Source organism: Hibiscus syriacus, unplaced genomic scaffold (assembly GCF_006381635.1).
Source record: "Hibiscus syriacus cultivar Baekdansim isolate YM2019G1 unplaced genomic scaffold, ASM638163v2 tig00110160_pilon, whole genome shotgun sequence".
Lineage (NCBI taxonomy): Eukaryota > Viridiplantae > Streptophyta > Magnoliopsida > Malvales > Malvaceae > Hibiscus > Hibiscus syriacus.
Window position 1 is genome coordinate 4,401,717 of NW_024062608.1, and position 72,089 is coordinate 4,473,805.

The 72,089-nt window shown below is 35.3% G+C and overlaps 1 protein-coding gene and 1 non-coding gene across 2 annotated transcripts; both read right to left on the minus strand.

The window, feature by feature from the left end:
• Positions 1-10,989: 10,989 nt before the first annotated feature.
• On the minus strand, positions 10,990-12,866 carry LOC120216470 (N-alpha-acetyltransferase 50-like). The gene is made up of 3 exons (XM_039213889.1): positions 12,713-12,866; positions 11,294-11,416; positions 10,990-11,051 (listed from the first exon to the last, which is right to left on the minus strand). Exons 1-3 carry the CDS (start codon positions 12,864-12,866, stop codon positions 10,990-10,992), a joined length of 339 nt encoding a protein of 112 aa, XP_039069820.1.
• A 26,162-nt stretch (positions 12,867-39,028) lies between these two features.
• TRNAN-AUU lies at positions 39,029-39,103 on the minus strand. The gene has a single exon. It is a non-coding gene; the product is annotated as a tRNA-Asn (tRNA).
• Positions 39,104-72,089: the final 32,986 nt, after the last annotated feature.

The following is a 72,089-nucleotide window of genomic DNA, read 5'->3' on the forward strand; positions in this document are numbered from 1 at the left end:
AGCAATTCTTCCAATCTAAAGCGTAAACCTTCATCAAACCATTCATATACATTATTTCTCCTACACCATGCAATTTCCTTTGTTCAAACTCAATATTCCAACTTCCTTTGTCTTATAAACTAATCACCAATATACCCATTCTTATGATAACATCATTGTATCTTCTATTATTCTCATGATAACATCTGTTCACTATATTTTAACTCAGCTTCATAGTAACTAAACCACTTCATCTAACTTCTCCACTTAGGAACAGTGGAGATCCTCTAACACTATTTGAATACATTTTCAATCTTCTGAAAACAATCCTTAACTTTTACAAAGGCACTCCCTGAGGTGTCCGCTCTTCATCCTGTCTGGCCAGGATAGGTGAATTACTACCACCATCAGGTCTATCACATTCTCACTTCGTTTCGAAACTCTAATTATCATACTTCTATTATAACGTAACAATCTAATTCTATTAGCAAGACAACACGCTCCTTACACTATCAGATCATAAATTTTCACTTTATGTTGACATCTACACATTTTAAAACTCGTTTGATTTCGGTTTAAGCCTAGAATCAGCTAAACCTTAGCTCTGATACCATTAAATGTAACACCCCAACCCGTACCTGACCTGAATACGAGTCTGAGGTGTCACATTAACTTTTCAAAACATTTACTTTTACAAAAGAATGAAGGATTTCAATTTAATTAAAAACAATTGGTTTACAAAACATATGAGAGCGTATAAAATTTCAATCTCCTAATTACATGCCAAATATATTCATTAAAACAAAATACATATTAATCATTTCTTTTCTGATATGACCTTCGGTAAGGAGAAACTAACATGTCTTGTTCTACTCTACTCCATAATCTTCTTGGAACCTACGTGTGAAACACTCACACGCTAAGTCGATGACTTAGTGAGGCATAAATAAACTGAAATATAACATCTCAATACTAATTTCTACTATGCACAATTCATATAATCATATTAAACTACAAAACACATTATGAATCAAAACATAAATACATACATATATATATAATCTCATTATCCTTATTATTATTTTTATCATTATTAGCATCATTTCCATTTTTATCTCTTAGCCATATGCTCTTATACCTAACATTCTTAACCAAACCATATACACATCATCATATAATTTCTGTAACACATTCATATCACAAAACATACATATCACATATAGTATACTTGTTATTATCTCTTTATTAGCCCATGTACACATGTGAGAACTAAAGATATGTGAGTACATAGAGGTTATGCACATATGCTGTCACCACAGCTCGTATAATTCCTACTAGGGGCACATATAATTTGTCCCAAATGACCACGTAGAAATGTCCCGAATGACCACATTTAACACATATGTCCCAAAAGACCACTCCTTAAGAACCATGCGCATATTCCAATTAACCAAATAAGTGTACCGAAGTACCACATATATGTTTCAAATGATTACATATATGTCCCGAAGGACCACATAGAACCCTCGACTCTTGGCATGCCAACTATACCTATAGCTCTCATGACACATAACATGGGCATTATCTTTTATATTTATCACACATTCACATAATCACGTAGTTCACTTACAGGTAGATCATTTCCATATAATTCACATGTCCCGCATATCACATGGCTTATATCTTTTGATCATTTATTCACATAACTTCTTATCACATAGCTCATAGTCATATGATTTATATCCTTTCTCATATATTCATGTAGGTCATATCATATTCTCATAGCTTCATTACATTAATATATATTCACATATGTCATATAACATATATAATAACATATAACACATACAATCATAATAAAGTACTCAGTTACACACCATAATCATATTAACATATGCATATATTCATAAATTCATGCATCATAATATAAGAAATAGACTCATTGCAAGTATTATTTCCCCTAAACATCATATATCAATTAGTATGCACTCACATGGCCTCACTAGTCAATACCGATCTCTTATCTTTTCTCGATGACTATTACTTGTCAACTTGTCCGGACGTTGCTCTGGATCGATATCTACACAATAATACATATAATATTCATATCAGTAATCCAAATATCATGATTCGGTCCATAATTTCTTAGACCAAAAGAAAGGCTTAATTCCATTTTATACATGAAGTAGTATCAGTTCCCCCTATAGGGTATCGATACTTCCTTATCTGTGGTATCGATACTAAGCCTAGGTATCGATACCCATTTTGTATTCGAAATCCTTGTTTCAAAAATTGGTACCGATACTGACCTTACGGTATTGGTACTCTTGGTATTGATACTACCCTCCAGGTATCGATACCCCATGAATACATTTGTCAAATTCTAGCTTATAGTATCGATATTGTTCAACTAGTATCGATACCCTATATCAAATATCACTCTTTTACTCTTGAAGTATCTGTACTTGATAAAGCAATATCGATACTCATAGCCCATAATTCACTTCTTTAACCTGAAAATCTTACCAAACTTATTTAATTCTTCTACCATAACCCCCTTTCATACTAATAAATTCAAATATACTTCCTAAAACCATCTTAAATCCATATTAAACATCATTATCTTCAATATCTCATTCAAATTCTTAAAACCAAGAATCTCACTACATTTTAACATGTTCTAATTTCATTTCTATTACTTTTAACTTCTTAATTAGACCCATGACAAGTCAAATTTCACTTCAAAACTTATTTTCCAACTCTTTCTCAAGATTTCACTTCAAAATCACTTATCTTTAATCTATTCTAACTTTCATTCTTTTAATTTCTACATCCCTTTAAATTTCCATGGTCTTTCCTTATGCTCTATCAATCAAAACCAATCCTTAATTAAAAGAAAACCAACTGAAAATTCAAACTCACCTTAGTTGAAGAGCTCACGTTGAGAGGAGGAAGAAGAGCAAAGTTTCCAGACTTCTCTTATCTTTTCTCTCATTTCCACGTGGTTTTTCCTTTATAAAAGGGAAATAAAAATCTTTCTTATCAAATTATCATTATACCCTTTCTACTATCAAACATTTCTATTAATTCCAACACCAAAATTTTCAATTAAGTCCATGAACTTTTAATTTTTTCTGAAATTGATCACTAAGTTTCAAAAACTTTCATTTTGGTCACCAACCTGACTTTTTGTATGTTACAAAGGATCTTGATTGAGGCCATAAAGTGACTTTTAGAGTCTAGATACTTTGACTTCCATACTAGGCACCTCAAATTCAAGGAGTTACGCCATATATATTTCCTCATCTGGATCTCCATTCAAAAATATAGTATTTACATCAATTTGATGTACTTGCAACTTGTGAATGGAGGCTAGTGCAAATAATACAAAGATCGTTTAGATTTTCGTAACTGGAGAGTAAGTTTCGAAGAAGTCTAAACCAAATTTTTGTGTGAACCCCAACTAGTCTTGCCTTATACTATTGGATCGAACCATCTAGCCTGAGTTTCTTCTAGCAGATCTATTTGTTGTTGATTGGCTTGAATCCTCTAGGTAAGTCAACCAAATCCCAAGTATGATTAGACATTACCGATTCCATTTCATTATTGATAGCACTTTTCAAAAACTAGCATCGATAGATTGTATAGCTTCCTAATAAGTTTTAAGATCCTCATATAACAGAAATATTTGAGCTATATGATCAAAAAGAGAGTATAAACCATTTATTTTAGAAATAAATGAAGTTATGAAATCTGGTCCAAAAGAGGTTTCAACTTTTTGTTTCTTACTTCTTCTAGGCTTGAAAACAATTTCCTCAAAAGGCCTAGCAGGCACACTAGAAGCATGAATCTGTATGTGGCGCTGTTTGTAACATACCCTATGAACACCGCATCAACAATTTTAGATCTGATGGTAGACTTCTTAAAATCTGGCAACCTAACATTAGCCAGACACCCCCACACTTTCAGGTATTATAGATTTGGAGCACATCCTTTCCACAACTCATATGGAGTATAATCTAATTTCTTATGAGGTACTCGGTTCAAGATATGATTTACTAATAGAATAACATCCCCTCACATGTTATTAGATAACCCAGAACTTATCAACAATGAGTTCGTCATCTTTCTTAAAGTTATATTTTTTCTTTCAGCTATACCGTTTTGTTGAGAAAAATAATGGGCTTAAGTTTCATGAATTATGTATTTACTCTCACACACCTCTTTTATGAAATTTGATATGTATTCGCCACCTCTATCAGATCTAAGTAGTTTGATTCTCATATCTAATTGATTCTCAACTTCTTCCTTATAAATAAGAACGAAGTTTTCAGTTTCATCTTTAGTTCTAAGGAGATGAACTTTTGTGTATCTCGAGTAATCATCTACAAAAGTTATATAGTAGTGTTTTTCTTATTTACTTTCAATGTTTCTAAAGTCTACTAGATCAGTATGAATGAGTTGTAACAATTTAGTCTTTCTTTTAGAAACTTTCTTAAAGTGAGGTTTAACATGCTTGGCTTCTACACAAATTTCATATTTGTTAAAGCTAGTTATCTCTAGTTTAGGTAGAACATTTATTTTCATCAATTTTTTAAAGCATAAATGTTAATGTGTCCTAATCTAGCATGCCACATATCAACAGATTCAACGTTGTAAGTAAAAGTGGTAGTTTTATTTTCATTAAGTTGAGTTTCTATGACAAATAAACCCCCATTTAAAAAACATTTCCCTACATAATCACCGTTTCAAGAAAGTACAAGTTTATATGCCTTAAAAACTAACTAAATGCTTTCCCTATTTAGAAGTATGCCACTTATTAAATTTTTACGAAAGGCATGTACATACAAAACATTATTTTAGGCTAAAGTTTTACCGAAAGTTAGCTTGAGTAAAACCTTGTCTTTTCCCAACACTTCAAAACTACTAGAGTTCCCCATGGACACACGTTCACCTTCATTCCCATCCTCGAACTCGGTAAAAAAAATCCTTCCTTGCGCAAAAGTGCTTAGAAGTGCCAATATCTACCACCCACTCAGAACTGTTCTCCACCAGGTTGATTTTGGAAACCACCACAACAATTATGTCATCATTGTTATCTATAACATGTATTTGTGGCTTGTTGTTATTCAGGCGCTCTGAGCGATGTTGGTATTGATAGGATTTGTGACCGGCTAGACCATAAACATAGCACTTGAACGTCTTTCCATCAACTTTGGTCTTTCTCAATTTCTTGAAATTGGTGCCCTTATGAGATTTTATCATTTTTTTGGATTCCCTCATTTCATGGTCTTTTTGAGCTTAGACCCTGAGACACCACCAGTTTCAACCAAGTTAGACTTAAAAGACATATTACTAAAGGAACTTGCAACCTTGTCCTTTAGACGATTGGTCTCCTCGATTTTCATGTGTCCCACCAGTTCCTCAAGTGAAATACCTATCTTCTTATGCTTGAGAGAGTTACGGTAGTTGGACCAGGACTTGGGCACCTTTTCGATGAGGACATTGGCTTGGAGTACTTCACAGATTTTCATTACTTCGACAATGATGCCGGTGACCAGATTCTTGTAGTCATGTACTTGATCTATTATGGGTTTATCATTCGTCATCTAGAATTTGAGTCATTCTCTGACAACGTATTTCTTTATGCCTGCATCGTCAGCATTATACTTCTTCTCCAGAGTATCCCAGATCACCTTGACACTTCTTTTCTTAAGAAACATGTAAAATAATTTGTTAGACATATGGTTGAGAATGTGTCTTCATATCGTCTTATTTTTCTTCTCGTATTTCTTGGTGGTAGCGGCAGCCACAGCAGTAACGACTAAGGCAACATCTATCAGAACCACATCATTATTGTCTCTGCCAATTGGGGTGGTAGGCGAGGTGGTAGACGGCATGATAGGTGGTGGCTTGAGCAACATGTAATCCATGTCAAGCTGCTCGAAAAATATCAGTATCCACTGGGGCCACCTCTATTATGCTTTCCATAGAGTGTGTCGATCTTGGAAAGGTTAGGAATCAGCTTGCTCAAAGGTGATGTCATTTTTGCAGTATATGAATTCATTTCTAAATTGTTGGAAATATTGACTGCAAAATCACACTATTAGCACTGGAAAATAAATAATTCAATCATTTGAAATCGTGTTGTGGTAAAACCACTACCTTATAAACGAATTCACCCCGATATGTGTAATAGCTCTAATAGGCAGATCGTCTCCCAATGTTAACATGGTCGCTCTAAATATCGTATACCCAGGAACAGAATGGATTGTTGGTGGTACTGCTCCTCGCTGGAAAGAGTCTGAAGCTTAGAAAGCTTTGAGAGAGTTGAGAGATGTGAAAGTTGAAAGTGAATTGGTGAGTTGAGAAGCTAATAATACTTCTTTATTTATAGGCTTTATGTAGGGGTAAATTCGTCCAACAAAAATCAGATTAAAGTCTGATTTTATTTTCTGAAATTAATATTTTGTAACTGTTATCTTTTATTACATGAAACTACTAAATTAAACAGATGAATCTAGCCCTCAAAACGTCGAGATACATTGTATAATTCTCAGACATTTGTAACTACTACAATTACTTTATCTTGAATAGAGACGTAAAATAGGCCAGGTACGTTCTACCGTTTACGGATTAATTTCATAAAACTGTTTTAAATTTTAGAAATCAATATAACTAATTAATCAGTTGTTACTCTTTAAAAATATGAAATTCGAATAGACCATATTAGCCTCGACCACGAGCACGAGCCGAGATGAGACAGACGAACGGCGACAGCGATAATACGTGAGAAGCCCCTTGTTCTCTATCACTCAACAAGGGAGTGGAGAATGAAAGCCTTAAATACTCAATCCCAATGTATTTCCCACTCTATGTGAGATTGAGCATTACTAACGTAATGTAAGTGAGATATAAATGAGTTGGGCGCCACATTTTGGATTCATTCTATGAGCCATTTAACTTATGCTTTTTCCAGTAATAAATTAAGCGTCTTTGTAACCATAATGAAGAGCAACGGGGAAAGTGGATCATCATCCTTTAACCCTTTCCACATCTTGAACTCCTTAGTTGGGGACCCATTTAGAAAAACTGAGACTTTTACTATCTATATGCATTCCTATATCTAGTGTTGCCACTTCCAAATCCTATTTTTACTACAACATATCTAGAAACTCTCAACAAACACAATCATACGCCTTTGAAAAATCTAGCTTTAAACTCTGCCTTTCCCTTGTCTTTCTTTATTCAAAGGAGTAAATTACTTCATTTGCCACGAGAATCTCATCAAAAATATGTCTTCCTAATAACAAGACACATTGTGTTTCACTGATTAATTTTTCCATAACTCCTCTAACTTTTCTAGATAAAACCTTCATTATTATCTTATACAGGTAGCTCACCAAACTAATTGGTCTGTAATCTGAAACTTCTCGGGCGTTTCACTTTCGGAATGAGAGTTAAAAAAGAAGAATTCATATTTTGTTCCAAGTCTCCCAATCTGTAGAATTCACATTTTTTCCAACTCACCAACATCTTCCATAGACGGTGTTTAATTTTTAACAATTAGATAATATCATCAAGTCAATATCAATATAAACTATCAAAATTAGAGCTATAAAACCTGATATATGAATTTATTAAGAGTAAAGCTCAATCTTAAATATGTACATTGTTCTCCATATATGTAAAGATGTATGTTATAAATATTTTAATAATTTTATTTGATCATAAGAAATTTAGAAAATTAAGTTGGGTATTCTAATAAATTTCTCAACCAATAGACTTAAAGTCCATTCCCTCAATCAATCCTAAATTATTTTCCTTCATTTATCTTTTAAGTTTAAAATTAACAAAATTCTTCTTTATCCTTTAATACTCAAAAGACAGAAATTTATCAATATTTTACATACTTATACTTTTATTCATATATATCTTCTTATAGGTATTTCTTTTACAGTTGATTCCGAGAAGTGGGTCTAAAATTTTAGTGTATGGTATTACTGTTAAAAAGTATTTGAGAAGAAAAAATGTCCATTTCAAACATGATATTATTATAAATTTAAAATAAATCAACTTAATTAATGTTAAAACTCACTACCAGTTTTTAATATTTCAATTAAAAGCACTAATGTTAGTTTTATTTTTTAAATAAAGCCAATAAATAAATTTTTAAATAATTAAATTAAAATAAAGGTAAAAAGGAGGAATAAAAAGGCACAAGCATACTAAAGAAAAATTAACATTACAGTAACAAGTGTGAAGGTAAATTTGTCTTTTTCTTTTATAAACGAGCTTTCTCACTAACTGCTGAATTATTCAGTTTTTCCGGTTGGATTAAAAACTCAGTTCTAAATGCATTTTGAATTTGATAATAAAATATGCATTGTTTAGTGTTACTTCTAGTACCATTTTGGAGCCAAAAGATCTTTTAAAAGTTCGACCTAAGGGGCACACAGATTATAGCTTATGAGTTGCATGAACTTCATAAACAAACTCTAAAGTCATTCGATTTCTTGTTTGATTAATTGAAGAGCTATCGGATCAAACTCTACAATGAAATTAATAAAACATTGTTAATGCCTGATTTATTAGTGAAAGATGAAATGGAGGATCCGGTTTTCAATTTTGACCGGCGCGTGTGGAGCTTAAAGGTTCCTCCGAAGCTTAAGAGCTTCTTCTGGGTGCTAAAGCTGAATAGAATTCCTACAAAGTTTTTTTAAAATCTCGAGGGATCGATGTTGAGTTAGGATAGTATATTTGCATATGGTGTGAGGATGACTTAGAAAGTGCTTACCACTTGTTTGCTGCCTGTAGTTTTATCTCTACTTTGGATCAGGTTTTTCAAGAAAAATTAGGAGTACATGATTTATTATTGTTTCACTGTGGTGTATTTGAATTGCTCGGAATGAGTTGGTTTTCAAAGAAAAGTCGTGCAAGGTGGAGGACTTAATTTTCAACACAAAGTTGCGATCACTAACGTGGATAAAAGCATCGAATGATACTTGATAGTCAACATGGGAGGCTAGTGGAGCTGTCCGAAAGTTGGTTTTGTAATGGGGTATCCTCGATGGGTCAATGAAATAGAGAAGGGATCTCCTAAGGTAGGGCTGGCAAAATTTAAAGTGACTGGTGTAGTGAAAGAAAGCTTAACTGGATGCGGAGGTGTTCTTTGTACGGTAAATGGGATGCTTCGTGCAATGTTTTCAGGTTCAACGGATAATTTAAGGGCGGTGTTTATTGTCATCACAGCCATTAAATTTCTTTGGAAGTACTTTCTGAAGAAAAAGGGTTGGGATCAGGGGAGTTCATGGTGTAAGTCGAATAAAAAATAGTGTTGGATTGGATGGACGCTCCTCTTCACCGACGGTGGGAATTTTGACCATTGTTTCTCGAAATAGACAAGGTGAGGAGCACGTTTGGGATCATCCATTTTAGCTACATTGATCGAAGAGGAAATGGTTTATCCACACACTTGAAGATCGAAGGAATGCTTAGAAGGTTGTTTTTTAAAGTTTGTGTTGGTAATGCTCAATCCCACATAGTATTGGAAATACTATTGGGAATGGGTATTTAAGGTTTGGATTCTCCACTTCCTTGTTGAGTGAAATAGAACAAGGGGAACTCTTGCGCATCGCCGCCGCCGCCGTTCGTCTCAAGTTGTGGTTGTGGTCGTGGTTGTGGTATTACGTGCACTACTAGAAAAAACCCCTTTAATGACGTGCAATGCACGTCATCTATGGGTGCAGATGACACGCATTGCACGTCATTGAAGCCCCCGTCATAAATGAAGATGACATACATTTGTGTGTCATAAATTTATGACACGCATTTATGACTTACATTTACGACTTACATTGCGTGTCATTGAAGCACAAGTCATTAAAAAAGATGAAACACATTCGTGTGTCGTGATTGTATGTCGTAAATTTTATATATATATATATTGTAGATTGACAAATAATCAAACTAAATCACATTTAATGCCTCATAATACTAAATATATATATCATATTATATATAAGCAATCCATTTGCATACAATATATTAACATTAAGTTATCAAAAATATTGTAATCATATGTCGATACAAAATATCACGGCATAATAAAGTTTGCCATATAAGATACCCATTCTTTGCGAATATCATCAATGTCATCATCCATGTATTCTTCCTTCCCATCGCCAACCTAAGTAAAAAATATGAAATAAGTATATAATTTATCTTATTTAAAGTGAAGTATATAACTATCAAAGAGTACTAAAATGACCAGTTTTACATATGCATTCTTTGAAGCATATGTAAAAATAAATTTTACACATTTAATTAGTAAAACTTCCCATATAAATTGTATACATTATCACGGCACGAATTCACAATTTTTAGTCTTGCTAACAAGTACTTGCATTAATTTGTTCAGAATGACATCCTACTTCAAGTCCATATGATATTTGTATGACTAATGTGTATGTATGATATGATAGATGTGTATCAGAAAAGTTTGCTTACATTCTTATTGACCAACACTTCAAGTCCGTTCTCGACTATCTCTTTCATGAACTTACAAACATAATATCTACACTCGGTACCTCTCAACTGACGGGGACACTACAAACAGTTTACAATAAATGATTAGTCAAAATGAAAGCTGCAATTTAAATGATCGATCGAAGTCCTCACCAAAACATTGATCCAATTGAGGCTAACCCTTTTGTTAGATCCACTTTGAGCAGTGTACAATATCATTGCCCTATAAAAATTGATAAAATATATCAAAGAATATACTATAATGTTTCGATAATTTATGTTACTTACGCATCAATAATTTGCTTCAACTGTTGATGGATATTGGTGGGCCCTAAGGAATCAAGATAATAACAATTTGTTGTTTTCATATCTATCACCGCCAACACCCAATGTCTTCTATAAAAACCAAAAAACCAAATTAAGTTACTAAAATATATTGATAATCAAATGAAAAAACAAACCCGGGATTATATAGGCTGACAATTAGATCTCCAATATGTGTTGCTTCAAACAAAGCTCAAGAACATGGTTCAATAGCTTAGTACCTGCATAAATTCAAGATTTAAGCAAAAATTTCAGACAAACGAAAAAACCAATGATACATGGTTTTTAACAAACTATGGCTCTTACTAAGAATCAATGGCAACGTAATTTCAACAAAAGCATGTTTGAGGCAATTAGCTAAGCATCAAATTGATTATGATTTCATGATACTTAAGCATCCCGAGTAGAAATAAGAATGCTCATATGTTTAGAACAATTTAAAGGTCCATATGTATCAACTCACCAATTCCTAACCCACGATATGGTGCTAAAACACCCAATGTCATTATGTACACACATATGGCCCCCCATTCCTTCTTTTTCACCCGATAAGCAATTGATCCAACACAGATGTCACTGTAATATGTTGAGTTAGGAAGCAAACATGTGATTGTTAGAATAACATGCTAACTTTTGAATTATACAGGTCACTTTCCAACTTAATCTCTTATCAGGCTCCAACTCGTCTAATATGATATATGAATGTGTGCATGTGTAACCATCCACAATTTGTTTCAATCCATCAAATTAAAAACAATAACATTTATTATTTCTAACCATAAATGCACCATACTAGTAATTGATGTCAAATACTGAAGGCATTGTGAAAAAAGACATCTCAAACATGCTTTGCACATTGCTAAGATCGTAGAATTAGATGAGGCTAGTCACTCAAAACTTCAATCGAGTCTATTTCTTTGAGCATGACCTAAGGATTAAGGAGAAAAAACAAATATGCAATTACCAAGGAAGAATAAAGTTATAGGATAAATCTCTCCAAAAACTAATAGGTTTTGAAATTCCTACAGTTTCAGTGTTATAGACCATCAATGCTCAATAAGCACCCTCCAATGTAGGGTAGCAAATTTCAGAATTGGGAAATCTTTAGCTAGGGATTTTATGACTTGAAAATTCTCCAGAAAAAAAAACTATTTATAGCTACTACCTATAGCTTAAAAGTTCAAAAGAAATGCAGGATAAGGATGGATCAATTAACGTTTCATAATATGCAGAAGATCATGGCAGAATCAACAAGTGCACCAAATACAATTAGTAGCATATGAGTGCAAGGCAACACAAGCACAACAACAGAACTGAAGAATGTTTTTGAGGCATAAACTGAACAATATCTAGCCATTTCTTGGTTTCAATAAACCCCCAAAAAATTAACAATTGAAAAATAATTAAATATGTTAGTTATTAAATGCCTCCGAACACAATAGAACAATGTAATCTAAAGTGGAACTATTTAATCCAACAAATAAATTACTTTTGTCAAAGATCAAATGAGAGCACAATGAACTGACAACTTACAATACCTTATTTGTATCAAAGGCCACTTGTAGTATATCATCAAAAGTCGATGTAAATCAAACCACAAAATACCAACAATTAACCAATGCAAAGAACAAAAAACAAGAGAAATGAAGGCATAAATCAAGACCAGCAGCTTAAATTCCTTAATTTACTAAAAAACGCTGACAAAATTTCCATTAAGATGAAATATTCAGAAGAACGACAAAGAAAACCCCAAGATTCAAAAAGAAACAATTGCGAAGAAAAAAACCCAAACAAGAATCGAACACAACAACAGGAGAATAACATGCTTTCAAAAGAAAATAACGAAAACCCGAAAAAGATTGGGGGAGGAAAGGAGGCACACCAAGCTTTGTGAATTCTTTGAAAGCCAGAGCATCGGCGTAGTACTTTTCGTTGTAACGAACGGAGAATATAGCAGTGTTGATCTTCTTTAACAGCATCACGTTCTTGTCCCTAACACCATCGAGTGATATTGCTACTTCTAGACCAACCGCCATTATTATTAACTCTCCAAGAAAAAAAAAGATTTGGGGAGGGGATATAACAATGGCGTGGTGAGGGGATTGTACGGACATAGATAGATTTGTTGTGTGTGAAGACAGAGGAAAGGTAGGCTTTGAAATTTTACAGCAACAGTTGAGAGATTTGGACCTTTTTAAAGAGGGTAAAAAATTGGGGGAGTTTTCTTTTCCCACTGATTTCCGTTGATTTTGATGGCTACCATTATACCATGAAATTTCTCTGCTTTGACTTGAAATTGAGAGGGAAAGCATGCGTACGTGATGAAAATTATGGGGAAATTAAAAGATGACTTTTAGAGATGACACACAATGAAAAGTGTACTCCGTGTGTTTGCTAATTTATTTTATTATGACTATTAAATATGACACACATTATTGTAAGTCATAAATTGTTCAGATTTTAAGAAACTTGACATTTCTTATGACACACATTTTTTACAAGTCATAAATTAGCATGTGTCATCGTTCGTGTGTCATTAAAGGTATATTTTCTTGTAGTGGTGTCATCGACACGTCCGGGCGGATACTATCTTTTTAGAAAAAAATCTTATAGAAATGTGAAAGATTTCACTTAATATTTATAGGCTGTTGAGGACTGTTTAAATTCAAATGATAACAGTTGATTTATGAGTTGTCTGGAATTAAAAAAAAATCCTAAATTAAATCAAAAGGTTAAGATGTATTTGGACTGATTTCCATCTTTTTATAAAGGGGACAAGCTGTTAATATCAGGAGTTACATGATTTAATTTCAGGAGTTATAACAGCTGATTAATGATGAAATGAACCTGGACTATTTTTTAGTCAGGTTCATATGGACGTTTTAGTTGTTAAAATGAAGGGTTTTAATCATATTTTTATGGACGATTTTAATCCTATATCTAGCCTATAAATAGAGAGCTGGATTCAGCTTCTCAACTTACTCTCAATATTCAGAATTCACTCTCAATATTCAGAATTCACTCTCGATATTCAGAATTCACTCTCCAAGTGTTTTCTAAAGTTGTTCTCTGTGTGTTTCTCGATCAGAAGTGCAATACCACCAGCAGTCCACTCTGGTTTCAGGTGTACGAAATTTGGAGTGATCGTACTAACCTCGGGGGACGGACCGCCTACTACAGCCATTACACACTTCGAGGCAAATTCGTTTTTAAGGCAGTGGTTTTACCACGACACGGTTTATGAATATGTTTCTTTTAAATTACTGTTTATCTTTCCTGTCAATGCTAACGATGTGATTTTGCAGTCCATATTTCCAACAATTTGTTGGTAATTTTTTGGGGTCTGGTTTATCTCTTCACTTTAGTTGTTGTATGTTTTAAGTGTTTCGTCGTATTTTGGTTCTGATTGTAATTTTTGTTGAAGAAGTATGTTGTCATGCGTATGAAGTTAACTTATATGAGCTACAGGTATGGTTCAATCGGAGCTAAACCGAAGTCTGGTTTGTTTATTGGTTATGGGTGATGCTTGTATCTCTCCTAGTCATAAGTAGTCTTTTTAGGGAGGTTTTTAACGAGCCTCACTTCTAGGCCTAAGGTAATTTTAATCATCAATAAAATCATTTTGCCGAAGAGAAACAAGCTCCTTATTTTCTCTTTATTCCTTCTTCTACCGAGTCGAAGGATAAAGGAAACAAGCTCCTTCATTTTCTCCAACTTGTTTTTCTACCATTGACGAGTGATTGTTAAACCAAGAGAGACAAAGCTTAATTTTTTCTAAAATTAGTGAATAAAAATCAAAATTAAGTTAAATTATTGATATAGATTCTTGATTAAAAAATATTTTTGACGATGTTTATCCAATTATTTAGATTGTTTAGGTGATACTGAATACAATAGAACTAGTAATAATTGTAAATAACTGGCATTGAATTTCAACCACTAGAGAATAATGAAAGAATTTATATGGTTGTAATATTTTTTTCTAAGAACATGACAGTTACACTAAAGCTTGCCTACTTTTTTTTATCAGCAAAGATGGTTTATTAAGGATTTGTGTAAGTAAACCCAAGACCTAAGTTGTGTGCCTCGACAAAAACCACCCTACACCTAAATGGAGGAAAAGTGTACAATACAACTAGGAAACAAAAACAAATGGACAACTGATTTAATGGACTATCACACAAAAAAAACAAAAGTGACTAGTCGATATATATGACATCTCAACATATCACACTTACAACCATGATTTTTTCTAATGAAGGTTCCTTAATACTATGCAATAAAAGATCTCCTTCCCAACCCATCATTGGCTTGATGATCCATCATTCAGTGAAGCTTCTAGGCTAATAAACGAATAATTCACTCATTCATTTAACTAACTCTGGACCATCTCAGACCATTGTTAAAATGACGAGAACTCAAAACAAGGACCTTCATCACGATCATCTGAATACTAGGTAACTCCTCCTACACAAATATGTGAATTTTAACAATCTCAAATAGCTTTGGCTTATACAACAAACAGCTCTATCAAGCCACCCCTTGATCACTAAAACATACATGGCTAGCAGTGGAAAAAATCTATCAACAGTTACCACCAAGTTTAGAGCACCATGCCACCTTAAGAATGACCTAAATAATACACGCCTCACTACAGAGTAATCGTTACAAACCGGATAGAGAGAAACTACTATGGAAGATACACCGAGGTGAAACTCAGATCAACTCAACAGAGCACATATTCTATATAAGAAAATACCCTCATTTAGCCTAATATTTTCACAACCCACTAAATCTTTATATAAATTCTAAAACCGCGAAACAAAAACAGTTGATAATAAGCACCCATAATGCAACCTTGAAATGAATCCACCTCTGCAACATATTCAAATGGCATAAAATAAAATCAAATCAAAAGCAAAACTCACCATAGAACCCGTAGATAACCTAATCCTACCTAAATCTTAAAATCAAACTCATCAATAACCTACACTATTCTTCTAACCACCAATATAATCGACGCTTGATAGCTTGTAAATGTATTTGCTAAGGCAAGCAATTTTGTGCAAGTATACACAATCGAATCAGGTAATATAGGGCAAGTGAGTATCGTCTCCTCAGGGATTGGTTGAACATTTTTAAACTTCACCATAACCAGAACTAGTTGTCACAAGCTACTTCTTACTATCTTGTCAAACTAAAAAGCTATTATTAATAAAACAAGAAAATACTTTAAAGTATAATTGTAGAAAAGTTTGGTCGAGACAAAATAAATCTGTAAACTATTAAAATAAAATAAAACAAGGACAATCATTGATTCAAATATAATTCAAACAACCTCGCATATTCGGACTTATCGTAGAGCACTTATGATAATCTTTTGCATTGACAACAATTATTCTAAGTCCAGAATGAATTATTATGACATGTTTAAGCTGGCCGACAGGATTACTAAGTATTCTTAGATGGTTTCTATGGTAATACCACTCAGCGTTAACTATAACCCTTGGTTTGTCAGACTGTTGTTGTAGCAATACCTCTCGGCGTGAAATATAGTCGTTGTTTATCCTACTCTAGCGTCTATCCCTTTTAGTTGAATAAAACTCGCTCCTTATCTCTAAGGTAGACAATTTAGAACATCACCATCTCGGATTCATTCCATTGTTCACGTAGATCTATCTTAATTCTCTAGAATTAAAAGAATTATTATCTAGACAAAAGACGATCTTTTGATGCTCTTACATTGCCAAGACATGTTTCACCAAGACCCCAGACAATCTCTCGAAGCTCTTACGGTGTCAAGGTAAAATATTCAAACAATGAACAAAATAGTCATGAGCAAAAACATAATTCATCATTCATTAAACAGAAAATAATTGTCTAGGCAAAACAAAGATTAACACCAAGTAAGACAGACATGGTGTTATCAAAAAGTCATGCAAATATCATCGTTTAATACAACACCAAATACGTAAAGAAATTAAGAACAAAGGAAGAACGACTCCCAAAATCGAGCGCTTTATTGTGACACTTCTGATCAGCGCCGCGCCTGCCTTGGTGATCAGCCTCTCTCGAGACCTGATCACCATTCTACTACAGTCTAGCTATGGAGGATACTAAGGAAGATCAGTTGGTAAACGGTGGAGAAGCTCTGCAGTTGCTCGTTCACACTCTCGGTAAAGCTCTCTAACTTCCTTGCCTTATTCTTTGGCAACTACGATTAGATATTTATAGAGGGGAACCTCCTAGAGTTTCACATGATTGGAGATTCCTTAAAAAACTATTATTACTTTGTCCAGACTAAAAAAGGAAAGGCTGCTGACGGCTATCAGAATTCTGAGGGCTTGCTTACACATGAAGGATGTCATCCATATGGCTTCTGACATAGGTGATTTTGTCATATCAACTTCATACTTTCTAGATAAACCTTTCCCTGGCAAGATAAATCTGCTCCTTACGTTTTTAGTCTCTCTATTCTTTTGGCCCTTACAAATTACGTTGTCGCGACTGAAATTTTCTTCCTTCGTAAATTTCCTGCACATACACAAACCCTTTCTCCTCAACAGCATCAGTTAAACCAAATAAATCTTGTCGAAGCAAAACTTATCCACCACAAGCAAATATAACCTAAATGAAACTAAAACGTTGTGCATACTTTATTTAGACGAGCAATAACTTAAGTGAAAACACAAGAAATTGAGTCTTTTTACGGAGTTATCACACACCCAAACTTAAACTATTGTTTGTCCTCAAGCAATGCACAATAGCTAGAAGAAAATTAAAATTGTCATGGCAAAGCAGTGTTAAGAAAATTATATGGTGGTGTGGCATGCTTGTGTCATGAAAACCAAAATTTTCAACCAAATATTATTAATTTCTTTTTAACAAAATAAGTTACAATACCTACCTCAAACTTGAGGGATACATTGTCCTCAATACTTGAGAAATTAAACTACATGAATATATATATGCAAATGCTAAAAAAAATTAAATGTGAGCTTACTGTGGTGGTGTGGCTAGACTAGACGCCCTCGTTCGATGTCATTTAGGTAGAGGGGGACTCTCGGATCTCGAGTCTACTACTGATATCTTCAAGGGTGATGGTTGAAGGACACGGCCTGTCGTTCTCTTGATGCATCTCTTGTTGTTCGGATCTCGTGCTAGTGTTAGTTGGTCTGTGGTAGGAGAGGATTATGCAGGAATTAGAGCTTGGCTTTGTGCTATTTCTGAGACTAGCGTTACATAACGGAATGGTGACTGGACTGGAGCTTGCTCGGGTTGCGTTGGGGCTGGATCGAAATCTTCATCGGTGAAGAAGTTGGGTGGAATCTCTTGAGTTCTTTCAAAGGTTGAGAATGAGGAGGAGCAGAGGAACTTGTCTGTGTCACCATGGTCTTCCTCTGGTACAGGCGAGACTTGGGTGGCCAGGGGTGGAACGTCTGTGGATACTTCTGGGGGAACATTTGATGTCGAGGCATGGAATGTGTTTCCCCCAACAGTGTGTTTCAGAATGATGGTGGGAAAAGGCCGCAGATTAGCGATTGTGATCGGAAGCAACTCCTTGAAAAAGACGTTGAGTTGTGCGTCTCGTGCCTTGACGTACTCAAAGAAGATCTCCATGTGATTCTCAAGGTGCTCAATCTTCTCACGCATTTCTCACGTGTATGTGACCACTACTGCCATTATGACCGCGACAATAGATTTTGCTCCTCACTCTAAACCTTCATGCGGGGTGTTGTCATCGAAACTCATCAGTTATGGTACTTTCTTTTTGGTGATACCCTCCTTGGATTTGATGAAATCCTCAAAGGGCCTCCTCTGGGACCTTTTTTTTCTTTCACAGAGTAGTTATCAAGTTAGGAAATAAGAGACTGCCCTGTTTCTTTTGGTGCACTCATGGATTTGCTCGAAGATGAGTTCTCCAACTTCAATCTTTCTTCGTATATTATCAAGTGTAAAAGCATCAATGTTTTCACAAGCACGGTTGTGTTATGAGATGTTGGCATGAGTTTTCCCTTGATAAAATGGTTCCACAACTTTACGATCAGTTTAAGGGCTCGTCGATCGACTCTCTTCGTTGTTGGCGCATTCCCTTCAAACTTAGCCCACCCAAAGTAAAGATTTTTTAGTACTCCATGGTAGGTTTGTTGGTCTGCCTCAGCCACAAATTTCTTATGTTTCTCTTCCATATTCCTTAACTTGAAGCATCTGTTGAGTAATGAAGGGGAAAATCGAAGGAGCTTCCCTCAGATATACACCGTGTGGTTAGATGGGTCTTCGAGATGGGCGTAGAACTCTCTGACCATTACTGGTGCTACGGCTTTGGGGTGGCGAGCAAAATTCTCCCAATTTTGCTTCCGAATCACGTCCATGACCTCCGGTCCAAATGGCTCTTCGTCCTCTGATGGAAAGACGAACCCGTCTTCTAAATACACTTGTCGTTTTTGAAGATTTTTAAAGCATGCCTCGGTTCCGGTTGTTTGGAAATGCTCAAAGCTTGGTGTTGGGGCTAGGTTTTTCTTCGATCTAGCCATGATATTTGTTTGGTGCAGTGGGTTTAACGACGGCAATGGGGAAATTTTATTGAAAGAAAATTTCTTACTGTAGAGAGAGTGTGTGTGAAACATGATAAGGAAGATGGAGTTGAGGGTGGTTTTTCTGGAAAGTATTGGGTGGTTTCTTTGGGGTAATTCAATCAAAACACAAGGGGAAAATATTTGGCATTTATTGTGTGATATTTGATTGGACGTAAAGTTGGGGGAAAAGATACTTTCCCTCTTCTAATTTTGCCGCCCAAATTTCTTGCCCTAGGGTTTCCTCTCCTTTCATACGTGAACTATCTCCCCATGTTGCCACGTGTACTCTGTACGCCAACACGAAATAAAGAAAGAAAATAAAACAAAACAGATAATGTATGTATAAAATAACTTAATTTATTTATGTACAGAATTCAAATTTTCATTGCCTAGGCAACAAATTTTGTTCAAGTAAGTAAGGCAAGCTCTTGGACATCATGTGTCGTTGATATTGGTTTGTCTCGCATGACTAGGGCTCCTTTTTATTCCTTTAGCCTCTGCTCGTTCACCTTGAAAATGGAACTATCATCTCGGTTCTTGATTTCTATTGTTCCATTATTATGAACTTGATGTACAATGAACGGTCCTGACCATCATGACTTTAGCTTGCCTGGGAATAACTTGAGATGCGAATTGTAGAGCAGTACTTGTTGTCTATAATAAAATTGCCTAGGCAATATCTTTCTCTCATGCCATCGCTTTGTTTTCTCTTTGTATAGGCGGGCATTTTCATATGCGCGTGCTCTGAATTCATCCATCTCGCTCAGTTCCAAGAGTCTTCTTTCTCCAACAAGCTGAGCGTCCATGTTTAAATTTTTGATGGCCCAGTAGGTTTTATGTTCAAGTTCCACAGGTAGATGGCATTCTTTACCGTAGACAAGTTTGAACGGAGACATTCCCAATAGTGTCTTGAATGCTGTGCGATAAGCCCATAGTGCTTCATCTAGCTTTGGCGACCAGTCCTTTCGACTTGGGTTGGCCACCTTCTCTAGGATTTGTTTGATTTCTTGGTTAGACACTTCGGCTCCTCCATTAGTCTGAGGGGGTACACCATAGCGATCCTATGTCGCACTCAATATCTTTTCAATGCCTTGGCAACTAATTTATTATCAAAATATGTACCTCATCACTAATTATAGCTCGTGGTGTTCCAAAACGTGTAAATATATTCTTGTGCAAAACTTTGAGTACCGTCTTGGAATCATTTTTTGGTGTTGCAATGGCTTCAACCCACTTAGATACATAATCCACTTCCAAAAGGATGTACAAATCTCCAAAAGATATGGAAAAAGGTCCCATGAAGTCTATTCCCCATACGTCAAAAAGTTCAACCTCCAGAATATTTTTCCATGGCATCTCATATCATTTAGATATGTTTCCTGTTCGTTGGCATCTATCACATGACTTGTAGAATTCATGTGCTTCTATGAAAAAGGTTGGCCAGTATAATCCAGATTGTAGTACTTTCGTCGCTGTTCTCATTCCATAAAAGTGTCCTCCATACGGTGACGAGTGATAATGAAGTAGAATTTCTTTATGCTCTTCTTCTAGAACACATCTTCGGATAATTTGGTCTCCACATTGCTTGAATAGAAATGGTTCATCCAGTAATAGTGTCGCACATCGTGTCGAAACTTTTTCGGCCCTGGCTAGATAAATCAGAAGGAACAATACCACTAACAAGAAAATTAACTATGTCAGCATACCACGGCACAACCGTGACAAACAATATTTTCTCATCAGGGAAATCCTCTTGAATTTCTATTATGTCTTGACAATCAGATTTGTTATCTAATCTAGACAAATGGTCTGCTACTTGATTTTCTGTACCTTTTCTATCATTGATCTCTAAATCGAACTCTTGTAGTAGTAATAATAACCATCTGATTAGTCTAGGCTTTGCATCTTTTTTATTGATCAAATATATAATGGCAGAATGATCTGTATGCATAATCATCTTAGTGCCTATGAGATATAGCCTAAACTTATCAAATACAAATACTACTACTAAAAGTTTTTTTCAGTGGTGGTATAGTTTACTTGTGCATCATTAAGAGCACGGCTTGTATAGTAGATAGCATGAAAGATTTTACTTTTTCGTTGCCCTAGCACTGCACTAGCATCGTACATGAGTTCAAAGGGTACATTCCAGTCAGGTAGGATAACAATTGGTGCTGCTGAAAGTTTTTTCTTCAAATCTATGAAGGCATTCAAACAATTATTAGTAAATTCAAATGGATGATTTTGTTGAAGTAAAGTACACAAGGGTTTAGAGATTTGATAAAAATCTTTTACGAACCGCCTGTAGAAGCCTGCATGTCCAAGGAAACTGCGTACACCTCTCAGGTTGGTGGGTTGGGGAAGATTTGCGATTACTTCCACCTTGGCTTTGTCAACTTCAATGCCTTGACATGAAATTTTGTGACCCAACATTATTCCCTCGGTTACCATAAAATGGAATTTCTCCCAATTTAGTACTAGGTTGGCTTCTTCACATCATTTCAGTACTTTGGATAAATTGTCAAGACATCAGTTGAAATCATCACCCAAGATGGAGAAATCATCCATAAATATTTACATGCATTCTTTTACCATATCTGAAAAGATGGCCATCATGCATCTTTGGAAGGTAGATGGACCATTACACAACCCAAACGACGTTCATCTAAATGCGTAGGTACCATATGGGTATGTGAAAGTAGTTTTCTCTTGATCCTCTGGTGCTATGGCTATTTGATTATATCTTGAGTATCCATCGAGGAAGCAATAAAAGGATTTTCCCTCTAACCTATCAAGCATTTGGTCGATAAAAGGGAGGGGAAATGGTATTTCTTTGTGGCTTTATTGAGCTTCTTGTAATCCATACATATACGCCAGTACGTGACTGTTCTAGTAGTGATGGGCTCGTTATGTTCGCTTTTAACCACGGTCACACCACCCTTCTTTGGCATACACTGCACCGGGATGACCCATGAACTGTTGGATATGGGGTAAATCACTCCCGCATCCAGCCATTTTATAATCTCATTCATGACTACCTTCTTCATGATCTAGTTGAGCCTTTTTTAGGGTTCCACCGAAGTACTATGACTATCTTCTAGATTGATCTTGTGCATGCATATTGTAGGGCTAATTCCCTTCAAATCTGTCATTATCCATTCGAGAGCCTTTTTATGCTGTGACAAAACATTCAACAAACTATTCTCCTGCTCGAAGGTTCGATTGGCAGAGATTATCACTGGTAAAGTTTCATTACTTCCTAGGTATACATACTTCAAATGTGATGCCAAAGTTTTAAGTTCCAAACTGGGTGCATGTTGTAAAGATGATTATGAAGAATTAACTTTAGCAAAATTGAAGGGTTCAAATTTCGTACCTGCTCTATTATGAAGGAGACTTGATTGTTCCTTTAACTTTTCTTTGTCTTCTGCCTTGGTGTCGTTTTTAGGGAATCCATTATGTGTTAGATTACTATTGTCAGGGCCATAACTCTCAGAATCGTCTTCTGAAAATAATTTGCCTGGGCCAAGATTTTCTTGTTCGTACACCACGGTTAGAGGGTCGTGGTACAAATCGTTGTATTTGTCTAGCTTTAGAGATTTATCGTAGCCAGGAGTTGCCTTTTCTTCCTCTTCTATTGAGTCCACTTTTCTAATGCTTTAGCATTCTTCCGAGTCGTCCATATATTTCATAGAATTGAAGACATTGATTGTGACGCTTTGCTATCCTACTCGCATTGTGAACTCTCTTTTTTTGCAATCTATTAGGATTCTTCCAGTGGCTAAAAAGGGTCGTCCCAGGATGATAGGTTCATTCTCATCGGCTTCACAGTCCAAGATAAGGAAATTGACTGGAAATACAAACTTGTCCACCTTTACTATGACATCTTTTATTCTGTCATCGGGTCGCATATAAGACCGATTGGTCAGCTATAGGAAAACTGTGGTTGGACAAATGTGATATCCCTCTAGTTTCAGAAATATGGACTTTGGTATCAAGTTTATATTCGATCCCAAATTTTTGTTTTGGTGGGAGCTTGCTGACTGCAGAATAGATTTCTGTTGTCGTGGCAACATGTTTTACATTCCTCTTCTTTGTAATGATGTCTTTAAGAAACTTGGCATAGGAAGGCATTTGTTCGATGGCTTCATGTAAGGGCACGTTGACATACAACTAATCCAGAACATCAACAAATTTTTTGAATTGGATATCATCGTTATGTTTCTTCAATCGTTGAGGGAACGATGGTGGAGGTCTCACATTATCTGTTGTTAGTGCTGAGGAATCTCTGGCCTTGGCCAAAAATTTCTCATTATATGGATGATATTTTTCTGAGCCTTCATCATTTTCCTTCTCTTCAGTTCCTCCATCATGTTCCTCATTTTTCGCTCGATCCTCTGGGTCTGTTATGCCTCGGTGAAAATTGTTTAGATGTTCTCCCCCAAACTTGTCATTTTGCTTGACCTGTGTTCCACTCCTTAGTGTAAGCACACTGCATTGCTTCTTTCCATGATACTTAGTGATTTCAGTATCACTAGGGAGATTCCTTGTGGGCGAGAATGTAATGTCGTAGCAATTTGTCCCACTTGATTCTTCAATGCTCGTAGAGATGAACTATGGCTTTGTAAAAGTGTAGCTTGGCTTTGTAATATATTTCATTGGTTTTTAATTGTTGTTGAATGCTCATGCATTAAGGTCTTTGTTGAAGCCATGAAATCTTTTGTTGAGGCCATAAATTCCTGCAATGACAACTCCAAGGAGTTAGTATTGGAATTAGTATTAGAGGAAGAAGTTGTACCTTTATTGCTTTTCCAAGGCAACTGATATTGTTGATTCTGAAAATGTTGATGGTCTGAGTTACTCTATTGTGGCCTATTGTAACTTGCTGCTTGATTTTTATTGTTCCCTTGGTTACTCCATGAAAAATTCGGATGTTGTACCCAACCAGGATTGTATGTGTTATTGCCCACAAAATTGGTGGATTCATGATTTTTCGGACATTCACTCTAATGATGGTTGCCTTGACAAAATATGCATGTGTTATTGGTCACCTTGACTTTTCTTACCTCATTAGGACACTGTAAATTTTTTAACATATTAGTTATGGAAGAAAGTTGAGCTGCTACTGAATCCTTACCCTCTAGTTCATATGCTCCATATGTTTTTCTACAGGTTCCTAATCTTGTATTTGAGAATTGATAGTCATTATTTTTTATCCTGTCGAGGATATTAAATGCTTCCTCAGGTGATTTATCAAGTAAGGTGACATTTGTTTAGGCATCTAACATCATTCGAGTTGGTGCATTAAATCTGTTGTAAAACATCACTACTTGAGTCCAGTCATGAAACCCATGGTTGACACATTTGCGAAGTAAACTTTTATACCTATCTCAACATTCGTACATTGATTCATCGTCTCCTTGGCGAAAACTTGCAATATCATTGCGAAGTTGTGTATTTATATTAGGAGGATTGTATCTTAGTAGGAAACTCTTGCATAAATCTGCCCATGATTCCATTGAGCCTGAAGGAACTCCGCTAAGCCATGCTCTCGCACTATTGCATAGGGAATAAGGGAAACGTTTTAGTTTAAGCACATCTTCATGCACTCCTTATTGTCGGAATGAATCGCATACTTCAAGGAAGGCACGAATATGCTGTCTAGCATCCTCATTAAGTGAACCACCAAATTGGCCAATAGAATTTAGCATATTAAACATCACCGATTTAAGCTCAAAATGAGTTGCTTGTATTTTAGGTGCCACAATGTATGGATTGAGGTCATCAAGAATTGGATTCAAATGGTCTCGTATTGCTCTTGATCTTGCAACTTGAAGATTAATTGCTACATCGGGATCATCGTGATCTCCCATGTTGTTGCCTTGTAATTTTAGTTGGTTTAAATATTCTCTGGTACGTTAGTCACGTCGCCTCTGTCTGAATAACTATTCAACTTCAGGGTCGAATGGTTTCAATGGTTTACCAGTAGATCTCAGGGTCATGCAATAATAAAAACCTACAAAATTAAATAAAATACATTAGACTAGATAAATATAAGGTGACAAGAAAAACTTGTTATGGGAAATAAAAATTTCGTTAGTTGCCAATCCCTGAAAATCAAATCAAGTAATATAGGGTAAGTGAGTATTGTCACCTCAGGGATTGGTTGAACGTTTTTAAACTTCACCGTAACCAGAACTAGTTGTCACAATCTACTTCCTACTATCTTGTCAAACTAAAAAGCTATTATTAATAAAACAAGAAAATACATTAAAGTATAATTGTAGAAAATTTTGGTCGAGATAAAATAAATCTGTAAACTATATAAATAAAATAAAACAAGGAAAAACGTTGATTCAAATATAATTCAAACAACATCGCATATTTAGACTTATCGCAGAGCACTTATGCTAATCTTTTGCATTGACAACAATTATTCTAAGTCTAGAATGAATTATTATGACATGCTTAAGCTGCCCGACAGGATTACTAAGTATTCTTAGACGGTTGCTATGGTAATACCACTCAGCGTTAACTACAACCCTTGGTTTGTCAGACTGTTGTTGTAGCAATACCTCTCAGCTTGAACTATAGTCGTTGTCTATCCTACTCTAGCGTCTATCCCTTTTAGTCGAATGAAACCAGCTCCTTATCTCTAAGGTAGACAAGTTAGAACATCACCATATCGGATCCATTCCATTGTTCACGTATATCTATCTTAATTCTCTGGAATCTAAGAATGGTTATCTTGAAAAAAAAGGCGATCTCTCGATGCTCTTACATTGTCAAGACATGTTTCACCAAGACCCAGACAATCTCTTGAAGCTCTTACAGTGTCAAGGTAAAATATTCAAACAATGAACAAAACAGTCATGATCAAAAACATAATTCATCACTAATAAAACAGAAAATAATTGTCTAGGCAAAACAAAGATTAACACCAAGTAAGACAGTCATTGTGCTATAAAAAAGTTATCCAAATATCATCGTTTAATACAACCCCAAATACGTAAAGAAATTAAGAACTAAGGAAGAACGACTCCCAAAATCAGGGGCTCTGTCATGACACTTCTGATCAGCACCGCGCCTGCCTTGGTGATCAGCCACTCTCGAGACCTGATCACCACTCTGCTATAGTTTGGCTATAGAGGAAACCAAGGAATGGTTGCTGGTAAATGTTGGAGAAGCTCTGCAGTTGCTCACTCACACTCTCGGTAAAGCTCTCTAACTTCCTTGCCTTCTTCTTTGGTGGCTACGGTTAGATATTTATAGAGGGGAATCTCCTAGGGTTTTGCATGATTGGAGATTCTTTAAATAACCGTTTTTACTTTGTCTAGACTAAAAAAATAAAGGTGGCTGGTGGCTATCAAAATTTTGAGAGTTTTCTTGCACGTGAAGGAACTCATCCAGCTGGCTTCTAACATAGGTGATTTCTTCATATCCGCTTCAGACTTTCTAGATAAACCTTGCCTTGGCCAGATAAATGTGCTCCTCACGTTCTTTAGTCTCTCTATTCCTTTGACCCTTACAAATTATGTTATCGCGACTTAAATGTTCTTCCTTCGTAAATTTTCTGCACATACACAGTCTACACAAACCCTTTCTCCTCAGCAACATCAGTTAAACTAAATAAATCTTGCCGAAGAAAAACTTATCCACCATAAGCAAATATAACCTAAATGAAACTAAAATGTTGTGCATACTTTGTTTAGATGAGCAATAACTTAAATGAAAAGACTAGAAATTGCGTCTTTTTACAGAGTTATCATCGCTATATAATTTCTTTGAATATACTCTCCTCCGATCTTAGAGACATCCCCACTATCTGCTCAAAAGTCCTTTCACAATTATCCCCAACCTACTCAAGAAAACAAGAGCTTCAAGAAAACTCCTTTCAACCAAACAAAATAGAAAATCAAGCTTGCTTACCCGTCTGTCCTGCCTCTACCAACAACGCAATGTCTCGAAATTGCCTACTGTTCGTTTCCTTGGATTTGAATCCCAAGTTCTTTTCGTAGCTTAAGGGTCATTCTAGTTTCCCTAGTAAACACATCCAGTCTAGTTTAAGAATATGTTTCTTTTACATTACTATTTATCGTTCTTGTCATTGCTAACGGTGTGATTTTACAGTCCATATTTCTAATAGTTTGTTGGTAATCTTTTGGGGTTTGGTTTATCTCTTCACTTTAAATGCAGTATGTTTTAAGTGTTTCATAGTATTTTGGTTCTGATTGTAATTTTTGTTAAAGAAGTATGTTGTCATGCGTTTGTAGTTAACTTATAGGAGCTACAGGTATAGTTCCATCGGAGCTAAACCGAAGTTTGGTTTACTTATTGGTTATGGAGTAGTCTTTTTAGGGAGGTTTTTAACGATGCTCACTTCTAGGCCTAAGGTAACTTTAATCATCAATAAAATCATTTTGCCGAGCAGAAAAAATAACAAATAGTTAACACTGAAACAAGTTGAAATACGCATTTAGATCAAATAACCTTATTTTCTTTTTATTCTTTCTTCCACCGAGTCAAAGGATAAAGGAAACAAGCTCCTTCATTTTCCCCAACTTGCTTTTCTACCATTGACGAGTGATTGTTGAACCAAGAGAGACAAAGCTTAAATTCTTCTAAAATTAGTGAATAAAAATCAAAATTAAGTTAAATTCTTGATATAGATTCTTGATTTCAAAATATTTTTGACGGTGTTTATCCAACTATTTAGATTGTTTAGGTGATACTGAATACAATAAAACTAGTAATAATTGTAAATAATTGGCATTGAATTTCAGCCTCTAGAGAATAATCAAAGAATTTAGATGGTTGTAATATTTTTATCTAAGAACATTACAGTTACACTAAAGCTTGCCTACTTTTTTTATCAGCAAAGATGGTTTATTAAGGATTTGAGTAAGTAAACTCAAGACCTAAGTTGTGTTCCTCGATAAAATCCTCCCTACAGCTAAATGGAGGAAAAGTGTACAATGCAACTAGGAAACAAAAATAAATGGATAACTGATTTACCGGACTATCACAAAAAAAAGTGACTAGTCGATATATATGACATCTCAACATATCACACTTACAACCATAATTTTTTCTAATAAAGGTTCCTTAACACTATGCTAAAAAACCGCACCTTCACAACCCATCATTGGCTTGAAGATCCGTCATTCCAGTGAAGCTTCTAGGTGCATAAACGAATAATTCACTCATTCATTTAACTGACTTCGGGCCATCTCATAGTATTGTTAAAACGACAAGAACTCAAAACAAGGACCTTCATCACGATCATCTGAATAGTATGTAACTCCCACCCACTTCACACAATCAACATTAAGAGCCTCCTAGACAAACATAGGAATTTTAATAATCTCAAATAGCTTTGGCTTACACAACAAACAGCTCTACCAAGCCACCCTTCAATCAAACCCTCGATCCCTAAAGCATATTTGGCTAGCAGTGGAAAAATCTATCAATAGTTACCACCAACTTTAGAGCACCATGCCACCCTGAGAATGGCCAAAATAATACAAGCCTGAGATCAGTGATATATCCAACGGGATCTCTTATCCCTCTATTATAGGCTTTCAGTGACCTTGTGCCATGTCGTTTGGTTCTGAATTATTCAACCGGATTGAAAGTTCTGTACTTTCTGAAGACGAAGAGCTCTCCCCACTGATCCATATTTCTTTATACTGGTTTTATGGGTCTGCAGAGTTATCTGAGAAGCCTCTTTCAGTTACTAGTACTTTGAAAATTACACCACCAATCTCAATTTCCACTGATTCTTCGATCATAGTTGGTGTTAATTAACAAGGATATTTTCTCGCCATTAAAGGACTGGTTCGCATTTTCACCTAGAGATTCCAAAGACCCCCATAGTTCCGCGAGTCTTTAGAATGTAGTAATGTTCCAACATTACAAAGGAACCCCCAAAACTTCAATCCAGGTTTCTCTTTCCAGTTGGTTCAGGTCCTCATGTCGTTGGTCGATAACTAACATTAAAGTTGGTGTCGTCGTCAATCAACAAAAACAAAAAATGAAAAGAGATGAGCGGCACACTAATGAGAGAAAACTAAGTTTTTTCAATCACCCTAAATAACATACGTGTATACTAGGAGATTATTTTATATTGAATAATATCTTTTAAAATCTTCACATAAAAGCCAAAAGAATATAAAATTGAGTGACAAATAATTTCTTTTTATCATGTTAAACTTATTTTTGTGGCATAAATAAAATTTCACCTTTAATATCATAAAAGGTATGAAAAATCAAATTGTCGTGAATAAAATTTAATGGTGACCAGTGTATAACGTCGTTGAATTAAAAAAAATCATCAGAATAATAATCGTCACTAGTACTTTCATTTTATTGAAGAAAAAATTTATAATGTTACCGTTTTTTCTAAAAAACATTAAAACATTTCCTACCAATTTTTTGGACGCAAATTTTGGCGTCAAACGTATAGTAATGAAAATCAATAATCATTTTAAAAACATCATTAAAGATACGTTATCAATCACTAAATGTTACAAAATAAAAAAAATGTAACATTTATAGTGTATTTTATGACGTTATGAGCAACGTCATGTAAAAACACTACAACAAAACATGTTTAGTAACATTTTAAATGCAAACGTCACAAAATGGTAACATTAGCAGCAGTTTTTAGAAAGACCATTATAGATATGTCTATTGTGGCATTTTTTAAAGAAAAGAAGTGTCCAGTACTTTATCAACGTTTGTTTATCCAAATGCCGTAATTTTTTTGTACAATAGTGGCGCCTTTTAATATTTTGCCCACAAAATGTATTTTATGTTGATATACTGTGGCGTTTGATGTTTAAAACAACACGATAGGAAGTTCTTTATCCCTTACCCGGTTCTAAATCCCTAATTTTGTACTCCTCTTGTGAAATATAACGCTCCTGCTCACTTATCGGGCCTCATGATTTCCAAACACCCATTTTTCTGAAAAAATCATTCAAGTTAATATCCTTAAACGTTGGTTGATGGGTCTAAAGCCCATTGGTTGAGGAATTCATGGTGGATACCCAACTTAGTTATCTAAGTTCCATGTGGTCAAACGAAACCATGGAAAGACTCATAGTGCACATTCCTACTGCCTATCTTTATGTTGAATAATGTGCATGCCCAGGATGAGCTTAATTGCTCTTAATAAATTCATAGCCCAGGCTTTGGGTGGTCTTAGTGAGAAAGACTTGATGAATTTACCGATTTTGGCTGAATATCTATTCTTAATAATTTCATAACCCAGAGTGAGTGGGTAGTCCTAAATGAGAAAGAAATAATGAACTTACCTACAGAAAAGGTTGAGTTTGTTAAACTCTTAATAAATTCAAATCCAAGAATTTGGATGGTTCTAGTGAGAATGACTTATTGAATTTATCGATTAATGAGGTTGAATATTTATTCTTAATGACTTCTTATCCAGAGTTTAGGTGGTTCATTAATAATGAACTTGAAGAAAGTCACCATACCCTTTGTGAGGTTGAGCTATTATAAAAGCTCTTAATTATTTCATATATCTGTTAAGGGTGGTTTATGTCGAGTAAACTTGATGAAATAACATATGTAAGTGAGAAGGGTTTGTTGCCTTATATTAAAATTGTTGGGCCATTTTTCTAGCACACTTACTAGAATCCTGAGGTAAGATGGCCAAATATATACTTTTGTATATATATATATATCTTACACATCGAGGACTCAGGTTGATGAAGAGTTTAGTTGTGTGTTATGAGTTTATCCCCATCTTAAAAAGTTGAAGACTAATTTCACTTATCTAAGAGAAGAATTGCTCGTCATCTCTATGTACTAGTTCCATAAACGTTCACTAGTGCTTAAGCAATAAATCTCGCTATTGCTCTTCTAGAAAGATTGTTTTCGAGTTTCAGAAGAATTCTTTCGCATTAGTGGAGGAATGTTGGTAATGCTCAATCCCACATAGTATTGGAAACACTATTAGGAATGGGTATTTAAGGTTTGGATTCTCCACTTCCTTGTTGAGTGAAAGAGAATAAGGGGAACTCTCGCGCATCACCACTGTCGCCGTCTGTCCGTCTCGGTTCGGCACGGCTCGGCTCATGGTCGTGGTCGTGGTTATTGTCATGGTAATACGTGTCTTCGACACGTCCGCGCGGATATTATCTTTTTAGAGAAAATTCTTATGGAATTTCTCTTTGAAAGAAACAAATGAAAAAATGTGAAAGATTTCACCTGATATTTATAGGCTGCTAAGGACTGTTTAAATTCAAATGATAACAGTTGATTTATGAGTTGTTTGGAATTAAACAATTTTTCCCTAAATTAAATCAAAACGTTAAGATGTATCTGGACTAATTTCCAGTTTTGTATAAAGGGGACAAGCTGTTAATATCAGGAGTTACATGATTTAATTTCAGAAGTTATAACAGCTGAATAATGATGAAATGAACCTGGACTATTTTTTAGTCAAGTTCATCAGGATGTTTCAGGTGTTACAATGAAGAGTTTTAATCATGATTTTTTATGGACGATTTTAACCTTATATCTAGCCTATAAATAAAGAGTTGGATTCAGCGTCTAAACTCACTCTCAATATTCAGAATTCCTTCTCCAAGTGTTTTCTAAAGTTGCTCTCTGTGTGCTTTCTGATTAGAAGTGCAATACCACCAGCAGTCCACTCCGGTTTCGGGTGTACCAAATTTGGAGCGACCATGTTAACCTCAAGGGACGGACCACCTACTACAACGATTACACACATCGTGACGAATTCGTTTATAAGACAGTGCTTTTACCACGACACTGATTACGAATATGTTTCTTTTAAATTACTATTTATCTTTCCTGTCAGTGCTAACGATGTGATTTTACAGTCCATATTTCTAACAGTTTTTTGGTAATCTTTTGGGGTCTGGTTCATCACTTCACTTTAGCTGCAATATGTTTTAAGTGTTTTGTAGTATTTTGGTTCTGATTGTAATTTTTGTTGAAGAAGTATGTTGTCATGCGTCTGAAGTTAACTTATAGGAGCTACAAGTATGGTTAAATCCGAGCTAAACCGAAGATTGGTTTGTTTCTTGGTTATGGGTGATGCTTGTATCTCTCCTGGTCGTGAGTAGACTTTTTAGGAAGGTTTTTAACAAGGCTTACTTCTAGGCCTAAGGTAATTTTAATCATCAATAAAATCATTTTGCCAAAGAGAGAAGCTCATTATTTTCTCTTTATTCCTTCTTCTACCGAGTCGAAGGATAAAGGAAACAAGCTCCTTCATTTTCTCCAACTTGTTTTTCTACCATTGACGAGTGATTGTTGAACCAAGAGAGACAGAGCTTAAATTCTTCAAAAATTAGTGAATAAAAATCAAAATTAAGTTAAATTATTGATATAGATTCTTGATTGCAAAATATTTTTAACGGTGTTTATCCAACTATTTAGATTGTTTAGGTGATACTGAATACAATATAATTAGTAATAATTGTAAAAAACTGGCATTGAATTTTAGCCACTAGAGAATAATCAAAGAATTTAGATGGTTGTAATATTTTTGTCTAAGAACATTACAGTTACACTAAAGCTTGCCTACTCTTTTTTTACACTAAGTTGTGTGTCTCGACAAAAACCTCCCTACACTTAAATGGAGGAAAAGTGTACAATACAACTTGGAAACAAAAACAAATGGACAACTGATTTAACGGACTACCACAAAAAAAACAAAAGCGACTAGTCGATATATATGACATCTCAACATATCACACTTACAACCATGATTTTTGCTAATGAAGGTTCCTTAACACTATGCTATAAAAGCTCTCCTTCCCAACCCATCATTGGCTTGAAGATTCGTCATTCCAGTGAAGCTTCTAGGCACATAAACGAATAATTCACTCATTCATTTAACTGACTCCGGACCATCTCAGGCCATTGTTAAAACAACGAGAACTCAAAACAAGGACCTTCATCACGATCTTCTGAATACTAGGTAACTCCCTCCCACTTCACACAATCAACATCAAGGGCCTCCTACACAAACATATGAATTTTAACAATCTCAAATAGCTTTGGCTTACACAACAAACAGCTCTATCAAGCCACCCCTCAATCAAACCCCTCGATCGCTAAAGCATATATGGCTAGCAGTGGAAAAAATCTATCAACAGTTACCACCAACTTTAGAGCACCATGACACCCTGAGAATGGCCAAAATAATACACGCCTCACTACGGAATAATCGCTACAAACCGTTTGGAGAGAAACTGCTACGGAAGATGCACCCAGGCGAAACTCAAATCAACTCAACAGACCACATATTCTATATAAGAAAATACCCTCACTTAGCCTTGCACAACCCACTGAATCTTCATATAAATTCTAAAACAATGGAACAAAAACAGTAGATAATAAGCACCCATAATGCAACCTTCGAACGAATCCACCTCTGTAGAATATTCAAATGGCATAAAATCAAATCAAATCAAAAGTAAAACTCACCGTAGAACTTGTAGACAACCTAACCCTACACTATTCTTCTAACCACCATTATAATCGACGCTATATAACTTCTTTGAATATACTCTCCTCCGATCTTAGAAACATCCCCACTCACTGCTCAAAAGATCATTTCACAATAATCCCCAACCCACTCAAGAAAACATGAGCTTCAAGGAAACTCCTTTCAACCAAACAAAACAGAAAATCAAGCCTCCTTACCCGTCTGTCCTGCCTCTACCAACAACGCAATGTCTCGAATCGCCTCCTGTTCGTTTCCTTGGATTTGAATCCCAAGTTCTTTTCGTAGCTTAAGGGTCATTCTAGCTTCCCTAGTAAACGCATCCCATCTAGCCTGCATATCTGAGTCGGAAAGGGATCCACCTTCAAGTTCTGAGATCTCCGGTGAAATCGCAGGATCTCTTTTTTTCTTCAATCTTTTAATAGCTTTGTCTCTCTTCTTCTTCTCCGCTACAGAAAGGGTTTTTTCTTGAAAAACTCCAAGTGATCCGTATCTTCTCCCCCTGGTCCATTTTGGAGCATTTAGAGATTCAGGAATCTTCAAGATGGAAACCTTGCCGTTGGAGCACTTGGTTTCATCTGCCGCTACTGGGATATTAACTTCACTCTCTGAACTCTTGACCCAACGTTATTTAGATCATCAACTAGTTCAGCCCAGTTGTGGTATGGACATGTATAAATTTCTACCTGGTCTTTCTAGACGTTAGCAATTTCATTCCTCTTAAAGCCCAAACTATTCATGTCTTCCAGTATTTTTTTCATATGCATCTATGCTTAAGCTGGGCAGAAATAGCCCACAATTTTCTGGATTCTTTAAAGCATTATTAGACACGTTCGAGTTATCTGTCTCCCTCTCCAGCCTCCAGGTGATCTTTTGAATTACTTTTGCCGTACGTCGCGCCAATCATCTCATCCGCCTCTTCAACAGAATTGTGTTTATTCAATTTTCCTACAAAGGAAGGCACCTATTGTAGGCTTTCGGTGACCTTGTGTCTGATCGTTTGGTTCTGAATTATTCAACTGGATTGAATGTTCTGTACTTTCTGAAGACGAGGAGCTCTCCCCACTGATCCCTATTTTTTTATACTGGTTTTCTGCAGAGTTATCTGAGAAGCCTCTTTCAGTTACTAGTAATTTGAAAATTACACCACCAACCTCAATTTCCACTGATTCTTCGATCGTTTGATCATAGTTGCTGTTAATTAACAAGGATATTTTCTCGCCATTAAAGGACTGGTTCGCATTTCCACCTAGAGATTCCAAAGACCCCCATAGTTCCGCGAGTCTTTTGAATGTAGTAGTGTTCCAGCATTACAAGGGAACCCCCGAAACTTCAATCCAGGTCGCTCTTTCCACTTGGTTCAAGTCTAGGTCGGTAACTAACATTAAAGTTGGTGTCGTCGTTGATCAACAAAAATAAAAAAAATGAAAAGAGATGAGTGGTACACTATTAAAAGAAAACAACGTTTCTTCAATCACCCTAAATAACATACGTGTATGCTAAGAGATTATTTTATATTGAATAATATCTTTTAAAATCGTCACATAAAAGTCAAAAAAAATATAAAATTGAGTGACAAATAATTTATTTCTATCATGTTAAACTTATTTTTGTGCCAAAAATAAAATTTCACCTTTAATATCATATAAAATATGAAAAATCAAATTGTCGTGAATAAAATTTAATGGTGACTAGTTTATAACGTCGCTGATTCAAAACAGATCATCAGAATAATAATCGTCACTAGTACTTTCATTTTATTGAAGAAAAAATTTATAATGTTGCCGTTTTTTCTAAACATCATTAAAACATTTCCTACCAATTTTTAGGAGGCAAATTTTGGCCTCAACGTATAGTAATGAAAATCAATAACCATTTTAAAACCGTCATAAAAGATACGTTATCAATCACTATATGTGACAAAATAAATAAATGTCACGTTTATAGTATATTTTATGACGTTATGAGCAACGTCATGTAAAAGCACTACAACAAAACAGGTTTAGCGGCGTTTTAAATGCAAACGTCACAAAATGGTAACATTAGCAGCAGTTTTTAGAAATACCCATATAGATATGTCTATTGTGGCATTTTTTAAAGAAAATCAAGTGTTCAGTACTTTACCAGCGTTTGTATATCCAAACATTGCAATTTTTTCGTACTATACTGGCGCCTTTTAATATTTTGCGCTGTAAAATGTATTTTATGTTGATATACTACGGCGTTTGATGTTTAAAACGACACGATAGGAAGTTCTTTATCCCTTACCCGGTTCTAAATCCTTAATTTTGTACTACTCTTGTGAAATACAACGCTCCTGCTCACTTATCGGGCCTCATGATTTCCAAACACCCATTTTTCTGAAAAATCGTTCAAGTTAATACTCTTAAACGTTGGTTGATGGGTCTAAAGCCCATTGGTTGAAGAATTCATGGTGGATACCCAACTTAGTTATCTAAGTTCCATGTGGTCAAATGAAACCATGGAAAGACTCATAGTGCACATTCTTATTGCCTATCCCTATGATGAATAATGTGCATGCCCATGATGAACTTAATTGCTCTTAATAAAATCATAGCCCATGCTTTGGGTGGTCTTAGTGAGAAAGACTTTATGAATTTATCGATTTTGGCTTAATATCTATTCTTAATGAGTTCATAACCCAGAGTGAGTGGGTAGTCCTAAATGAGAAGGAAATAATGAACTTACCGACAGAAATGTTGAGTTTGTTAAACTCTTAATAAATTCAAATCCAGGAATTTGGATGGTTCTAGTGAGAAAGACTTATTGAATTTACCGATTATTAAGGTTGAATATTTATTCTTAATGACTTCTTAGCCCAGAGTTTGGGTGGTTCATTAATAATGAACTTGAAGAAAGTCAACATACCCTTTGTGAGGTTGAGCTATTATAAAAGCTCTTAGTTATTTCATATCCCTGTTAAGGGTGGTTTATGTCGATATAAACTTGATGAAATAACCTATGTAAGTGAAAAGGGTTAGCCGCATTCTATGAAAAATGTTGGGCCATTTTTCTAGCACACTTACTAGAATCCTGAGGTAAGATGGCCAAATATATACTTTTGTGTGTATATATATATATATATATATATATATATATATATATATATATATATATACACATCAAGGACTCATGTGGATGAAGGGGTTAGTAGTGTGTTATGAGTTTACCCCCATTTTAGAAAGTTCAAGATTAGTTTCACTTATCTAAGAGAAGTTTGCTTATCATCACTATGTACTAGTTCCAGATACGTTCACTAGTGCTTAAGCAACTAATCTCGCTATTGCTCTTCTGGAAATATTGTTTTCGAGTTTCATAAGAATTCTTTTGCATTAGTGGGAGAATGTTGGTAATGCTCAATCCTTTATAGTATTGGAAACACTATTGGGAATGAGTATTTAAGGTTTAGATTCTCTACTTCCTTGTTGAGTGAAAGAGAACAAGGGGAACTCTCGCACACCGTCGTTGTTGCCGTCTGTCCGTCTCGTCTCGGCTCGACATGGCTCGGCTCAGCTCATGGTTATGGTCGTGGTAATACGTGTCTTCGACACGTCCGCGCGGATACTATCTTTTTAGAGAAAATTCTTGTGGAATTTCTCTTTGAAAGAAACAAATGAAAAAATGTGAAAGATTTCAGCTGATATTTATAGGCTGCTAAGGACTGTTTAAATTCAAATGATAACAGCTAAATTCTGAGTTGTCTGGAATTAAACAGTTTTTCCTAAATAAAATCAAAACCTTAAGATGTATTTGGACTTATTTCAAGCTTTGTACAAAGGGGACAAGATGTTAATATCAACAGTTACATGATTTAATTACAGGAGTTATAACAGCTGAATAATGATGAAATGAGCCTGGACTATTATTGAGTTAGGTTTATCTGGACGTTTCAGCTATTACAATGAAGGGTTTAAATCATGATTTTTTATGGACGGTTTTAACCCTATATCTATCCTATAAATATAGAGTTGGATTCAGCTTCTCAACTGACTCTCAATAGTCAGAATTCACTCTCTATGTGCTTTCTAAAGTTGTTCTCTGTGTGCTTTCCAATCAGAAGTGCAATACCACCAGCAGTCCACTCCGATTTCGGGTGTACGAAATTTGGAGCGACCATGTTAATCTCAAGGGACGGACATCCTACTGCAACAATTACACATATCGGCGTGAATTCATTTCTAAGGTAGTGGTTTTACCAAGACACGGTTTACGAATCTGTTTCTTTTAAATTACTGTTTATCTTTCCTATCAGTGTTAACGGTGTGATTTTGCAATCCATATTTCTAACAGTTTGTTGGTAATCTTTTGGGGTCTGGTTCATCTCTTCACTTTAGCTGTAGTATGTTTTAAGCGTTTCGTAGTATTTTGGTTCTGATTGTAATTTTTGTTGAAGAAGTATGTTGCCATGTGTCTGAAGTTAACTTATAGGAGCTACAGGTATGGTTCAATCGGAGCTAAACCGAATGCTGGTTTGTTTCTTCGTTATGGGTAATGCATGTATCTTTCCTAGTCGTGAGTATTCTTTTTAGGGAGGTTTTTAACGAGGCTCGCTTCTAGGCCTAAGGTAATTTTAATCATCAATAAAATCATTTTGCCTAGCAGAACAAATAACAAATTAGTTGACACTGAGACAAGCTGAAATAGGCATTTAGGTCAAAACACCTTATTTTCTCTTTGTTCCTTCTACTACCGAGTCGAAGGATAAAGGAAACAAAGCTTAAATTCTTCTAAAATTAGTGAATAAATATCAAAGTTAAATTAAATTCTTGATATAGATTCTTGATTGCAAAATATTTTTGACGGTGTTTATCCAACTATTTAGATTGTTTAGGTGATACTGAATACAATAGAACTAGTAATAATTGTAAATAACTGGCATTGAATTTCAACCACTAGAGAATAATCAAAGAATTTATATGGTTGTAATATTTTTGTCTAAGAACATTACAGTTACGCTAAAGCTTGCCTACTTTTTTTATCAGTAAAAATTTAGCTGACCCAATTTCCATATGTAATGGGGTAAGGGGGGGTAGGGTAGTAGACTGCCCCCAACGCTAGGTTGAGAGCAGCTTCCGTGGAAGACCTCTTTTATTAATTACCCTCAATGGGACTCGATCCCACGACCACAAGGTTAATAGCCTTGCGCTCTACCAACTGAGCTAGATGGGCAATATAAAGATGGTTTATTAAGGATTTGAGAAAATAAACCCAAGACCTAAGTTGTGTGCCTCGACAAAAACCTCCCAACACCTAAATGGAGGAAAATATTACAATACAACTAGGAAACAAAAACAACTGGACAACTGATTTAACGGACTATCACAAAAAAAACAAAAGTGACTAGTTGATATATATGACATCTAAACATATCACACTTACAACCATGAGTTTTGCTAATGAAGGTTCCTTAACACTATGCTATAAAAGCTCTCCTTCCCAGCCCATCATTGGCTTGAAGATCCGTCATTCCAGTGAAGCTTCTAGGCACATAAACGAATAATTCACTCATTCATTTAACTGACTCCGGACCATATCAGACCATTGTTAAAACGACGAGAACTCAAAACAAGGACCTTCATCACGATCATCTGAATACTAGGTAACTCCCTCCCACTTCACACAATCAACATCAAGGTCCTCCTACACAAACATATGAATTTTAATAATCTCAAATGGCTTTCGCTTACACAACAAACAGCTCTATCAAGCCACCCCTCAATCAAACCCCTCGATCGTTAAAGCATACATGGCTAGCAGTGGAAAAAATCTATCAACAGTTACCACCAACTTTAGAGCACCATGCCACCCTGATAATGGCCAAAATAATACACGCCTCACTATGGACTATGGATTCAAATCGCGTTTTCGGTCGCGTTTTCGGTCGCGTTGCGTTTATCAAGGTCGCGGACATAACGAATGCTATCGCGGTCACTACGAGTATCACGGACGTGAATTTTTTTAATTCGCACAACTTATTACAAAATATAATAAATTTTAATTATAATTATAAAAAATCAATTTTAATGATATTTAGAGTGTTTTCTAACACTTATGAACTTCTAAAAACTTTTATTAATACATGAGCATTATTTTTACCATCATTAATTATTTTTATATTTATTTATAAATTTCTTAAAAATATTATACAATAAACATAAAATTAAAATTAGAATTTATAAATATAAAACAATTCATTACTTCTATTATCAATAATATAATACAAAATATAATAAACATTTACTAACAGTGAAGAAAAGTAAGTTTATTGCATAAATTAATAAATAATAAAAATAATTTAAGTGTTTAAAATTTAATTTCAACATTCAATCTCTTAAAATAAATCATAATCATTTAAAAAATTAACATAAAATTATCTATTATTATTCACTTACCAAAAATAACATATTAAAATTTAAAACTTACACTAAAATAAAATCAACAAAAAAACCCATAACATGTAACCCAAATCTTATTAATTTATTGGATTTCTTTTGGTCCAAACCTAAAAAATTAAAAGTAAAAAAAATATTTAAATCTAAAACATAAATAATTTTTTTAAATCCCAATCCTCTTCTTCTTCTTCTATCTCTGCGTGAGATAAGAGAGACAGAGAAACACAACAAAATCAAAAAATTTCTCTCATATTTATTTTTCGTTTGTGATTTTCATCAAAAAGCTTCATTTTTTTTCTAGTAGATGTGTTGTTGAAAGCTTCTCTTGTTCTTTCTTTGTTGAAAAATCATCAATTGGAACATCCTGTTCGTATGTTTTCTCCTCTTTGTTGTCCAAAAAACAGTTATGGGTATGATCATTTTTCTTCTTTTTTTTTCTTCTAAACTCTACTCTTTCCTCTAAAACCCAAAAAATCTGTGGATTTCAGTTGATTTGGTGTAACGGTAAATAACAGAAATAGCGGACCGCTATCACCGTGATCGATCGTTATCCGTTAAGTTGCGGCCGTAATCGACCGCTATCGGTGTGATTTCGTTTAATACCGTTATTTTGGACAATAACAGTATCGAACGACGGCACTATCATAAAATAGCGACCGCTATCACGTTTGCGCTCCGCTATTTGAAACACTGCTACGGACTAATCGCTACAAACTGGTTGGAGAGAAACTGCTACGGAAGATGCACCCAGGCGAAACTCAGATCAACTCAACAGACCACATATTCTATATAAGAAAATACCCACTGAATCTTCATATAAATTCTAAAACCACGGGACAAAAACAGTAGATAATAAGCACCCATAATGCAACCTTGGAACAAATCCACCTCTGCAGCATATTCAAATGGCATAAAATAAAATCACATCAAAAGCAAAACTCACCGTAGAACTGTAGACAACCTAACCCTACCTAAATCTTAAAATCAGATTCATCAACAACCTACACTATTCTTCTAACCACCAATATAATCGACGCTATATAACTTCTTTGAATATACTCTCCTCCGATCTTACAAACATCCCCACTCACTGCTCAAAAGATCCTTTCACAATAATCCCCAACCCACTCAAGAAAACATGAGCTTCAAGGAAACTCCTCTCAACCAAACAAAACAGAAAATCAAGCCTCCTTACCCGTCTGTCCTGCCTCTACCAACAACGCAATGTCTCGAATCGCCTCCTGTTCGTTTCCTTGGATTTGAATCCTCCGTAGCTTAAGGGTCATTCTAGCTTCCCTAGTAAACGCATCCCATCTAGCCTGCATATCTGAGTCGGAAAGGGATCCACCTTCAAGTTCTGAGATCTCCGGTGAAATTGCAAGATCTTTTTTCTTCGATCATTTAATAGCTTTGTCTCTCTTCTTCTCTGCTACAGGAAGGGTTTTGTCTTGAAAAACTCCAAGTGATCCGTATATTCTCCCCTGGTCCATTTTGGAGCATTTAGAGATTCAGGAATCTTCAAGCTGAAAACCTTGCCGTTGGAGCACTTGGTTTCATCTGCCGCTACTGGGATATTAACTTCATTCTCTGAACTCTTGACCCAACATTATTTAGATCATCCACTCGTTCAGCCCAGTTGTGGTATGGACCTGCATAAATTTCTACCTGGTCTTTCAAGACGTTAGCATTTTCATTCCTCTTAAAGCCCAAACTATTCATGTCTTCCAGTATTTTTTTATATGCATCTATGCTTATGCTGGGCCGAAACAACCCACAATTTTCTGGATTCTTTAAAGCATTATTAGACACGTTTGAGTTATTTGTCTCCCTCTCTAGCCTTTGTGATCTTTTGAATTACTTTTGTCGTACGTCGCCCCAATCATCTCATCCGCCTCTTCATCAGAATTGTGTTTATTCAATTTTCCTACAAAGGAAGGCACCTCAACTCTATCACCCACTAGCACCGATTCCCCAAAAGACCTATTTTGAGAATAAACATAATCATTGAAAACTTTTTCGGTGCCTATTACATTAATTGCTTTTTCTTTTCCAAAAACTTGTCCTCCGAATTATTTATGTTCTTCGCCTGGCCTGAGATCGGCGATGCCTCCGACGGGATCTCTTCTCCCTCTATTGTAGGCTTTCGCTAACCTTGTGCCTGATCGTTTGGTTCTGAATTATTCAACCGGATTGAATGTTCTGTACTTTCTGAAGACGAAGAGCTCTCCCCACTGATTTTCATGGTCTGCAGAGTTATCTGAGAAGCCTCTTTCAGTTACTAATACTTTGAAAATTACACCACTAACCTCAATTTCCACTGATTCTTCGATCCTTCAATCATAGTTGGTGTTAATTAACAAGGTTATTTTCTCTCCATTAGAGGACTGGTTCGCATTTTCACCTAGAGATTCCGAAGACCCCCATAGTTCCACGAGTCTTTTGAATGTAGTAGTGTTCCAACATTATAGAGGAACCCTCGAAACTTCAATCCAGGTCAATATTTCCACTTGATTCATGTCCTATTGTCGTCGACAACTAACATTAAAGTTAGTATCGTCGGTCGACAATTAACATTAAAATTAGTGTCGTCGTCGATCAACAAAAATAAAAAAACTAAAAGAGATGAGTAGCACCTAATGAGAGAAAACTAAGTTTTTTCAATCACCCTAAATAACATATGTGTATACTAGGAGATTATTTTATATTGAATAATATCTTTTAAAATCGTCACATAAAAGCCAAAAAAATATAAAATTAAGTGACAAATAATTTCTTTCTAACATGTTAAACTTATTTTTGTTGCATAAATAAAATTTCACCTTTAATATCATATATGAAAAATCAAACTGTTTAGACAAGAAAATAACTTAAGTGAAAAGACTATAAATTGAGTATTTTTACGGGGTTATCAACGTTATATAACTTCTTTGAATATACTCTCCTCTGATCTTAGAGACATCCCCACTCACTGCTCAAAAGTCATTTCACAATAATCCCCAACCCACTAAAGAAAACTCATTTCAACCAAACAAAACATAAAATCAAGCCTGCTTACTCGTCTGTCCTGTCTCTACCAACAACGCAATGTCTCGAATCGCCTACTGTTCGTTTCCTTGGATTTGAATCCCAAGTTTTTTCCGTAGCTTAAGGGTAGCTTCCCTAGTAAACACATCCCATCTAGTTTACGAATATGTTTACCAATATGCTTTTTTTAAATTACTGTTTATCTTTCATGTCATTGTTAACGGTGTGATTTTGCAGTCCATATTTCCAACAGTTTGTTGGTAATCTTTTGGGGTCTGGTTCATCTCTTCACTTTAGTTGTAGTATGTTTTAAGTGTTTCGTAGTATTTTGGTTCTGATTGTAATTTTTGTTGAAGAAGTATGTTGTCATGCGTCTGAAGTTAACTTATAGGAGCTATAGGTATGGTTCCATCGGAGCTAAACCGAAGTCTGGTTTGTTTATTGGTTATGGGTGATGTTTGTATCTCTCCTGGTCGTGAGTAGTCTTTTTAGGGAGGTAATTTTAATCATCAATAAAATCATTTTGCCGAGCAGAAAAAATAACAAAATAATTAACACCGAAACAAGTTGAAATAGGCATTTAGATCAAATAACCTTATTTTCTTTTTATTCTTTCTTCCACCGAGTCGAAGGATAAAGGAAACAAGCTCCTTCATTTTCTCCAACTTGCTTTTCTACCATTGACGAGTGATTGTTGAACCAAGAGAGACAAAGCTTAATTCTTCTAAAATTAGTGAATAAAAATCAAAATTAAGTTAAATTCTTGATATAGATTCTTGATTTCAAAATATTTTTGACGGTGTTTATCCAACTGTTTAGATTGTTTAGGTGATACTGAATACAATATAATTAGTAATAATTGTAAAAAACTGGCATTGAATTTCAGACGCTAGAGAATAATCAAAGAATTTAGATGGTTGTAATATTTTTGTCTAAGAACATTACAGTTACACTAAAGCTTGCCTACTCTTTTTTTATCAGCAAAGATAGTGTAATAAGGATTTGAGTAAGTAAACCCAAGACCTAAGTTGTGTGTCTCGACAAAAACCTCCCTACACTTAAATGGAGGAAAAGTGTACAATACAACTAGGAAACAAAAACAAATGGACATCTGATTTAACGGACTATCGCAAAAAAAAGCGACTAGTCGATATATATGACATATCAACATATCACACTTATAACCATGATTTTTTATAATGAAGGTTCCTTAACACTATGCTATAAAAACGCTCCTTCACAACCCATCATTGGCTTGAAGATCTGTCATTCCAGTGAAGCTTCTAGGTGCATAAACGAATAATTCACTCATTCATTTAACTGACTCCGGACCATCTCAAGCCATTGTTAAAATGACGAGAACTCAAAACAAGAACCTTTATTACGATCATCTGAATACTAGGTAACTCCTTCCCACTTCACACAATCAACATTAAAGGCCTCCTACACAAACATAGAAATTTTAACAATCTCAAATATCTTTGGCTTACACAACAAACAGCTCTATCAAGCCACCCCTCAATCAAACCCCTCGATCGCTAAAGCATACATGGCTAGCAGTGGAAAAATCCATCAATAGTTACCACCAACTTTAGAGCACCATGCCACCCTAAGAATGGCCAAAATAATACAAGCCTGAGATCGGCGATGTCTTCGACGGGATCTCTTATCCCTCAATTATAGGCTTTCAGTGACCTTGTGCCTGATCGTTTGGTTCTGAATTATTTAACCGGATTAGATGTTCTGTACTTTCTGAAGACGAAGAGTTGTCCCCACTGATCCCTATTTCTTTATACTGGTTTTCTAGGTCTGCAAAGTTATCTGAGAAGCCTCTTTCAGTTACTAGTACTTTAAAAATTACACCACCAACCCTAATTTCCACTTATTCTTCGATCCTTCGATCATAGTTGGTGTTAATTAACAAGGATATTTTCTCACCATTAAAGGATTGGTTCGTATTTTCACCTAGAGATTCCAAAGACCCCATAGTTTCACGAGTTTTTTGAATGTAGTAATGTTCCAACATTACAGAGGAACCCCCAAAACTTCAATCCAAGTTTCTCTTTCCACTTGTTTTAGGTCCTCCAGTCGTTGGTCGACAACTAACATTAAAGTTTGTGTCGTCTTCAATCAACAAAAACAAAAAATGAAAAGAGATGAGTGGCACACTAATGAGAGAAAACTAAGTTTTTTCAATCACCCCAAATAACATACGTGTATACTAGGAGATTATTTTATATTGAATAATATCTTTTAAAATTGTCACATAAAAGCCAAAAGAATATAAAATTGAGTGACAAATAATTTCTTTCTATCATGTCAAACTTATTTTTGTGGCATAAATAAAATTTCACCTTTAATATCATATAAAGTATGAAAAATCAAATTATCGTGAATAAAATTTAATGGTGACCTGTTTATAACGTCGTTGATTCAAAATAAATCATCAGAATAATAATCATCACTAGTACTTTCATTTTATTGAAGAAAAAAATTATAATGTTGCCATTTTTTCTAAACATCATTAAAAGATTTCCTACCAATTTTTTGGAAGCAAATTTTGACGTCAAACGTATAGTAATGAAAATCAATAACCATTTTAAAAATGTCATAAAAGATACGTAATCAATCACTAAATGAGACAAAATAAAAAATGTCACGTTTATAGTATATTTTATGACGTTATGAGCAACGTCATATAAAAGCACTACAACAAATAGGTTTAGCGACGTTTTAAATGCAAACGTCACAAAATGGTAACATTAGCAGCAATTTTTAGAAATGCCACTATAGATATGTCTATTGTGTCATTTTTAAAGAAAAGCAAGTGTTCAGTACTTTACTAGCATTTTTATATCCAATCGTCGCTTTTTTTCGTACTATAGTGGCACATTTTAATATTTTGCACCACAAAATGTATTTTATGTTGATATACTGCGGCGTTTGATGTTTAAAATGACATGATCGGAAGTTCTTTATCCCTTACCAGATTCTAAATCCCTAATTTTGTACTCTTCTTGTGAAATACAACGCTCTTGCTCACTTATCGGGCCTCATGATTTCCAAACACCCATTTTTCTGAAAATTCGTTCAAGTTAATACTCTTAAACGTTGGTTGATGGGTCTAAAGCCCATTGGTTGAGGAATTCATGGTGGATACCAAACTTAGTTATCTAAGTTCCATGTGGTCAAACGAATCCATGGAAAGACTCATAGTGCACATTCCTACTGCCTATCCCTATGATGAATAATGTGCATGCCCAGGATGAACTTAATTGCTCTTAATAAATTCATAGCTCAGGCTTTGGGTGGTCTTAGTGAGAAAGACTTAATGAATTTACTAATTTTGGCTGAATATCTATTCTTAATAAGTTCATAACCCAGAGTGAGTGGGTAATCCTAAATGAGAAGGAAATAATAAACTTACCGACAAAAGGTTGAGTTTGTTAAACCCTTAATAAATTCAAAGCCACGAATTTGGATGGTTCTATTGAGAAGGACTTATTGAATTTACCGATTAATGAGGTTGAATATTTATTCTTAATGACTTCTTAGCCCATAGTTTGGGTGGTTCATTAATAATAAACTTGAAGAAAGTCATCATACCCTTTGTGAGGTTGAGCTATTATAAAAGCTCTTAATTATTTCATATCCCTGTTAAGGGTGGTTTATGTTGAGTTAAACTTGATGAAATAACCTATATAAGTGAGAAGGGTTAGTTGTCTTCTATGAAAAATGTTGGGCCATTTTTCTAGAACACTTACTAGAATCCTGAGGTAAGATGGCCAAATATATACATATATATATATATATATATATATATATATATATATATATATATATATCTTACACATCGAGGACTCAGGTGGATGAAAGGGTTAGTTGTGTGTTATGAGTTTACCCTCATCTTAGAAAGTTCAGGACTAGTTTCACTTATCTAAGAGAATGATTGCTCATCATCACTATGTACTAGTTCCAGATACGTTCACTAGTGCTTAAGCAACGAATCTCGCTATTGCTCTTTTGGAAAGATTGTTTTCGAGTTTCAGAAGAATTCTTTCATATTAGTGGGGGAATCTTGGTAATGCTCTATCCCACATAGTATTGGAAACACTATTGGGAATGGGTATTTAAGGTTTGAATTCTTCACTTCCTTGTTGAGTGAAAGAGAACAAGAGGAACTCTCGTGCACCATCGTCGATGTCCGTTTGTTTGTCTCGGCTCGACTCGGCTCGGCTCGTGGTCGTGGTAATATGTGTCTTTGACACGTTTGTACGAATGTTATCTTTTTAGAGAAAATTCTTGTGGAAATTCTCTTTGAAAGAAACAAATGAAAAATTGTGAAAGATTTCACCTGATATTTATAGGCTACTGATGACTGTTTAAATTCAAATGATAACAGCTGATTTATGAGTTGTCTGGAATTAAACAGTTTTTTCTTAAATTAAATCACTGGACTGATTTCTAACTTTGTACACAGGGGACAAACTATTAATATCAGGTGTTACAAGACCTACATGATTTAATTTCTGGAGTTATAACAGCTGAATAATGGTGAAATGAACGTGAACTATTTTTAAGTCAGGTTCATCTGGACGTTTCAGCTGTTACAATGAAGGGTTTTAATCATTATTTTTTATGGACGATTTTAACCCTTATTCTAGCCTATAAATAGAGAGTTGAATTCAGCTTCTCAACTCACTCTCAATATTCAGAATTCACTCTCTAAGTGTTTTTTGAAGTTGTTCTCTGTGTGCTTTCTTATCAGAAGTACAATACCACCAGTAGTCCACTCTGGTTTCGGGTGTAGAAAACTTGGAGCAACCGTGTTAACCTTTGGGGAAGGATCGCCTACTGCAGCGATTACACACATCGAGGCGAATTCGTTTCTAAGGCAGTGGTTTTACCACGACACGGTTTACGAATCTGTTTATTTTAAATTACTGTTTATCTTTCATGTCAGTGCTAACGGTGTGATTTTGCAGTCCATATTTCCAATAATTTAGAGACGAATTCTTGTATACTGCAATTATGTCATCACTTTTGAGCAAACTGATTCCCGATCTTTCCAAGATCGATGCACTAGATGGAAAAAATTATAGAAGGTGGTCCCAATAAATCCTCATTTTCTTCGAGCAGCTTGATCTTGACTACGTGCTGCTTAAGCTACCACCTACCATGCCGCCAACCCCAGCTACCGGTAATGATAGAATGCGGTTCTGAATGATGCCTTAGTAACTGCCACCACTACTCTCGATACCTATGAGAAATACGAGAAGGATAACAAAATGGTGCAAGACCATCTGCTTAGTCACATGTCAAATAAATTATTTGATATATTTCTTATAGAAAGGAGTGCCAAGGCAATATGGGACACTCTGGAGAAAAAGTATGGTATGGACGATGCGGGCATCAAAAAGTACGTTGTTGGCGAATGGCTCAAATTCCAAATGACAAACGACAAGTCTATAATGGATCAAGTTCATGACTATGAGAACTTGGTCACTGACATCATCGCCGAATGGATGCAAATGTGTGAGGTACTGCAAGCCAATGTTCTCATTGAGAAGTTGCCCAAATCCTGGTCCGACTACTGCAATTCTCTTAAGCATAGGAAGAGAGAAATTTCGCTTGAAGAGCTGGTGGGCCATATGAATATTGAAGAAGCCAATCGTTTAAAATATAAGGTTACTAATTCTCTGAGTAATTTGTCTTTTATAGCTAACATAGTTGAGTCTAGATTCAAAAAGATCATGAAACGAGGGAATCAAGAGAAGAAGACAAAACCTCATAAGGTTACCAACTTCAAGAAGTCAGGAAAGGCCAAACCTGAAGGAAAGACGCTCAAGTGATATGTCTGCGGTTTAGCCAGCCACAAAGCTTATCAATGCCAACACCGCTCAGACTGCCAAAATGACAACAAGCCACAGATATACGTTGTAGAAAAAGATGATGAAATCATTGCTACGGTGGTCTCAGAAGTTAATATGGTGGAAAACAGTATGGTTCAATAGGAGCTAAACCGAAGTCTAGATTGTTTATTGGTTATGGGTGATCTTGTATCTCTCATGGTCGTGAGTATTCTTTTTAGAGAGGTTTTTAACGAGGCTCACTTTTAGGCCTAAGGTAATTTAATCATCAATAAAATCATTTTGCCGAGCAGAAAAAATAACAAAATAGTCAACACTGAGACAAGCTGAAATAGGTATTTAGGTCAAATCACCTTATTTTCTCTTTATTCCTTCTTCTATTGAGTCGAATGATAAAGGAAACAAACTCCTTCATTTTCTCCAACTTGTTTTTCTACCATTGACGAGTGATTGTTGAACCAAGAGAGACAAAGCTTAAAATCTTCTAAAATTAGTGAATAAAAATCAAAATTAAGTTAAATTCTCGATATAGATTCTTGATTGCAAAATATTTTTGACGGTGTTTATCCAACTATTTAGATTGTTTAGGTGATACTGAATACAATAGAACTAGTAATAATTGTAAATAACTGACATTGAATTTCAACCACTAGAGAATAATAAAAAATTTAGATGGTTGTAATATTTTGTCTAAGAACATTACAGTTACACTAAAGCTTGCCTACTTTTTTTTATCAGCAAAGACGGATCCCAAGTTCTTTCCGTAGCTTAAGGGTCATTCTAGCTTCCCTAGTAAACGCATCCCATCTAGCCTGCATATCTGAGTCGAAAAGGGATCCACCTTCAAGTTCTGAGATCTCCGGTGAAATCGCAGGATCTCCTTTTTTCTTCAGTCTTTTAATAGCTTTGTCTCTCTTCTTCTTCTCCGCTACAGAAAGGGTTTTGTCTTGAAAAACTCCAAGTGATCCGTATCTTCTCCCCTGGTCCATTTTGGAGCATTTAGAGATTCAGGAATCTTCAAGCTGGAAACCTTGCCGTTGGAGCACTTGGTTTCATCTGCCGCTACTGGGATATTAACTTCATTCTCTGAACTCTTGACCCAAAATTATTTAGATCATCCACTCGTTCAGCCCAGTTCTGGTATGGACCTGCATAAATTTTTACCTCGTCTTTCAAGATGTTAGCAATTTCATTTTAAAGCCCAAACAGTTCATTCTTCCAGTATTTATTTTTATATGCATCTATGCTTACGCTGGGCCGAAACAGCCCACAATTTTCTGGATTCTTTAAAGCATTATTAGACACGTTCGAGTTATCTGTCTCCCTCTCCAGCCTCCAGGTGATCTTTTGAATTACTTTAGCCGTACGTCGCCCCAATCATCTCATCCGCCTCTTCATCAGAATTGTGTTTATTCAATTTTCCTACAAACGAAGGCACCTCAACTCTATCACCCGCTAGCACCGATTCCCCAAAAGACCTATTTTGAGAATAAACATAATCATTGAAAACTTTTTCGACGCCTATTACATTAATTGCTTCATCTTTTCCGAAAACTTTGTCCTCTGAACTATTTTTGTTCTTCGCCTGGCCTGAGATTATTTTATATTAAATAATATCTTTTAAAATCGTCACATAAAAGTTAAAAAAATATAAAATAGAGTAATAAATAATTTATTTCTAGCATGTTAAACTTATTTTTGTGGCATAAATAAAATTTCACCTTTAATATCATATAAAATATGAAAAATTAAATTGTTGTGAATAAAATTTAATGGTGACCAGTTTATAACGTCGATGATTCAAAACAAATCATCAAAATAATAATCGTTACCAATACTTTCATTTTATTGAAGAAAAAATTTATAATGTTGCCATTTTTTTTCTAAACATCATTAAAAGATTTCCTACCAATTTTTTGGAAGCAAATTTTGGCGTCGAACGTATAGTAATAAAAATCAATAACCATTTTGAAAACGTCATAAAATATACGTTATCAACCACTAAATGTGACAAAATAAGAAAATGTTATGTTTATAGTATATTTTATGGCGTTAAGAGCAACGTCATGTAAAAGCACTACAACAAAACAGGTTTAGCGACGTTTTAAATGCAAACGTCACAAAATGGTAACATTAGCATCAATTTTTAGAAATGCCGCTGTAGATATGTCTATTGTGGCATTTTTTAAAGAAAAGCAAGTGTTTAGTACTTTACCGGCGTTTGTATATACAAATGCCGCAATTTTTTCGTACTATAGTGGCGCCTTTTAATATTTTGCGCGCAAAATGTATTTTATGTTGATATACTGCGGCGTTTGATGTTTAAAACGACACGATAGGAAGTTATTTATCCCGTACCCGGTTCTAAATCCCTAATTTTGTACTCCTCTTGTGAAATACAACGCTCCTGCTCACTTATCGGGCCTCATGATTTCCAAACACCCATTTTTCTGAAAAATTCGTTCAAGTTAATACCCTTAAACGTTGGTTGATGGGGATGCGGTAGTTCTTCAATGGACGCCGATTTCATTTCTAAAAACAACGCTCCTTCCCAGTGTCTTAGCTTGTGCCAATTACCTAAAGTTTTCGCCATATTCTTCGAAAGAGAAGATGAAAGAGAAACTATTATACGCCATAACAGAAGGGCCATAACAGAATGGCAAGGCTCATTCCACCTTTCATAGCTTCTTTTAAAGGTACGTATCTGTGAATTTGTAATTATCATTTACGTAGGTGCTCGGTTTGGTCAGTGTACATGAAAACGCGTGGTGAAGGGCAGTATAGTTGGGGATCTTGATGGGAATGGAAATAGGTGACAGAATATTTGTGGTGGGATTTGTAAGTAGAGAATGGGAGTTGTTTTAGTTTTCAAGTTGAGGTCTTGGCTTTTGTATATATAGGAGTGATGGCTATTTCTAACTTTTTATCAATGCTCAAAGATGCATGGTAATTTGAGGACTTAGGGTTTGAAGATGGAAATGGGAATCCATTATTCTTGGGGTATGGATTTCTTATTTTTCCTTTAAAAGTTCGTTCAATGCTCAGGTTCTTTAGGGTCTTGCAAATCCTATTTTCGTTTCCTGTTTAATGATCTTTATGTGTTTGATTAGAACCTTTTTGTGCGTGTAGAATTGATTGTTATTACGTAGTGCCAAGACCATGGTTTGTATTTCTATATCAATTAATATTTGTTAAAGGTTGAATGTTATAGTTTTTTTTCTAAAAGTTTAACAGAGATTATCTTATTATTTGTTTGAATTATTAACTTACACCACTAACAGAATTCTTGTGGGGCTTTTCAAAGATATAACAAACATGAAGGAAAATGTGAAACCATTACTTTTGGACTGCTAAATAAACAAAGTCTTCTAAATGACTTATCCGAGGCTGGAAGAGTGTCCAGCAAAGATTTCGACGGCAGAAAAGTAAACAATGGTAACTGGGACCCTTTATAACATCTTTTAATATTCAACATTGATGGATGTACTCTAAATGTAGGGTGTCACACGCGAAAATTCTTGAGCTTTATTAATTAATAATTTAATCAATTTAGGGACTTAATTGTAAGTTTTTAAAACTTGCAGCTCATTTTTGAACTTGTGGGAAATTTAAGAACTTAACCCTGAATTGTCCTATTTTTTTGGTCTATAGAAAATTTAAAATGGGAAAATGCGTGGTTAGAGGTTTTGAAAACCCTTGCATAATCAACCATGCCCCTACCAATCAAGCTAGGCTAATATTTTAATCTGAAATAATAATAATTTCTTTTGGATTGAATAAAATGAGTAACCCATTTCCCATAACCAGAAAACCCCAACGTGAAGCAAACCCCAAAATCAACTCCTAACCTACATGATTTTAAGCCATTCCCATCGCATCTCCATTCAGCCTCTTCCGGTCGCGGTGAGGTACCCGCGATCCAACCCCGACCCCTGGTTTACCCAGATCGGCCGCCATCAGTCGCGAAGCAGTAGAGACCCGCTGAACCCCCGCCGCTTTCCCTCCCTCAATCCGCCTTGCTCCGGCCGGTGGTGTAGGTCACCACCACCTCCAATCAGGGCGCTAAGTCGCCGCGTCCAAGACCCCTCAATCAATTCGTCGAAAGGAGCCGCTGTTTTTCGTGGAGATGTCAAAGAAGCTTGGCCGAAAACACCTACCCCATTGCTCGATTAACTACAAAATCCAGCTACCATGGTCACTCCCAAACCTCACCACCTATACCATCGGACTCCCCTCCTCCATGCGCCCAAAACCTGACTGGGTTTGTCTTCCGAAGTCGTTATGTCGTCGATAGTCATTTTGGGGTAAGATTCAAATGTTTTCGGGTTGATTTAAATTGCTTTGGATGAATATTGGGTTATTGCTGAATTGATGATGTTGCTTTGGTGCTTCCGGAATGCTTGGCTGCCACCCTCGACCTCGTCGCCGTCGTCACACACAGCCATGCACCGTCGCTTGCGCGTGGGGCTCGTCGCACAGCTTTGATTTCTTTTAGAAACGTCCCAGGTGGATCGAACAAGCCCAACCCAGCCTGATTCAGGTATGTTTAACCCGATCGAGTCAACCTGAACTGGTTAAGTTGAGTTAACTCGTTCGAGTCAACTCGTCCGAGTCAACCCGTTAACTTTGATTGTGACCTTTGACTTTAACCAGAGTTGATCGTCGACCGTTTACTTTGACCCAAAAGTTAATTTTTTTGAAAAGTCATATTTTTTGTTTTCGACGTCTTGAGTCTGAATCCGAAGTTTGTTTCCCCAAATTCAAACCCGGTAAGTTGTTTTTTTAGCATTTTACCTTCCGATTCGATTCATTTTCTATAATTAAGCATCGTTTCTGATGTAATTTCTGTTTATATGTATCTGGGATATTATTGGATGTTGGATTCAAGTTTGAGAGTGAACTAATGGAGTTTAAATGTTCGATCGATGGAGCACGAAAATCGAGGTAATACATTACTACCTTATGCATGCTTAATGGAACATATTGGTATTGATAAATGCATGATTGAATATATATAGTTACTTGTGTGTAGTTAAAATTTCTAAACTCGATCTGAATGTGAAATAAAGTGAATTAAACTGAATAAGGCTCATACTACATTCATAGACACAAGAAGACTGATAAGAAAAGATTTCAAGTTCGGTGATTATCTGGAAAAGGAAATAACCTTAGAATCTCAAAATTCTATTTGTCTTGTTAAAAGCTTTAATACCGAAATTATCTGGTTATGAAATTACAAAATGGCCTTTATAAGGTAAAAATGACCTGGACTGACCTTGATAGTGAAAGTACCCTGAGAATTCGTAATTAATTTGATAAACTATTGTTTCATCTGTTAAATTATTGATGTGCTCATATAGTCACTAATAATCGGATCCTAACATTCGATAAGGTACAAGACCTATAATTATTGATTTTTTAGTAAGCACCTAAAGACTAAAACATCGAAAGTACAATTCATGTTTGAATTATTCAGAAAATTGAATTAAATGGAAATACTGGATGGAAGGAAAGGACTGGAATACCCTTGAACTGTAAAATAACCAAAATGTCCCTGGAGTGTAATTGACCTAAGATACCCTTAAGTCATCGAATGATTGAATACTTGTTTGTCTCCTCGAGGTTCGTTCGATTATAATTCTAAAAGTACTTAGCTCAACTCTATGGCGCAATTAGTACTAAGAAGTGAATATTTGTGAGACTACTCTACCCGTAAACTAGGTAAGTATCGCATTATTGGGATCTGATCAGTTCGATTGGATTTGGAAGTTGGATAAGACACTTGAAATATGAAATATTGTAAATCACTGCTTGCCTTTATTAAACTAAATTACAAAAATTTCTCAGGAATTTAAATGACTATAATGCCCTTATGTGTATGATTTACGGAATCACCACAAGAATATCTGAATCTTAAATAATTCTAATGTAGCAGTTTCTGACATATCTTAGGGTTATATATGAATATTATACGATACTAATGTATCACTTTCCTAATGATTGTACAGTCTGTTAGTAATCCAACTTTTTAAAAAGGGATTTCATTCCTCATGTTCGATTAGTTGAATAAGTTTAATGTTTACCTCTCTAGATAATTACCAATTACCTTCGGAAAATAACTAGATCATACAGTGTGTTTTCTATGTGTTATATGATTGTTTTATCTGTTTTGAAATGTGTTTTACCAAGATTTTTGAGTTATTGAAGTTTTAAGTCTGCATGTCTGATTCATGATCTCTGGATACTGTTTTTACTGAATTGATATGACTGAACTCTGATTTCTCTACTACCGTAATATACTGTCTGAAAACTAATTTCTTCGGGGTACTCTGTGATCTGGTATGAAGTCTCTGTAGGTTCAACTCTGATCAAGCTGGTAATTCCTTATACAGGTTCAACATCGATTGGTTGGTAATTCCTTATATAGGTTTGTATAAGTTCAATATTGATCAGCTGATAATTCCTAATGGATCTAAGGCGAACTTTGGGCGGGCTCCTAGGCCCAATAGGCCTAGTGGTAAGACCTTATAGACCCTAAAGTACTCCCTTAGGGTGACACCTTTGCTATGTGCTTTGGGTAAGTCTTTATGGACCTGAGGGCACACCCCTTAGGTGGGCACCTACGCTTCGACTAAGGTAAGACCTTATGGACCCAAGATGCTCCCTTAGATTGGCACCTATGCCTAATGGGCCTAGGGTAAGTCCTTATGGATGCAGTTCTGGGGAACTGCATATTGGTGTTCGGTTGGAGAGCTTTACTATGGTCTTACAAATATGTTTTAAATTGTTACTATTTTTAAAAAAGATATGTCATTTTCACTGGTTTTGGTTGGAACACACTAGACATCCTATTTTGATCTCCTGAACCTGGTCCTCTGAACTTTTCCTCTGAATTGTAAGCTTTTTGTCTTTTACTCGAAGAAATATCAGTGAAACCTCAGCTCATCCCGAAAACTTGTAGACGTCTGAATCAATAAGGAAAATTTTATGTTTTTCCATTTATCTGCATTTCCTTCAGCATCACTTGGTAGTTCTGTATTACTGAGTTTTAGGAATATCATCATATTTGTCAAGAAAGCATAATTTTGATTTCTAACTTTCCGGAGACTCAAACCACCACATGAGGACAATTGATAAAGTGAATCCCAACTAATAAGAGAAAGGCAAGGCGATGAGGAATTAGAACCCCATATAAAAAATGAACAATGCACTCAATTTTATTACAAAGGTTTAGCGGCAACTGACAGGATTACATGAAATAAGTCAGGATGCTCAGGATAGTCGATTTGGCCAAAGCAATTGCCCATAAGAGAAATGGTGCTAGTCGACCACCCATCAAATTTTTTAATAATTTAGTCGATGATAAATTGATAGATATCCATCATGGCTCTAGTGTGACGAATAGAAACATCGAGGTTGAAAATTTTTATCTTGTAATCATCATAGACTATATAAAAAATAAATTTATCATTGTTTTCATCTTATTTTACTTAAAAGAATTTTAAAATTTAAATTTATCTTTTTTATAGTTTGGAATTTAATTATATTATCGATAAAATTTTAAGTCTGCTTTAATTAAATAATAAAAAATAATAAAGAAAAGCCTCCAACTCAAGTAACTCAAACCGTTTTTAGTCAATTCAATCTATCCCTTACACTATAACGTATGCACTCCATGGCTCTGATAAATGTGGATCAATTATCAACCAAGAGTTTTTCGGGTACGACAGACCACAATGGTATGGATGAAGACATCAAGATTCGGAAGAAATCAAATACGCTGCCCCACTTAGAAAGCAACCTCGTCCAATTATTTTACACCAAACTTGTCCGCGATATTACTATTTTGGATAAAATAGTATTTAGTTATCCAATTATTTTTATGATACTGTTTTAATTTTTTGTTGTTGTAATTATTCAAACATGAATAGATGAAGAAAGAGAAATGGGGCAGTTGACTTTTGAAATTTTTAAAATTATTATATATTTTAAATTATTTTTATGTATTGTTATTGAAAATCTATTTTTTTACTAAAAATATTGAATAAAATAATTTATTAATTTAATTGTTAATTAAAATCAAAGAGTAAATTTGAAATTAATTATCAAAATAAAAATCACAGAAGATTTAAATCCTTGAAGTCTAAAATATAAATAGGGGAAAGTGAGGGGTTTGTATGAAATTTGACCATTTAAATTAAAACAAAAGTATGGGGGTTAGTGTAATTTAGCCATATATATTAAAACATAAACATATAATTGTCTAAAATCTAAAAGGGGGAAATTATGGGGTTCATGAATTTGACCATTTGAAAATAACATAAACGGGGGTTGGATTGTAATTTTACCATTGAAAATTAAAATTCACACCCTTCGTGCAAATCAACTGGGATGCTGCATAGCAGGGCCGGTCCTGACTATATTTTGGTGCAGCGCGAAATTTAGAAAATGAACTCCTAATTTAGAAAAATAAAATTAAGAAATATGTAATATTTTTTTATTAAATTAAATAAATAGTAATTCCTTACAAGATCAAAAATGTCAAAAATATATTTAAATATATAATATTTATAAAAAAAACATTGTCTTCTAACATTTCTTGATGTAAAATTAATGATGATAGTGTCAACATTAATGTTTTCCAATATATTTTCTCAATATATAACATATAATTTTGAAATAAAAAATCGATTCTATCCAGAATTAGGAAATATATAGAAATCAAAAGAAATAATTTGGAAACATGATCTTACCTAGAATTTTAAGAATAATATTCAATATGATTTAAACATCACAACTGATGATAAACAATTGTGATTTTGAATTTGTGAGAAATATGAGAAATTAAAAAGTAAGAGTAGTCAATTTTAGAGGAATTGTAAAATATGAAAGAAAAAAGAAACATGCTAATTATATTTCACTTTTTTCCTTTCATTGAGTTTTAAAGAGAAAAAAAAAAAGCATTAATAATTTTTTTCATTAATATAGATAATCAGAAAAGAGATTCGATGAATTGATGGTGAGAATTTGAAAATATCATAATAAAAAGATTCAATTGGATTTTTTTTTTAATTTTGGGAAAGAATATTAATTAGATTTTTATGGGAAGTTAAACAATTTATTAACGTTAATATAAAAATTCATTGTTGACAATTGACACTTTAATAAATTATGGGTCTCATTATTTTATTTTTAAAAAATTTTAAATTTATTATATTTAATAAACTCATAGTCTCTATTATTTCATTACTTCCTTTAATTTATTATAAAAAATTAAGAAAAAAATATTATTTTAAAAAAATTATTTTATTGGCCCTGGGCGGGCCAACCTTGCTGCATAACTCCTCCTGGTGACCGACTGTGCTATTGTCAAATGATTGTTGGGTGATTATTGGGCACGGTGAATCGGGCGACGATAAACGGTAACATTAGATTTATAATATAATATTTTCTCATGAGTTTTCCGGCAAGTTAAGATCTCTAACGATGACAATTGCTCATGACCGTTCTTAACTTAAATAATGTGCAAATTCTAATTCTAAATTGTCGAGAAGATCTTTTTTCGGAGAAAACAAGTGTCGTTATTTTCTAAATCTCGTCTCGAAAAAGTAGGTGTTTTTCTTCTTACATAAGATAAAACACAATTTGAGGAGTCGCAACCAATCATTTATCGAAGTGTGATTGGTCACCAAAAACGCTATGTTATTTTAATAAAATTTATAAAAAATAGTATTAAAACAACACAAAAAGAGTATGCTTACCAGAAAATGAGTTCGGGAGTCGGTTACGTATGAGGAATGATTAGCACCCCCATAAAGCCAAAATTGGTATATTTGTTTATTAATTATTGTCTTTACAGTAAAAATTTACAAAATCTGAATTTTATTTAATTTTATGATCCCTTCAACAAATATCAAGGATATTATATTATATTATACCAATAATCATTTAAAATAAATTCCTAACAAGTTAAGAAAATATTTTTATGATTCATTGTATAAAATAATATAACCCGAATACATATAATAACTATAATAAATTAAATCATGAAAATATCAAAATTCTAGGTATTAACGGTGTAATTTAACCATAAATAATTATACGAGATTAAAATATAAATTATTAAGATAATAGGGACTAACATGAATATTTTACCTTAAATATATATAAATATTGGTTATTGACTAAAAAGAAATAAAATAAAATTCGAAGACAAAAAGGAAATGCACACAAATTTATTTTTAGTGACCATAATGTAAATTTACAAAATTAGAGGAATTGAGGACGGGGTTTTCCCATTCTCAAATTACACAGATACCCCTCCCCAAAACGACGCCGTTTAGGAAGGGTATAAATATGCCAAAACCGGCCATTTTAGGCTTTAAGCCTTCATTTTCTCATTTATATTTATCTCTCTAAGAGAGAAAGTAAAAATTCTCTCTCGCCTCTCTCTAGAAATTATCACAGGAGGGAAGGCCGGCAACCGTACGCCGGCGTCGACAGCTACCGTCGACCACCATTCACGGTGGTCAGAATTTACAAAATTACACTAAAATAAACCCTTTTTAACCCTAAAACCGAATCCAACATCTATTCTTTCTAAAAACCCCTCATACGCAGTAGATCTAGGCATTTTACCTTCGATGTCTCGGTTCTCCGATGGCGCGTGGAGGCTCCGACGACTGTGGTAAGTCTTTTCTCTTTTCTTTCGACTTGCTACTGCTGGTTGTGGATTGCTCTCTGTATTTCGTCTCTTGCTTGTTGTCGTTCATGTCCTCGTTCTCTCTCTCCCTCATTGTTCTGTTCCTTTCTCTGTCTGTCTTTTCTTTATAAGATGAATGGCCTTTAATAGGCCTCGGACTCCGTTTGTAATAATGAACCTTTCGGTGAGTCACCAGAGCTAGGTGGTGACTCACCCTATGAACGATGAGGTACACGATTATCTTGCATCTTCTGGATTCTTATGGTAAGGAGGTGGTGGCGTGACAACTGCTGGTTGAAACACTTGGAGGCGGCTTCCAGAATAGCCCTAGGTTGTAATGAAACCCTAGGGTTTCTACTGGATGAATATGGGCCCTCTATTTCCCTTTTGATCGAACGATGGTGATGAAGAGGCGACTGGAGAAGATGAGGAAATCCTAGCAGAAACGGGCTTGCTGGGTTTTGTTTTTGGGCTTGGACTGGTTCTAGGCCTGGACCGGTTCTAGATCTGCTGGACTTCTCAGGTCAGGGCCTCCGGTTCTTCTAAATGGGATTTGGTTGTAATTGGGCCCTGGGTTTTTACTGTAACTAGGCCTTCTGGGTCAGATTTGTAAATGGCTCCTGTAATAAATTTATTATTTAATAATAATAATAATATAATAATAATAATAAAAAAAAGACAGGATGAAAATGATTGTTGACAGCCGCCCCTCTTTGCTCATTTTTGTGTTAACAAGAATAGAGCAAAGACAAAAAAGCAAGGAGTTTTCGTCCGGTTGATTTCATGTTTTGATAGGAAATTCGCTCCTCTCTTAATTCAGGGGAGATCAGATTGGTGGATGCTATTGTTCCTTCGTGATGAGGACGTCTGGCTATCTAAGGATGACGCGACTTCACGTGATGAGGAGTTCTGGTCAGTGGATGACATTGTTCCTTCGTGATGAGGACATCTGACCATCTTTAAAGATAATTGAGATAACATGATTCCTTTGTGATGAAGACTTCTTGCTATCTAAGGATGACTCGGCTCCTACGTGATTAGGATTTCTGGTCGATGGATGACATTGTTCCTTTGTGATGAGGACATCTGGCCATCTTTAAAGATAATTGAGATAACACGGTTCCTTCGTGATGAAGACTTCTAGCTATCTAAGGATGACTCAACTCCTACATGATGAGAAGTTCTGGTCGATGAATGACATTTTTCCTTCGTGATGATGACATCTGGCCATCTTTAAAGATAATTGAGATAGCATGGTTCCTTCATGATGAAGACTTATGGCTATCTAAGGATGACTCGGTTCCTAGGTGATGAGAAATTCTGGTTCAATGGATGACATTGTTCATTCGTGATGAGGACATCTAGCCATCTTTAAAGATAATTGAGATAACACGGTTCCTTCATGATGAGGACTTATGGCTAGCTAAGGATGACTCGGCTCATACGTGATAAGGAGTTCTGGTCGATGAATAACATTGTTCCTTCATGATGAGGACATCTGACCATCTTTAAATATAATTGAGATAACACGGTTCCTTCATGATGAGGACTTCTGGCTATCTAAGGATAACTCAGCTCTTACGTGATGAGGAGTTTTGGTCGATGGATGACATTGTTCCTTCATGATGAGGACATCTAGACATCTTTAAAGATAATTGAGATAATACGGTTCCTTTGTGATGAGGACTCCAAGCTATCTAAGGATGAGTCAGCTTCTACGTGATGAGGAGTTCTGGTCGATGGATGACATTGTTCCTTCGTGATGAGGACGTCTGGTAATCTTTAAAGATAATTGAGATAACACGGTTCCTTCGCGATGAGGACGTCTGGCTATCTAAGAATGACTCGGCTCCTACATAATGAGGAGTTCTAGTCGACGGGTGACATTGTTCATTCATGATGAAGACGTTTGGCCATCTTTAGAGATAATTGAGATAACACGGTTCCTTCGTGATGAGGAATTCTGGCTATCTAAGAATGACTCGGCTCCTACGTGATGAGGAGTTCTGGTCGATAGATGACATTGTTCCTTCATGATGAGGACGTCTAGTCCTCTTTAGAAATAATTGAGATAGCACGGTTCATTAGTGATGAGGAATTCTGGATATCTAAGAATGACTCAGCTCCTACGTGATGAGGAGTTTTGGTCGATGGATGACATTGTTCCTTCTTGATGAGGACGTCTGACCATCTTTAGAAATAATTGAGATAACACGGTTCATTCGTGATGAGGACGTATGGCTATCTAAGGATGACTCGGCTCCTACGTGATGAGGAGTTATGGTCTTGAGGTTGATTTGCTTCTCTATTCTTCCATGAAGATCAGACTCGAAATTGATTTAATTTCACTACTCTTCCGAGGAGACCAAATCTGTAATAAGAATAACATGTTTCACTACTCTTTCGTGGAGATCACACTCGAAGTTGATTTGCTTTCACTACTCTTTCGGGGAGACCAAATCTGCAATATTGACTTCTCTTCATGAGAAAGTCAAGGATTGACTCTTCTGGGGAGTTAGAAATAAAAAAAGGTTGACTTCTCTTCACGAGGAAGTCAAAATGTATGTATGAAATGATGTATGATGTAATGACATGTATTATGTATAAATTCATGTTTTCTTGATCTTTGAAGAGATGGCTGCCAAAAGCAATCTTTATTATTTTCCTTGTTTTGCATTAATGTGCATTCTTGCCAGCATTATGCTATGTCAATTCCTTCTTGCCCCAACAACTTCTTGCCCCTGATAAGATTGACTTTCTTTACCTGAACTTGTGTAAAAATTCAAAAAAGCTCTTATCTTTGAAATGAAGAATTTCCCTCTTAGGGAAAGCAATATCTGTTATGATTTGACTCTTGAAACCCATCTAAGGGAGGATCTATTCTAATTCCTTTCATATCTCCACATCTAATCAGATCTCGAACAAATTTGTTTGTACCACATTGTTCAATCTTATTTGGCTCCACTAGTTTCTTGCTGTAAAAATTTTAGCTCCCCTTCCATGGAAAGAAATCTTCATAATTTCTCATTTTGAACCTTGGAGTTGAAGAAGACAAACTTCATCATGAGTAACATCATATGATCACAACATTGGTTCAGCACCATAGTCACTGGTTAGTAAAACATTTGACAACACATTCATCCTTTCCTGTTGCTTCTGCCTGGATAATTTTCAACCAGAGAACTCTTTACATGGTATTCATAGCTTTTGTATAGCGTTACAAGGACACCAAAAGACTAAGCTTAGCGGGAATACAAGTGGGGTGTTTTGGCTTGTCAACATCAATTTAGGTGAAATTACCAGGATAATTCAACCGTATGATGGACAAAATGATCGTATATGGCAAACTCCCCTATCACTATTTTCATTCTTCGTACCTTTCCATCTCATTGAAAATATTTGCTCAAATCCATGATCTTATATTCCTGGATAATATGGGTCTCCCAAAATACCCCAACATTTGCTGATACGAACGTTCAAAATGCATTTAAAATTATTTCTTGTTGATATGAGCCTTCAAAATGCCCCAACATTTTTTATGCTGATATGAACCTTCAAAATGTCCTAACATTATTTCTTGCTGATATGAGCCTTCAAAATATCTCAACATTCCAAGTTGTAAGGCTCACTCTCAATGTCCATTGGATTTGAATCTTATGATCCCTACGAGGTCCAACTTTGATAATGCCCCATTGTGGGTACTCGTGGCTCTATTCGTGCCCAAATCTCTAAATCTTGAATACTCTTATTCTACTAAAAAACACTGTTGTTAAGTAACTTGAGGTATTCTCTTCATGTTTCCACAAACTTATGAAGTGATCAATCTTTCTGACAGAAATGTCTGAGATATGTGTCTCTTCCGAATGAGGTGGTCATCTTCTTCTTGACTTGTCGTACTCTTGCATTTTTGCTATGATCTGATATATGTGCCTTTTTTCGAATGAGGTGATCATCTTCTTCGAGGACCTTTTGTCACAAAGGGATGTTACAAGTTCAATTCTTCAGTCGTTTAGATCTCCCAGACTAATTACTTTCAAGAATGTGAAATGCTTTAAATTCTGGCATCGCTTATTCTTTTTCTCCAATAGAGGTGGAATAGGTATCACCTGCTTCAAAATCCTTTCTCATTTAAGACTGTCCTGTTTGAAAATGTTTTTCCCCTTTCAAAAGAAATGAAAGAATTTTGTAAAGTGTTTCCCCTTAATTTAGGCTCACAATTGAATCAAATCATAAACATGAGTTCAAAAACTATCAAAGAATCAACAACTCTTTAATGTTTTAGAGTTATAGTTCTTTGACAAGTATCAATATTGATAGGTTAGTTTCAGGCTGGTTTTCCTATTTTATATGGTTTCATCCATTAAAGATGTCACTTTTCTCTCGCTTTTTGTGAACATTGCCACATGCCTCACTTTTTTGGCTTGGTATTTTAACCGAATGCGGATAAAATGATACAACTAGCATCGCCAATTACTAGACTTTCTAGAATACCTCTATTTCGGTTCTCTGAAATCTTCTATTTATTCAAGCTTTGTAGACTCCTCTAACCAAGGCAGTGCAAAAATATCGATCTAAAAACAAAATTTCTGAGTGCTCTTGTGAGGTTGACTATAACAGGTGTTCCTTAACTCCCTTAGTCCATCTTTACAGTAACTTCTTATTTAATAAATTTGTCATTTTGGCTAGCTGTATTCAACTTTATTGTAATTTGCCTCTATTGGGCTAGTTAAATCTAATCCGTAAAGCTGGGGCGATTAACCAATGGCTCTAGAGGGACAGTTCAAACTTTATTGTATATATATAATAATATAATATAGGTATACAGATCCAATTTCTTAAGCTTGTTAAGAAGAACCTGTTATAATCTAGGTGTTTGTTGAAAGTCAGAAAATCTCATCGTTAGAGTTTAATTTCCAAGCAGCTAACTTAAACTAGATTTACCTATTAGACTATTCCATTTGTGAAGATTATGATCATCATTGAATTTCATCAATATAAAAGTATTCTAGTTGGTTTTGCAATGTCATACACAAAAGATGCCCCATGTTGTACGCTCCTATATATAAATACCAAGCTTCTTGTTTAATTCTTTGCAATAGGAGAAAGTTGTCTCGTCTTTGTAAGAGGATGGTATGGTGTTTGAGTATATTTCTTCTGAGGTAAGGTTCAGGGTCCTTGTTTTACCAATTTTCAATCTTGATATTTTTTCAAAGATGTATAACTCTAACTATTTAAAGAACTCTTAATCCAGTTGATATTCAAAGAACTGCAAGATTACAAAATTGATTAAATGCTCATAACCTTAAAAGTAACACAAATAACCTTACAAGAAGGCTAAGAAAAAACAAAAAAACATATTCAAACAAGATACTGAAAATGAAAGGCACAACTATAGTATATAACAACCTCCACTTGTTTATCATAGCATGCCTCATTACTCCTATAATGTAGGATGTGTAATCGGACCAGGTTCTTTGTCCTCATTTGTCCCCCTTTTCTTGCATTTCTTAAGTTATAACTTCTTTGGATAAACCCTCATACGCACAAATCTCTTCTTCCTCCTGAGCGACTTCTTGGTAAAATCCCACTATTTTGTTATCCATCATCTTTTTCTTCCCTTACTGGAAATTGAGCTTAAATTTAGATCCAAAACAATTTTCCTTGGTGATGATAGTTTTGTCCTGGTTCTGAACGCATATTTCATCTGTGATTGGCATAGTATTCATCAGGCTCTCTAAACTTCCCAAAGCCCCACTTGTCCTCAGTAAATCTGATATAGGTGTTTGAGGTGTCTTCATGGTTGCATTTTCCCAATTCATTCTTAAACCTATAGGACAATCTCGGATTACCTCTCCTTTCATTTTTTCATCATTTATATTCAGATAGGTATTGAGAGTTGAATCTTTCATCTTTCATCTTTGGCTTACATACCTTATTTTCCTTGATTTTACCCTTTTCTCTTTTAACGTCCTCTTTCGTACGTACTTCACTTGTTTTGACCCTATCCATTCCATTTTAGGGATTAATTCCTGATTGTCTAACCAAAAGAGACTGATTATTAACATACACTTCTATTATTACATGAACCAAAAGGTCTTCAACTCGTCATTTGAAGTTACCGCAATTCTCAATGGAGTGTCCTCGGGCTCGGACATGATATTCACAAGTAACTTGGGATATAAATTGTTGCACGAAACTGAAGAAAAATGGGTAGAAATTCTTTTGACCTAATCTTCTCCTTGACATTGTTAATGCTATCTTGAAGACCTTGTGAATGATCATCTAGATTTTTTCTTTGAAGGTTTAACTTTTGACCAATGTCATGAGAGAGACAGTAGTCTAAAGATCTCTCTTTATTGACAAGTTTTACACTTCTGGGGAGCTTAGGTTTTCCATGTTCAAAGCATAACAACCCTTCTTTGATGAGGTTTTGAACCTTTAATCTCATGATCGTACAATTTTTCGTAGAGTGGCTAAAATCTCCAAAATGATAGTTGCATGAATTTTTAATACCTTGCCAACTTGGACACAAATAAGTACTAGAAAGAATGGGTGTTATGAGGCCACTTTCGAAAAAAAAGGGTAACAATTCTGAATATGAAATAGGAATTGGGATGAGAGGTGTCCTCTTCTTTTTCTTTCTTCTCTTTTTAGCCTTCTTCAATGGAACTTGAACCTCTTCCATGCTTCTCTTTTTTTACACAAGCTTAACTTTTGTGTTAGAAGTTTCACCCTCAATGATTTCTTCTTTCTCCAACTTGATCTCTGTCACATTCTCTGGAAGTATACCTGATTTTTGAAGTTGAATTGAATTTCCACATTCCCCAACATGTTCTTGGTCATTTGTTATCATAGCATTGGCAGCACCACTAACATTTAGACTCTTACCCAAGGTTTTTATATTTTTTTTGATTAATAGGGTCTTCTAACGTTTTCTCCCCATACATTACAGTAACCATCATACTCTTCAGCTTGGAAATCTGTTCCTTGGACTCAACTTGGAACTTTCTTGTTTCATCAATCTTTTTTTGTTGTTACAAGTTTCTCTTGGATTTTCTCAATCCTACTAACTCGTGTTAATATTTCATTCATTTCTTTAACCTTTCTAGAGACCTGCCCCGAATGACTTGAATTTGCTTTCAGAACTTCTGTCATAAAATCCTTCACATATTACTCCCACATTTTCATGATGTTATGCAATGTATGACTTATAAAAGTGAATGTAAATGCGAAAAATGCATAAATACAAAAATAAAAATGTAAATTATGCAATGCAAATGTATGTATGAAAAAGGTGTCATTCAAGAGTGATCGTCTTAAAACAACTTTCATTGAACACAAAAGGTTTTTATACATTAAACAAAAGAGAAAATCGCCTCAGTGACCAAAAAAAAGTTATAATATACGATTTTAACCAACTTTTTTTGGATTTGCCAAAATGACCAACAAAATCGCAACGCGAAATAAAAATCGCAACGCGATCCCCAGAATCGCAAATCAGTTTCCAGAATCGCAACGCGATTCTTGAAAATCGCGATGCGATAGTACAAATTCGCATTGCGATTTTCCATAATCGCAACGCGAACACATAAATCGCAACGCGTATCCGTAAATCGCAACGTGTATCCGTAAATCGCAATGCGTATGGGTAAATCGCAATGCGTATCCGTATATCGCAACGCGTATCCGTAAATCGCAACGCGTATCCGTAAACCGCAACGTGTATCCGTAAATCGCAACGCGTATCCGTAAATCGCAATGCGTATCCGTAAATCGCAACGCGTATCCGTAAATCGCAACGATAATCCGTAAATCGCAACGCGTATCCGTAAATCGCAACGATAATCCGTAAATCGCAACGAGAATCTGTAAATCGCAACGATAATCCGTAAATCGCAACGAGAATCTGTAAATCACAACACTGAAATTTTGGGTATATAACACTGAAATCATAAACTAAATCCCTAAATCGCAACTCATTCCATCTCCATCTATCACTCTCTCCGGCGACATCCGTTCCTATATCCAACGACATCCTTCCCCATCCGGCAACAGGTCTTAGTTTCGCATCTCGTTTGTTTAGTTACAACCATGAAATCATCTAATGTTGATCATGTTTGGATAGATTTGTGTTTTGGAGGGTCATGGGATAATGTTAATGGTGTTTTACAATATATGCCTTTACCCATAAATCTTCAACTAAAATTGTCTTTACAAAAGTTAACTTATGAAACTCTAATGCTACGTGTTTCAAATAAATTGAATTTAGAGCCCCTAAGTGGATTTAGGCTATCTTATCAGAGAAATGGTAAAGTTTATTTGTTAACCGACAATGAAGATGTTGAACGATTCATTGCTTACATTAGTGTTTCACAAGATGATGTTACATTGTATGTTGTTGAACCTAGAAGTAGTATTGTTGGGTCAGTAGCGGGTAGTAATCAACTAAGTTTTTCTCAAAACCCACAACCTTTCTCTAATCCAAATCCCAATCAACTTTCAGCACCAAATTCCGGTTTTCGTATTGACCAGTTAGACGATGATGAGCCAACAGAAAAAATTGTGAGTACTAGTCAGTATTCGAAATTTGGTCTTGGTCAATATCCGGACTTTGATATTGGTCAATACACGGATTTTGATGATGTTTCAGAAGAAGAAACAGACCATGCGTGTAATGATATTGATATTGGTCAATACCCGAATTTTGATGATGAAACAGCCGTTGCCGAAGAATGTAATGTTGATGATAATGAGGAGGAAGTTACGACTGTGAATGAACATGTTGAACATCCATTCTGTAATTCATATAATCCTGAAGAAGAAAAAGAAGAAGAAAAAGTCCCCGAAGAAAAGAAAATGCCACGGGCGTATAACTGGAATATGCCAGAATTACTTCAGATACCGGAAGAAGAGTTGATAAAGAAAGCAGTTGATTGTTACACAAAAGTTATTCGTATCAAGAAAGATGATTGTTTTGATACAAAGGAAGACTTGAAGATAGCTTTATATACGAAATGTGTGGAAGATGGCTATCAACTAAAAGTTAACAAATCAAGCAAAGATCGTTTCGAAACAAGGTGTATGATTGACAAAAACTGTACGTGGCGTATGATTGCAAAGAGAATAAAAGATTGCAAAATGTTTCAAGTTAGGACTTTTATTGATAAACATACATGTTCAAGAACCCAAGTTTTTCCTCACCATAGACAGGCAAACAAAAAGGTGTTGGGTGGTTTTCTGGCTGAGTTAATGTTTTTGAATGGCAGGGTATATCGGGGACATGAAATTATGACTGACATGAATGCTCGGTTCAAGATTAGTATATCATATTCTCAAGCTTGGAGAGCCAAATGTTATGCCTTGGAATTGTTGAGGGGGTCGCCAGAAGCATCGTTTGCCCAACTGCCGGCTTATTGTCACAATTTAAAGCTGAAAAATCCTGGGTCGGTAACTCATATCAAAACAGATAGAGATGGACGCTTTGAGTTGCTGTTTATCGCCATTGGTGCTACGGTTAGTAAATCAATATAATTTTGTTGACTCATTTTTGTTAGTTACATGCATTTCACATTTAAATGATTATATTTCTTGTGTATATTATTTTGTAGATTCGTTCGTTTATTACTTGCATGCGCCCAGTTATTATAGTTGACGGAGCACATTTGAAAGGTCGATACCTTGGAGTAAACTTATTAGCAGTAGCCATGGATGCTAACAATGGGATATTGCCAATAGCTTACGGGGTTGGCAAATCTGAAACCTCTGATTCATGGACATGGTTTATGGGGCATCTTAGGGATTGCATAGGTCCTATTAGCAATCTGACAATCATATCCGATAGGGCAAACTCAATTGACAACGCTGTTAGAAGGTGTTTCCCAGATGCTTTTCATGGACTTTGTGGTGTTCATTTGTATAGAAATCTAAAATCAAGGTCTGCTGGTATAAAAAAGCACAAATGGACATACTGGAAGGCTGTAAAAGCTTATCGGGAAGTGGATTTCAATAAGCATATAAATTGTTTAAGACGTGTTTTGCCTCAGTGTGCTCAAACACTAGAAGATGTCGGGTTTGAAAGATGGTCAAGAGTACATCAACTTGGAGCAAGATATGGTTTCATGACGTCTAATAGTGCAGAATCAATCAACGCTCTAAGTCGTCATTCCCGGAAATTACCCATTACTATGTTAATGGAGTTTTTTCGAGCCTCTATTCAACAGTGGTACTACAAGAAAAGAAACCATGCAGGTATTATTTCTTTGAATTCGTAACTTATCATATTTATATATTTTACTAAGTATTGTTTATTTAAATTTACAGGAACATTGGAACATCGTGTTACACCATGGACTGAAAAAAAGATAACGAAACGTGTTGTGAAGTCAACGTCATGGAGAGTTGAACCATGTTCAAACACTTTGTTTCAAGTACTGGATAATAACTTAAATGGGCTAGTCGATCTAAATGCAAAGACGTGTAGTTGTATGAAATGGCAAACATCTGGTTATCCGTGTGGCCATGTTATAAAAGTTGCTCTTCATTTAAACCAAGATGATTCAAGCGCATACGCTATGGATTGCTACACTACAGAAGTTTATCGACAGACTTATGCCGAGATTGTCTACCCTATTCCACATCCTTCTGAGTGGGACATACCAGATGACTTACAAACAGTTTTGCCACCAGCCATGGACAGAAGGCTACCTGGCCGACCAAAAAGTCACGATCGTATACCGTCTAAGGGTGAAGAGAAGAAGAGATCGACATGTAGTCGGTGCAAGGAAAGTGGTCATACAAGGTTGACATGTGGATCACCAGTGCCATCAAAATCATCTTTTCCTCTACCAAAATATGGATCCTCATCAAAATCCAAAGCTCATATGGTGTGAACTTTGTATTATGTAAACGTTGTTATTCAGTTGTATTATGTAACGTTTTAACATTTAACATTTTATGTGTATTATGTAAACGTTGCCATCAAAAGCTCATATGCAAACGTTGTATTATGTGGATTTTATGTGTGAACTTTTAACATTTTCAGTTGAATTAATGACTCAGGCCAACCATTTTGACTTAACCAACTCTTGTTATTCAGTTGTTATCACTATTAGGCATGCATTTGACTATCGCAACACGGAAAATACAATCGCAACGCGAAATGAAAATCCCAACATGAAAATCGCAATGCGGAAATGAAAATCGCAACGAGAGAATCGCAATGCGAAATGAAAATCGCAATGCGAAATGAAAATCGCAACGAGAGAATCGCAATGCGAAATGAAAATCGCAATGCGAAATGAAAATCGCAACGAGAGAATCGCAATGCGAAATGAAAATCGCAATGCGAAATTAAAATCGCAATACGAAATGAAAATCGCAATGCGAAATGAAAATCGCAATGCGAAATGAAAATCGCAACGAAAGAATCGCAATGCGAAATGAAAATCGCAATGCGAAATGAAAATCGCAACGAGATAATCGCAATGCGAAATTATAAACGCATTGCGATTTTCATTTCCGCATTGCGATTTTCATTTCGCATTGCGATTCTCTCGTTGCGATTTTCATTTCGCATTGCGATTTTCATTTCGCATTGCGATAGTCATTTTTGCCTTCAACATAATGCAGATTGAAATCAACAAAATCAACCATTACATTTCAATCAATTAAACAAGCACAAATAAGAATTATGTTCGCATCAATTACACAAATCAACTTTTACAAATCATCTTTTACAAATCAATTAAACAATCAAAAATTGAATCAACTTTTACAAATCAATTAAACAATCAAAAAACAATCAATTAAACTATTGAATCAACTTTTGCAGCTCGACATCATTTTCACGCAGTTCACTTCTGAGATTAACCTGCAGAAACCAAACATTTGTTCAAACAACACTTTCTACGCAAATTATTGAATTCTAATTACTTAACCAAACATTTTCATTTATAAGTATATAAACTTACCAATTGTTTATGGACATTTTTATAACGCGGATGCAGGTAGGCAGCGTCTCGTATATATCGATTTAGCCATATAATGCCGAAACCACAAGCCTACTGCAGCTTTATCTCTATCGGTGGGAGGTAGATACTTGATGCTTCCCGTCGTCAAACGCTCCAACGCCAAGCATACGAGAGGACCACAATCTCCTCTAGCTCCGCT

Bases quoted from the DNA above. Each gene is read 5' to 3' on its own strand.
- LOC120216470 (XM_039213889.1), bottom strand. From the start codon at position 12,866: ATGGCGGTTGGTCTAGAAGTAGCAATATCACTCGATGGTGTTAGGGAC. The intron at 11,417-12,712 runs GTGTGCCTCCTT...TTCCTAACTCAA, and splicing joins CAAAGAATTCACAAAGCTTG to CATATTACAGTGACATCTGT. The intron at 11,052-11,293 runs GTGAGTTGATAC...GAATTTATGCAG, and splicing joins ATATCGTGGGTTAGGAATTG to GTACTAAGCTATTGAACCAT.